General features: G+C 45.2%; 1 protein-coding gene and 1 long non-coding RNA gene across 5 annotated transcripts; one reads left to right on the top strand and one right to left on the bottom strand.

Annotated features, from left to right (window-relative positions):
• The first annotated feature begins 26404 nt into the window (after positions 1–26404).
• Positions 26405–34560, top strand: LOC115330170. The gene is made up of 3 exons (XR_005715150.3): positions 26405–26915; positions 27333–27496; positions 33523–34560. It is a non-coding gene; the product is annotated as an uncharacterized LOC115330170 (long non-coding RNA).
• Positions 34561–41341: 6781 nt separating this feature from the next.
• On the bottom strand, positions 41342–51088 carry LOC115330171. 4 transcript variants are annotated; one of them, XR_005715146.3, is made up of 4 exons: positions 50587–51088; positions 49740–49796; positions 43712–43846; positions 41342–41438 (listed from the first exon to the last, which is right to left on the bottom strand). XR_005715146.3 is itself a non-coding variant. In XM_040208584.2 (2 exons), the coding sequence occupies exons 1-2, from the start codon at positions 50898–50900 to the stop codon at positions 43792–43794; spliced, it is 369 nt and encodes a 122-aa protein (XP_040064518.1). In that variant the 5' UTR covers positions 50901–51080; the 3' UTR covers positions 43469–43791. The 4 variants fall into 4 exon arrangements, 1 of the variants encoding a protein (XP_040064518.1); XR_005715145.2 differs by lacking the exon at positions 41342–41438 and having other exon boundaries at positions 43465–43846; positions 49740–49801; XR_005715144.3 differs by lacking the exon at positions 41342–41438 and having other exon boundaries at positions 43466–43846; positions 50587–51087.
• Positions 51089–72089: the final 21001 nt, after the last annotated feature.

Below are 72089 nucleotides of genomic sequence, written 5' to 3'. Positions count from 1 at the left end.
GGTGTTCCCCACACCTACTGGGGGACAGGTGTGGGACTTTGGGCCGGAGCCACACCCTGGCTGTGCACCTACATGTCTCAGATGTACCCGTTGGTGGGGCCAGCCTGAACAATCACACAGTGGTGGCCATCGAAGCTTACAGGAAGTAAACCGCCAGGAGAGTACGCACGGGCGGTACGGGAAATAGTACGGCACTCGGTCTGTGCGCAAACAAAACCAATGTTGCCAGCTGAAGGACGACAGTCGCAATGGTAATCGCGAAGACTGAAAACTCTCAGCAATATAAACAGTGATAAGTTAACGTTGCACACTAAGTTTGCAGCTATTCTAAGGTTTATAAAAAGCAGCATACTCATTACGCTGCCTTAACTTCCCTTCTGTCGAAATCTCAAAAATCTGGTAGTTGCACGGTTTCGCATTTCCGGGCGCGGCCACCCGCGCCCGGAAAAACGAAACTAAACCAGATAACCGAGGACGGTTATCTGGTTTAGTTTAGTGTTGACAGGACGCCGTACATCTGCGTGCTATGCGCAAAGAAAGCTTCGAAAGGAACGAGAATATCTTTCCACCGGTAAGTTCGTGGATTGAAGTTCATGAAACTGCTCTGATGATATATTTGTGAAATCGAAGGCAGTTGGTAACCATGTGGGACCCCGAGGGTCTGCCTGCATACTCCGCCGCGTGCGACGGTCAGAATGCATGGGAAAATGACGGACCTTTTCCTCTAGAGTTAGTATGTATGATCTCTATGCTTTTGGGTGAAGGTCTCGTACCCGTTGCGTTCGAAAACCTCCCCGCGTCCAGCATTGCTGTATCTGTCTCGTCACGTGACTTGATCCGCCGGAACAGCGGACCCATTCGAGTAAGATTGGAGCGCAGCCCCAGAGTGCCCATCTGCTGACCGTGATCTGGCCAATCTGATCTGGCCCACCTCTGGGCGCAGCCATCTTAACGTCACGTGATCACTAATGTGGCAAACAGGCAAGATGGCGGCAACCGGGGGGTGCCATTTTTGGCCGCTGGTTTACCGCTCTAAATTTACTCAAGCTCGTTGCCTTCCGCTTGAGTTCCGCAACTGAGGTAATCTAGTAACGTTGTCAGCCTGCTGCCGTGACGTCACCGGAGGCGTGTGCTGGCCTTCTCCTCTAGATGGTGTTGGCTGCAGCGACCGCAGCGACCAAGCGAGTATGGGGGCGAAAGGGTGCGCGATGAGCGATCCCTTGCGCGATCCAGAGCCGTATATGTAGACAGTTTGGCCATTTATTGGGAAGTATAGGAGACAAATGAGGCGGCGCCATTGGCCGAAAGCGAGCTGGGCGTGTTTAAGGGCGTCTTCAGAAATTCGAATGTGACCAACCAGAAGCCGGAAATAATACCCTGGCGGTGGTCACGAGAAACAAACCTGATAACTGCATTGGAGTAACTCTCAATGGTTGAAAATATGGCACAAGTGATGTTTCAATCACGTTAATCCAAAATGATGGTGGAAGAGTGCGACTAGTGGAACGATCGGCATGATCCATACGCCAAGCGCCCAGGGCCGGGAATCTACCGATCAAACGGTCCGCGCAAAACAGAGTTGCGCGGCGCATTCGTTTCTTACATCTTTCTGCATGATCATGATCAAAGCAACACGTGCACCCTATTTTCAACCACAAAGAGTTACTACACTTCACTCTTACGCGCTTATTAAAACCCTATACGAACATAGTCTTTTGATCAGAACTGTTTGCCGCTACCACCGCTAGGGGATTCTATTCGGCTTCTGGTTGGTCAAGAGAGCCCTCTTTCCGACTTTGTCGCACGCCCTGACTCTGCCCCAACGAGCTTGAGTAAACTTAGAGCGGTAAACCAGCGGCCAAAAATGGCACCCCCCCTCCCCCCCGGTTGCCGCCATCTTGCCTGTTTGCCACATTAGTGATCACGTGACGTTAAGATGGCTGCGCCCAGAGGTGGGCCAGATCAGATTGGCCAGATCACGGTCAGCAGATGGACACTCTGGGGCTGCGTTCCAATCTTACTCGAATGGGTCCGCTGTTCCGGCGGATCAAGTCACGTGACGAGACAGATACAGCAATGCTGGACGCGGGTAGGTTTTCGAACGCAACGGGTACGAGATTTTCACCCAAAAGTCGCAAAAGTCAGATAGAAGCTGCGTTCGATTTACCTGCGCCTCCTGCACCGGCAACGTTACAAAGGGGTATTCACACGAGGGAGAAATCCCGGGGATTTCTCCCCGACACGCGCGTATCACGAGATGAAAACGCGAGGCCTTTGCACATCGCAAAGCCTGACGTTTTCGTCGTGGGATGCGCGTGCCGGGGAGAAATCCCCGGGATTTCTCCCTCGTGTGAATACCCCTTAAAACACTCAGTTGGGAAACTCGCCGTCGAAACCTGGGCCGCTGGCGTACACCGAGACCGAGCTAAATGCGACAACAGCGCCACTCTTTATCGTTTGTCTGTACTGTGGTCACTTTGAGCTTTTTGAAAGCCTGGTTTTGCGTAAAAACAAACGGAAAAGACTCTTTTTGTATGAAATTTATTGGAGATTAGTACCAAATGATGGGCGCGTGATGTTTTTATCATTTTTAGTTCGCAAGGTTTTGTGGAACAATAATATTGTTTTCATACAACTATGCCTCAGCGGGCCTTTCAGGTAGCACGTCCTGACCTAGGTGCATTTTAACGTCGGTAGTTGAACGCGGCGCGTCCGCCGGGAGACGGGGGTGGCACCATAAGACCTTTTGGCCTGTTCTTTGCGATTTGTTTTGCGGCGTTTTACGGGTTTCCTTTGAGGAACAGTGCCTTCCGGCATCCTTCCGGCTTGGTCGAATAGTTCTTCTCCCCAAGGAGGGGGGAAGCCCTGGCGACCCGGGTGCTTGGCGCCCAATTACGTTGTTGAACGCGGACTACAAACTTCTGACCACTGTTCTGTCGTTGCGGATGCGGACCGTACTCCCAGAACTGATTAATCTGCGTCAGACATGCTCGGTTCCAGGTCGCACCATCCATTCCCTGGTCGCCCTTACGCGGGACCTCGTGGAGTACACGCGATCCCGACGGGCAGGCGGTCTGCTAGTATCCCTTGATCAAGCCAAGGCCTTCGATCGCGTAGAACACAAATGTCTGTTCAGGGTTCTGGCCGCCTTTGGATTACCTCCGAAGGGCATTGCTCTGTTCGAGTGTCTCTACAACGGTATGCAAAGCGACTTGTTTGTCGATGGAATCCCGGCCGCACGCTTCCCGGTCACGCGGGGCGTTCGTCAGGGGTGCCCTCTCTCCCCGCTCCTGTTTGTGCTCAGTTTGGAACCTTTCCTTCTTGGTCTTGAGAGAGCCTTGAACGTTCGTGGCCTACAGCTCCCAGGAACGGGTCAGGTCAAGGCGACTGCGTACGCTGACGATGTGACGCTCTTCGCCCGGGATGGCGACAGTGTTCTGGGTGCGCTTCAGGTTTTTGCGACCTATGCGGCTTTGTCCGGCGCAGAGCTAAACTCCACCAAGTCGAAGATTCTCTGCATTGGCGATCCCCCGCCCGATCCCTTGCCACTCCCTGTTGACACAACTTTCAAAATCTTGGGGGTGACCTTTGATAGAGACGGCGTGGCACGCGAGACGTGGTCGGCGCTTGCGCGTGACATAAACTCGTGCGTAGAAGAGGCCCAGGGATATGCCTTCCCAATGGCTGTACGGCGTTACTTGGCACAGTCAGTGATTTGCGGGCGACTCTGGTATGTCGCGCGCGTAGCTTCACCGCCCTCTCCGTTTGTACGTCAGGCGCGCTCTTCTCTCGTGTCCTTCTTTTGGGCAGGCAAGACGGCTCTGGTGGCTCGCCCCGCGCTCAGCCTCCCTCGAGAGCGCGGTGGCTGGAGCTTTCCTAATAATAATTGGGTTGTGTGTGCGTTTATACAGCCTAGAACTTGGTCTGCCTCACAGGGGCGACGAGTCTCCCAGCTGTAGATGAGCAATTTAGCCAGTACAGTACAACCGCTAGCCTGGGGTCTTTAACGTGCACCACGCAGTAGTGATACACGACCGCACGCCGGTACGATGCTCATCCAGATCGAAACGGGCAGGGGTGGGGCTCGAACCCAGGATTCCTGGGTTCTGCAGCGCGAGCTTTCGCTCCACGTGCTCCGAGCTGTGGAGCTTTCCTTGTATCAAACTGACAGCGTCCACTTTAGCTCTCAAGACCCTCTTGACTATTCTCGATGACACGGACAACCCGTCCCGTCCACTGGCGGTGTATTTTCTCGGGACATTGTACAGTGACCTGGAACCCTCGCAACCGCCCTTCATTGGCGCCCGCGTGGAAACGGTTCCGCCTTTCTACAGAGCTGCTATTGAGACTTTCCGGCAGCTTCGCGCCCATGTATCAAAAGTAGACATTGTTGAGGCTCCGGCGTCTCGTCTTGTTGAGATCCTCTACTCGTCGCAGTTTCCGGCGCCAGCCCGGGGCTTGGTCCGTCGTACATAGGACCACCCCTCCCCTACGGTAACCTGCCAGGAGAAGTGTGTGACTTCCAGTAAAAGAAAGGTTGGGGAGTCTTACCAACCAAGGACCGCCTTTTCCGTTGGGGTTTGGTCAGTGATGTTAAGTGTCCCAACTGCATCGCAGTGGAGACAAACGTCCACGTAACGGCGCAGTGCGTGGTGGCGCAGATTTTCTGGCGCCTTGTGGCGCATGCCTTTCTTGACGCTGGTGTGCGCCCTTATGTCAATCAGGGTCGTCGGCCCCGAGGGAATTTTGCTTTCTTTGTGATAGCGCTGGCCGAATGGGTCCTGTGGCGCAACCGTTGCTCCTCGAACGTGCGGCAGCGTTGCCAACGGGCGATGTGGCCACTTTTATGGAGACTGCGACGGGAGCTGGTCACGTTTTTGGAGTGTGAGCTCTTCCTCCTTGGGGAGTGTGAGTTCCTGCGGCGTTGGTCGTGCCGGTTCCTGACGGTGATCAACGGCCAGATACGTTTGGCTTGCCTGTCCTTGGACATGCTGCAACCGCGGGCACTCCGGTTTCGCCTCGCCGGCTGCGACGGCCGGAGTGATCATTGCGTCGCGTAAACATTGTTTTGTGTAGAGCATATATCGTCACCTTGTAACATTGTATAAACTCGCAATGGTCTCAAATAAATTTTAGAGCGCAGCTCTTAGGGGCCCGTTCCCGGCTTGAGCGGCGTCGGCGTCGCCGTCGCCGTCGCCGTCGGCGTCGGCGTAACCGCAACCCTCGTAACCCTCGTGAGGGTTACGAGGGTTACTTACCCTCGTAACCCTCACGAGGGTTACGAGGGTTTTTACCCTCAGAAGGGTTACCTTCACAAGGGTTACCCTCACGAGGGTTACTTACCCTTGTAACCCTCACGAGGGTTACGAGGGTTAGTAACCCTCGTGAGGGTAACCCTCGTGAAGGTAACCCTTTTGAGGGTTACGAGGGTTAGTAACCCTCGTGAGGGTAACCTTCACGAGGGTTACTAACCCTCGTAAACCTCAAAAGGGTTACGTGGGTTAGGTTACCCTCGTGAGGGTAACTCTCATAACCCTCGTGACCCTCACGAGGGTTACTTACCCTCGTAACCCTCACGCGGGTTACGAGGGTTAGTAACCCTCGTGAGGGTAACCTTCACGAGGGTTACCCTCACGAGGGTCACGAGGGTTATGAGAGTTAACCTCACGAGGGTCACGAGAGTTACCCTCACGAGGGTCATGAGAGTTACCCTCACGAGGGTCACGAGAGTTGCCCTCACAAGGGTTACTAGGGTTACCCTCACGAGGGTCACGATGGTTACCCAGGTCAAGTGACCCCCCCTGGGGTCACGTGACCTGGGGATACCCCCCGAGGTCACGTGACCCCCGTTGACGTCATAGCTACTGATGACGTCATCAGTGACGTCACTGAGGACGTCACCGGCATCCGCATCGTCATCGTCACTGATGACGTCATCAGTGACGTCACTAATGACGTCACCGGCATCCGCATCGTCATCATCATCACTGATGGCGTCATCAGTGACGCTACTGATGACGTCATCGGTATCGTCACGTGACCCCCCGACGTCACGTGACGCCCCAAGGTCACGTGACTCCCACAAGGTCACGTGACCCCCAAGGTCACGTGACCCCCCGCCCCCCGAGGTCACTTGACCCCCCCCCCCCAGTACCCTTCCCTCCTCCTCCTCAAGAGCTGCGCTCTAATTCGGCGTTACAGGGAGTTGTAAACGGCTTTCATTTTTTCTTACCTGTAACCTCTACCGCTGTACCTGCTCTTGAAGCCAGAATAGATGTCACGTGCAGTTCTTCGAGAGGCCGCTGCGGGAGAAATGATGGCGTTGTATTCGTCATTAGCTCGGTGCTCGGAGACAGATTGGGGCCACTTCTTCAAGGAAGTGTCTGCTCCGACGGCCGTCGCTCGAGCCATGTCCACACGGAGACGGCTCCTTCGACACCGGAAGTAGTAAAACGTCACTTTCGGTGTCAAAGTAGCTTGCCCTGTCTGGGCATGGCTCCTTCGACACCGGTAGTTGAGGGTGACATCACTTCTGGTGTCGCAGCTCGCAGCCTCGTGTGACTGTCACCACTATGATAAACTGTGACTGTCACCGCTGTCACTGCCCTTCCCTAGTCTGCGACTGGTCAAGTTCTGGGTTGGTTTCAGGCAAGCTTTTTGCACTCATTTGAAGCGTTCCTTTTGTCATTTGCCTGATTACTTATTTGTCTAACCATATTCATTAGTATTTACTGCCATTGTCTGTATTTTGCGCTTTGAACGCGTTAATTTGGATGTTGTATCGGGTTGTAAACGCGCGTGGTCGCACTCCCAACGTGCCTCGTGTTTTGGTAGCCGGTGATCCTTACTCGAACCAGTACACTCTCAAGAAAAAAGGGTGTCAAAAGGTGTATTCTTACACCCTTTGTCCCATATAGTACACCCCCAAACTTCAATTCGACATTACAGCGCCATACATTCGAACAGACGGCCCGAACTTTTACGAGGGGCTTGATAGCCGTGTGGTACAACTTATTAAAATAGCTAATGTACGTTTTACTGACAACAAAAAATATAATCGGGGTTTTCTTGGCCCTACCGTAAAAACTCGGTGTTTTCATTATGTGGTCTTTGATACGTACTTTAGCAATTTAAAATGTTGTACCACACGGCTATCAAGCCCCTTGTAAAGTTTCGGGCCCTCTGTTCGACTGTAGGGCACTGTACGTCGAATTGAAATTCGGGGGTGCATTATATGGGACAAAGGGTGTAAGAATACACCTCTTGACACCCTTTTTTCTTGAGAGTGTACTTCTCGTCGATTGACCGGAGGGCTATTGAGGTCGCCGCATCTAGTGGGATTAGGATTGAGAACTTGTTTTCACGGTCTGACAGGCTTGCCGATTTTGACGTTGCCATCGTGCACGTCGGCACTAACATCACCAGCGTTAGTGCTAGCGTGTGCAACAACAAATCTGGTCATTGGAATGACAGCGTAGTCACGCTGCCGAGATGCAGGTTATGAATGACTACTACTGGGAGGTAAGCTCCCCGCAGCGCGAGTTTTGTCGCAAAGAGGGGTTCGAGTTCCGCAGCGGCTTGGCCAACGAGTAGCAGCAGTGGATCGGTCGCGACTGCTCGGAACGGACGACAGCCAAGTGACAGCAGCCCAGCTCGTGACCACAACCAAAAAAAAAAAAAAAGCCCTTTTTATTTTCATGCGCCGCTCCTTATATAAGCGCTCTATAAATTATGGTGTCCTCTGGCGAGCAATAGGATAAACACCATCACCTTAGTAGTGCCCACTACATCTCCCCTTAAGATCTATAAGTCAGTCGCCTTGGCGGTCCAATCACACGACCGCAAAGTGTGCGTCTCAGCCGAAGCCCTTCTTGCTGAAGCTCTGGCGATGATGCTGGTTGACCCTCACCAGGCGTAGACTGCTGTAAACTTGGTGCTTGATTTTGTTCACTGGCTGGCAGTTCCTCTGTTGACTGGCCTTTTGAGAAGGAGATTAGATGCCGATGGTTTCACTGCAGAGTTCCCCTGGGCGTTTCCACCGCATATGACTGTGGTCACTGAGCGGGGCTGAGGATACTGCCTCGGCAATTGACGTCCTTAACCCACACGTCCTCCCCCAACTTCAAGGGGGTCGGAGGACCCCCTCGGATCTACATCTGCTTGCGCAGATGTAGATCTGAGAGAGATGACCTCAGGAAACCTCGAGTATACTCTGTTTCACCTTATGCTGTACCGCAGCGAAGGCTAGAAGCGCGAGCTATTAGCGTTGGCAGCTGCCCTTGATGCACGAGAGCTTGTGCCACCGAGATGTGTCCTAGAGCAGGGAGCTCGCGCTTGTAGCCTTTCCTACGGTATAACTAGGGTTCGGAGTTTTCGGTTTAAACCGATAAAAACCGATAAAAGTACGCCGAATCCATTTTCGGAAATTCGGTTTTAACCGAAAAAGGTCAGTTTTTAGGTTCGGAATTTTTTATTAAAACCGATAAAAGTATGTCGAATCAATTTTCTAAAATTCAGTTTTAACCGGAAAAGGTCACTTTGACCTTCCAGTCGTACCGCAGAGCCGTGGCGAAAACGTAAAACGACAGTGTCTATCGAAACGTGTCCGAATGTATGGGATACACGGATGCCATCACGACGTTTTGGTTTAATGTGCGCACCATTGATCGGAACTTGAAGTCTGAAATGCTTCATAACTTTGCCATGCACGAGCATGTTTTCAAACTCGTTTTAAGGAAGACTGATTTTATGCAAGCTCTGCATGCTGTGTTGAGCTTCACAAAGTCGCACCGTGTCTCTTTTGGGTGGTCACAATTGGTTGATTGGCCGATTTTGGCTCAGGCAGCGCTTCCTCTCCTCAGCCTGCCAGTGTCCAGTATTAGTGTTGAGAGGGCATTCTCGAAGCTCAGGGCCATATAGCAACAGGAAAGAAAGAGTGCGGATCAACGAGGAGAACCTGGGAATGTACATCTGGGTGTACCATTATAAGATACCGCAATCCCGATGTACAGAAGGTGAAGTTCTATGTTTTTCGGGCATAGGCTTCATATCTGACTTCTTCGTACTTCTCAGGTTTTTCCTTGTTTCTTCTAGAGCTGCACACATTTACCAAATAAAGTGCTCATTTCTTTTTCAATGTACCTATGCCGTTATTCTTTGAGTGATCACAAGTATCAGAGCTACAAGGATCATCCGATCCGGTGTCTGTTGGTGTTTATTTTATATTCACCGAAAAAAGCCGATAAACTTTTGTGGGCATAAATATACGCCGAAAAACACCGAAAATTGAATTTTAAAATAAACACCGAAAAAAGTACGCCGAATTTTGAAAAAATAGAAACCGAAAACGCAGAACCCTAGGTATAACACAAGGTGAAACAGAGTATAGTAGTCTACAATCATAACATAGTCACATCCTTTTAGCTGGAACATTCGGAATGGACGATGACGAAGAGACAGCAGCCCATGATACCCCCAGAGTAACGGTGAAGTAGAGCGCATGGTGCATACCGTGAAAGACTTGTTTGCAAAGGCCTCTGATCCACACCTGACTGTCCTCGTTGCAATCCAAGTCGGCCATTCCGCCGGGCTGGTGAAAGTGAATGGTGCTAAAGGATGAAGTCCCGACGCTCCGACGCAAACCACTTGGATACGGAGGTCACCTTCCGCCATAGTGACGGTGTTAGCCAGCTTCTGACACCATGTTTGGAACAGACGACGGCCAAGTAACAGCAGCCCAGCTCGTGACCACACCTAAAAAGAAAAAGCCCTTTTATTTCGATGCGCCGCACCGGTTCTTATATAGACCAACACGCGGTCCTGATGTCATACAGTTGCGGTGGCGCTGTCGACGGTACTGCGCGTGCGCAGACGCTTTCCTTCACGCGAAATCGGTTTCTGCGCACGCGCAGTGCCCACACCTGGTGTGGGCAAACGCGGGCTTGTTTGTAAACAACGCGTCGGTCTATAAGCACTTTATAAATGATGGTGTTCTCTGGCGAGCAACAAGAAAAACACCATCACCCTAGTAGCGCCCACTATTGCAACGGCATCCACCCAAGCCAGATCGGCAACAAGGTATGGCGTCTGTGCCGACGAGCACAAATATAGAGACATTGATCGCAAGGATGGCTACAGTAGTAGCCGTACTAGTAGGGGTCTGTGCATATGCACTTGCAATGTACTTAAGAAAAAATGTTGACTTTTACAGTGTGAAGGAGGCTTATTGCAGAAAAGGCACCGTGGTAATGTGAGCTTTCGATTGCACAACAAAAAATCCCCCCGGTGGTCTAAATATTCCTGTGCCCTCCATTGCGTTCAGCACATAAACCTAAAAAAAATTTGTTTAAAAAATTTTACATTTGAGGGTGTATGAAAATTACAATCACCCTTATACTCAGTGTTCACAAGAACTTGAAGTATTTGTTTTTAGTACTTTGCAAGGAAACTACAACTCCCTACCTCAAGTACATTCTCCAAACCTGGTCTTACTAAATTTGCATCGCTAAACGGTGAAACTCTGGAGAAATACTGCGAGGTAACTCTGGAGAAATACTGCGAGGTATATTCTTACCTAGCGAGGTGGATAAGCAGACGATGCAAAGCTTCATATTGTCTTTGAGAACAATGTCTTTTTCATCGTTCTTAGAAGACAACAGAGTTTTAGAGAACCATTTTCAACTCTGATTTAGATATCATTGGTTAACTGCGCATAGAATGTGTGCATCTGCATGTCATATTGTTACTGGAGCTGGAAAATGGTTCCTTTGAACTCTTTTAACCATACTTCGTCTCGGATGATTCATACAGCTCTGGGAAACACACAGGGACAAATGCATTGATCTGAGCACTGGTTTGTTCCATGAGGGCTAAGGAAAATCTAGGCTCTCTCAAGACCCATGTGCCAATGTCCTTGGCTTTCCAAATAGTACCTACAACTTCTGAGGTAGAGTATAATTTTGCACCAACCTAACAACAAAGTGGTAGGCTGTTATCATACAAAAGTGTTGATTTCTTTCAAAACCTCTTCTGGCCATTCCTCTCAGAGGACAGGCAGTTATAAGTGCACGCAATGTCATTCCTACTTGTTCTGGCCAAGAAGTACAAGTTTGATGGTGTGAAATTTATGCTGCAGAATGTAGGAGCATGGTACGGATTAATGACTGCTGATGTAACGAAAATGCAAGCCATGTATAGCTCATCGGAGAGAAAAAAGTACTGGGTGGCCTCTTGGCTATGTCTGATATTTGCCGCTAGTACCGCAAATAATTCCCATATTACACACTTGAGTACCTATGCATACCATGATTTGAAAGACTCGGAGTGAGGATGAAGAGGACCATCAGTTTACTTTATTAAAAAAAAAGACTGCATTTATTGTACTTTACTTCCACTGCGTCACGCCCTGTATACTTACTACTCAACTTGATGTACATAATTACTCTAACTTTACTTCAAGTAGTTTTTAGATATGCTTTACTTTATGAAACACTGCTTAAAATTTTAAATGGACACTAACTTAGACAATTAAGTTAGGCTGACAGTCAGGTTTGGTACTCTAGTGTAGAGGTTAATAGTTGGGCACTCTCAACTATCTGGGCAGGTTCTTGCCAAGTTCATGGACCAGCAGGTGCAGAACATCGTGCAGAAGGTGGCCAGGGCCAGGATTCAGCAGAAGGGCAGGATTCAGCAGGAGTACTAGGGGACAACAATGAAGGCTTCCTCAAGTGCTGGCTGGACCATCAAAAGTGTTCCACCAGCCATGCTCTGTGAAGTTGAGTTTCCTCCACTTTACTCTCCTGCTGCTTCCGCACCACCTCTGCCACTTGCTTCTGCTGCTTCCTCCCCTGAGAATACCTGTGCACCTTGTGAAGCAGCTGCTGATCAGGTGCAGAGATGTCAAAATCTGCAGGGTCTCCTGTACCAGGTGCCTGCATGGCCTCTGAGCTCGTTTTGGACAGAAGCCAACGAGTTGTCACATATGGAAAGGCTGAGCGGAGGCACAGAGGAGGCAAGCCTTCTGATGTGCCAGTGAAGTAGAGCCATGGTGCTGGGTTCAGGCTGGTTGGTGGTGTTTGAGTCCACAGCAAGGATAGTCAGGTAGGGCAAACCTGGGAGAGCATGCCTCTTGCTAGTGCAGAAGAGTGCCTGAAAGCCACATCTTCAAGGAGCACAGCTTCTTTGAGTGGTAAAGCTATACTCCGTTCCACCTTTGTTCCGAGCGCGGTGGACGCCACAAGCCATTCCAGCCGATCCAGCGCCAGGAGAAAATCGCGTGACCTGCCTGTTGGGCAGAGCGACACCTGGAGCTCAAGGTCACATGCCACCCTCTCAACGCTGGATTGGCTGGGATGGCTCCTATAGCGTCTACTGCGCTCGGACTGAAGGTGAAACGGAGTATAGTGCAGAGGAGTGCCCGAAAACCTCTTCCTTTGAAAGCACAGCTTTTGGAGGGAACGGTGAGTGTGAAGCTAGTGCAGAGGAGTGCCCAAAAGTCACTGCCGATGCTTCGGGTAGAAAAGCTAGTGCAGAATGCCTAAAACCACTTTCTTGGAAGTCGCAGCTTTTGCAGAGAACGGTGAGCATGAAGCTAGTGTAGAGGAGTGCCCAAAAGCCTCTTATTTGGGGAGCACAGCTCTTGTAAAGGCATGGGAGCGAGCAGCCGGTGCCACTGGCAATGCTTCGGGTGGGAAAGCTAGTGCAGAGAAGTGCCTAAAAGTCACTTCCCCGGGGAGCACAGCTTCTGTAGAGGCTGGTAAGTGGGCGGCCTTTGAAGTGACTGAAACCAAGGTAGTGTGCCCTTTCCAAAGCACGGTGGGAGGAGGGAAGCAGCGTGGGTGAAGTACATTGAGCACAAAGTGAGGGTCTCGCAGGCTGTGTAAGGCACTAAACCATACTGCCACTGTTGCATCCCCCACCATTGCTTGGGATGGAGGAGACCTTGCATAGGGTGCCTCTGTTCTTTGTATGTGTCTGATAATCCATTTTTCTGGCTTGGGGTAGGACAGCCCAGCATGTGCGACAAAGAGCAGGGCCACTGGAGGCAAGCATCCCGCCACAGCCCTGCTGCAGAACCATTTTCCTGCAGGCCAAGTTTAGCAACTATCCAACCTATCTAGCAGCATTTGAAGACTGGACCAAAAAAGGGTTGCATGTATTTTCAAAAAAAAAGTCAAAGACATGTTTACTAGTTCGATCTGATAAATTTAAGTACTCCATGGTTGAGTTCATCTAGTCAAACCAACAGCTAACTCCTTGGCCCAATGCGGTGAATGAGAGCTAAATGAAAAATTGATCGATATTCAGGCGTTCCTTAGCAGTCTTACAACCTTCCCTAGCAACCAGGTGCAGCTCTTGCCATAGTCTGTTGCACCCTGTGCAGCTCGAGAGGATGTATCTCAGCAGCAGCTAATAGACAACAATCGGTGGGGCAACTTTTTCCGAAAAACTGTGCATTAGTTTGATCAAACGCAGGAGGCAAACTACGAAATGTGACAGTTATAAGAAAGCATGCACTTTCTAAAATGTTCCACAACAAGGCACTTCACCTTAGTATGATAGGGGCAGAGTTAATTCCTCTCTACAAAAGTTATTCACTTACTGAAAAAGAACTGGCATGCGTAAGATCCAACAGGTTCTCTGTCTGATAGTGTTGTGAATATTGTGCGGTACTTAACACGTAAAACATTTCCACATTGGGGTGGTTTTCAAGCTGTTCTGTTAGCTGAGGGACTAAAATTCAAACAGGTGAGAGATGCTTTCATTCAGCTATTGCGTACAAAAGTTCCAGACCATTGGCAGTGATGTGATACTTGTGCCAAAGTGCTACATCTTGCTACATTTGACCAAAATCTGAGGAACTCGGGCCAACATTGCACCAAAACTGAATTGTAACAACTCGCCATTTGGCCGGAACGATAGGATTGTGCGAGTTTGCAGATCTTTAGAATATTACGTCATATAACATACTAACTCGGTCTGATTTCGCATCAAACACATACATTACTCGTGTAAGCGAGTGCCATTGTGTTTTGCCCTTTTTCTTCTATTTTGCCGGGCGCATCCCTGAAGTCGTTTACGAAGCTCAGAGGGCACGAATGTTGTGTTCTTAAAGGCATGTGCTAACACCGACTCCTCGGCATCAGGGGTCTCAAACGTGGATTCCAGCGCTATGAAGATGCAACTGGCTGGCGTCGAACCGGATGCGGCATCTGCCAACCAGGCGAGACCAAGCACCGCGAGAGAAGAACTATACAGCAGTCTACCTGCAAGACTCTGAGCAAGAGCATTGTGCGATGGTTCCCATAGTTCCCATAGTTCCCAAATTTGTTAGTTTGGGAACTATGGCCTAAATTTGTACTTTCGACTATATTAAACCGAGTGTTTTTTTTAATTGCCAAAAGCTTAGTTGTCAAGACTTCATTTATTTTCTAGAATATATTTTATTTTAGACTATTTCTAACACTCGGAAGTTCCGCAATAATTTTCGCGTTCTGTTCTGGCGGGTTAGTTTCGTGGAGTGCGCTTCTCACCGCTCACTGGTGTACTGCGGTGAAGCGACAACCGCGGAGTAGGCATCGCGATTTTGTGTCTTGCTTCGCTGCAGCGCACCTGTGTGCTAAGGGGAAAGCATGCCTCCAGAGCGAGAGTGGACAATTTTTGAATAAAATTTGGCTTGTATGTGTGATAGACTGACTGCATTATCGTGGAGGTATCTTTTTCCAATTCTAGATTTAGCAAGGATACTTCAGTATTGCAAATATATTTATGTGTACTCTTCTTTAAGTTAATGTTTTATGCCAACTTTTTTGTTTAGTTGTCACTCTTGTCTAGGTGTGAGTGAATTAGCAGCTAAATTACCAGAAGTAGAGAATGCAAGCCTGAGAAGAACCTTCACGAGTTCGGCGGAGTTGTTTATAAGAAGGCATATTTATCATTTACCGGCCAATTTTAGGGGCGAAACTCCTTAGGGTCTAGCCTTGTCCGGCGTCCGTGCTCACATCGATTGCCATCCGATGTCTTCTTAGAAAAAAAGAAAAAATGTTTGTGCAGTCACACGATTCGAACCTATGCGGGGAGACCCCAATCGATTTCTAGTCCATCGCCTTAACCACTCGGCCACACCTGCGGGACGAGTAGGGAGCTCCGAGATGTGGTAGTAACTCAAGAGCCGGGGATGTCATGGATGAAACGTTGCATATAGCTGCTCAACGTCTATACAGGAGAGGGCGCTGCTGTCAAATGCTCAAGTAAAAACGTTCCATACCAACGCAACCCAAAGCCCAGCACTACCTATGAACAAAATCAGTATCATCAGCAGCACCGAGAGCTTCGCCCCAATCAACATCATTCACGACGTGGAGATGCGGTCATTTTTTTTTTGTTATGAAGTTTTAGGTATAATATATAATTGATTTTTTATAATCAAATGACAAGTGCTTTTTTTCTGTATTAAGAACTGCAGTTTCATTACAACCTCTAGAACTTGAAGGAAAGAAATTTAGGCACTCAAAATTATTGTATTCTAGCATTATTTCACTGGGATTCCATACCTAAATTTATAATTCACCACAATTCATGCTGTCCTTCATCTGTCATCTTGTCACCGTGTCTGGTGCATCTGCATGCAGGTAAACTGCTAGTTTTTGTGCTTGAGGAAATCAATCCTGCTGTGCAATCGATGATAACAAAAGGTTGCACATAAGTGAGAAGGCAAAGTAGACTCTGCCTAGTTGGACAGGTCAACACATGAATCTTAATATAATATTTGCAGTGCTATGAATGAAAATGGAATGTGCACTTGTGCTCCAAAAGTTCTTTTGGCTGCTCCAAGAGCTGCTCCAAAACGACTGAGCGTCACTGCATTGGCTCTCAGTATCAAACATTGGATCACCTCCAAACTCTGTCTTTGCGTATGGTTATATTGACGATGTTCCTCCCGATTCTGTCAAGCAACTGTGCAGCATTCTGAAGTTACAATTGGCCACTATAAATGTTTTTTTATAAAACCTGCACAAAGTCGAGGCCAAGTCCAAGCTAAATTTGGGGGTTTTAAGTGCCATACCAACGACGGGCATCTGGCACGCCCCAGCGGAGGACTGAGGATTAATTTGGACCACCTGGGGATCTTCTGACGTGCAACCGAAAGCTCGGTTACACGGCGCCTCTTCCGCAATAAGCCTCCGTCAGATTGCGGGCACCAAGGCCGGGATTCGAATCCGCCACATGGGGATCCGTAGGCAAGCGGTCTCGCCTCGGAGCCACCGAGGCGGCTCACAAAAGTCAGGGTGGCACTCTGGATTGTGGCTTATTAACAATAGCTAACATGCAATACATAGCATCCAGCAAAGACCTTACCTCTGTAAGCTTCTGACAACAGTCAATGAGGACCCATTTACTAAACTACATTGTAAAGGGAATGACGAGACTTTCCCATAATAAATTTTATCGTTTCTCAAGTGCGACCAAAAGACTTTGCTTATGCTGTTCATTGCTTGTGCAGGTAGCCTCTGCTTTGTGCCGGTGCTGTTGGCATTATTCAATGTGCAGGTTGTCCATCCCTCTTTCACGAGGAGTGTCTAGCCAGCAAACCTAATTGTGGCATACAGTTTTCAGGCAGTCGAGGGTGTATTGTCACTGAGATGCAGAAGATTAGGCAGAGGTTATCCTAAATGACTTTCAAGACCTTGAATTTTATTTACCATACCCGCCAAGTTCGGAAAAACCAAATCCGGGAGAATTTCTAAGCGGGGGGGGGGGGGGGGGGGGGGTAAAGTTTTTTTTAAAAAGAGACATTGATAACAAATGTAAATGAAGACAACTTCATTATATTTATATTGCACTGCTCATGCTAGCGAAGGACTGCTGCGCCTCGCTATTGTAGCAGCCGTTTGTTATGACGGCAAGAACTACTTATTTAAGTGCGAGGAGGGAAGGGGGGGGGGGGGGGGGATTCGAGTTTCTTGGGAGATTTTTCTGGTAATCGTACAAATTTGTCGAAATTCGGGAGTCTCCCGGGTAATACGGGTAACTTAACAGGTATGATTTACCCTTGTTATGTTTATTCTTGTTATTTTTTACCTTTGTTATGTTTCCACCTGCATAGTTCTTACTTTTCATTATTAGAGTTTGATATGAAAAAAACTGACTGATATATTTAAAAAGGCATGTGATCCTGTAATTAGTTCCAAATTATTATTACAATTCTGTTCAAACACTCATCGTGGCCAACAATTTCAATAACAATTGTTGTAAAAAAAAAACTTGCTCTCGAGACTGATAGATGGGTAATAACAGCTGTACCCTTTATAATGGGTGGCAGCTTCCACCACCTAGCCTAAAACATTAACAAAAACTAAAAGCATCATCCACTGCCTCCTCCCTCCGGCGAGGGAGTCACCAATTTTCCTCTGGTCAAACCTTGTCAGCGTCAGCTGATTCCTCGCAACACCGCAGTAAATGTTGGGACAGAAGTTTAATGAAATAATTTGCAACTGGTTATCAGGTCACACCTTTTCATCTGCAGCAGTGTGCCCTTTTCATTTCAAATACCCTCTTTTTTCACTTATATTTAGCATAAGAAAAGTACTATGTACAGCTGCTTATTCCTATGGGGGACAAGACAAAAACAGCTTAGTAATTTTAATTTTTATGCTTTGGTGTATGCTGCTTTTAATGTCTTTCTTTTCTTTAATTTAGGTCTTTTGGAGCAGCCAGACTGCTAGAGAGCGCATGCTCTCAGGTGGTGGATAGAGAAATGTCTTCTGTTAGGAAGTTCTGAAAACAACTTCCTTCTACAAGATAGGCACTCATGCCCATGGATCAACAAGCTTTTTTTTTTTGTTAATGTTCTTTTTTCTTTTTAATTTGCATTTAGTTCAAAACTTATTTTGTGCTTGTGGTAGGTCTTATTTTGTTGAAATAAACTTTTTGCATCCATTTCATTCATGCTATTCTTGTTGCAAAAACACCGGCGGCCACATTAGTTCAAGATAATGCTGCAGAACAGGTTACATTGAAGCAAAGGAAATGTGTTAAAGGGACTGACAATTGAAACAGTTAGCATATTAAACTTCATACTTCTTGGAATGCTCACTGATGCGACTGCTGCACCAAAGGCCTCAACCTGCTATATGCCGTTAAAATTAACCAAAATACTCTGATGAATTTGTGCCAACACTGCACGAAAAGCTCGACTTTTGCTCGCTATTTGAGAATTACTCAGAGCTTAGTACCTGGCTGGATCATTATGGTAGGATGGTGCCTGTTCTCAAAAATACAGACTTGATTGGACTAACACACTATTTGATTTTACCTTCGTATCGAACAGGGACAGTACACTTAAGTTCCCTAATAGTCCTCATTACATTAAGTTTGTTGAGGTGGCCACACTAGCTTTAGTGAGTGCACTTCTCGATAGGCTTTGGTGCACTGTGGAGAAGACACTCGTACTATAAACAGCAGTTTTGTCAGGTTTGCTACCTGCAACACACTTTCGTACTAGGGGAAGACTTACCTAATGAGCAGGGTATTAAGAAATTAAACATCTGGGATATGGTACATGTTGATCTGACAATAAAACCTTGCAGCAAAATTGCCAAAATTAACTGCAGCTATTATGTAGGTGTGCATGAGACAGGGCTAAGCAGAGATACTACAAAAAGTATTTGGGAATACAAATACTGTGATACTTCCATTTTGAGGCCCAAAATACAGGTACTGAGATAAATTTGCCTTTTATGTAACAGGATACCCCTGAGACACTTCTGCAAAACGGCAAAAAAGTATTCCGGAATGCAGATACTTATAGAAATACATTTGTTCCCGAATGGTGCTACATGAGGAAAGTATAATTCGTGGTGAATACGAATGGTAATTTATGCTTGTGCTCCTCTTTCTGTGCCATTTTAAGCACTACTCCTTTGCTCAAACTCTTTATTTATCATTATGCCGCTAGAAAAACATGTCACCCCCCTTGAACCACTTAGTTATAGAACGGTAAAGACTGTGTATCATGCCTGACAAAACGCGTCTGCCCAAAATGATATTGTTTTGCCATGAGGGCGCAGAACCAGTGCGTCCGCCGCGTTAGGACTGGCGCTGTGATCGGCTTTCGGAGAGGAAGCACAGGGTGTCGTCTGCATCTGTTAGCTCTTGTTTCACCGCACCATGTTGTATGCTACATGTAATTATTCGCAGTTTGATGAGACCATTCGCATTTCCTTAGTTTTAATGTATAAAAACGAAGTCTTTTCTGTGGATGTTTCCTTACTCCAGTCTACTAAAACGTTTTATGTATGAAATGCGTTTGTCCAGATTCCTTCACATTTATTTATCAATAGTAGATTCAGGCCAAGTCTCTAGAATTTTGCATTTAGGTGATAGATGCGCAGCATCAGGATGATTTCACGTCTGGAGTTACTGGCGGCCGTGCGCGGTCAGGAACGGTCACCTCGAAGACGAATGCCTGACGAGAGCGTTTTGGCCAAAACAGTTATCAACCGTCACTTTGGTGTCAAGTTGAAGCATTTATTCTGATTCTCAAGAAAGATTGGCGTGGAACTAGCATGCCAATGCCGATTCTCTGCGTTTTTCCCAGGCCCACTAGTGGGCGTCCACAAATACCAACGGACAAATCATGCAGTATTATGCTCAGCTATGGGGCATGCAAGTGCCCTTGTATTAAATCCCAGACCTCTGCAATGTATCGGGATCGTCAGTCTGCATCCAAGAGCTACTCAAGGTTGGGGCTATCAAGAGTGTGATACTTTTCCTGTGTCTTTTAAGAAGAATATGAACATAGAACCACATAGCATCAAAAAGAAACAATTTGCATGAGTCAATGTTTCAACGCTTAGCACAGGGAGCCAAACCTGTGCAAGCAGGTGCAGAAAACGCTTTCAGAATATCATAATTGAGCACAATCTTACCCTAGATTAGGATCTTGATTCTGTGTCCACCATGGTTGCATTATTTTCATAAGTGAAAGGAAATGTAACCTCTCACTGGGCGTTATTGTTAAACATTGCAGGCATTTGAGCAAGAGCTCCGAGAAATGGCACCACAAGCGGAGATGGGCGAGGAGTGTCATCTGCTCTTGTTGTCTGCTTCTGCACAGACGCTGAACTGACTCGGAGCTAATGCAAGCTTTTGAGGAACTGGGTCTGAACTCGTTTAGAACTGGGATGAATCGAATGTGCCAGTGCAGCGGCTGTGCAACTTCAGGGTGAATCGAATGCGCCAGTTCCTGCACTGCTGAACTAGTTCAGCCACTTCAGGCAAATCAAACAGACCTTACGATGTTGTACACCCTCACTATAATAGTAACTTTAAATGTCAGTAGCAGACTTTCATCAGGCAACCACCGAAACGGCACCTTGTGTCAGATGCTGGGACGACCGGCGTGTCGCAGAAGAGCACGAGAACACCCATGCCAGTGAGCACAACAAGAATGTCTAAACCACGGTCTGGAAACAAAAGGTAGCAACCTGAAATTACATGTACCACCCATCTCAATGCATGGCATGCCTGCCAAGAAAGCCGGTTTGGGCACGACGTCACATAGATAAGAAGTGCAAGACATCCTCTCATCGAGTTTTAAGCTAAGACACTGTGTGAAAAAATTGTCGAACTCTATGCATTTTTCATAAAAGGAATTTCTTGCTTTGAAACTCACCATGGCACATTTAGAATCTTATATTGTGACCCATACAAACGTATTTAATATTACTGGTGCGACACTTTTTCTAAGCATCAGAACTGTCTACTTAAGTAAAGGTGTCAAATGCTGTCCACCTTCGCCTCATTTATTCACGCAAGACAACTAAAGAGCTTGAACAAACATTCACTATATCAAAGCAGAAAAAATATGTAACTTCACATGTAAAAAAAAAAAAACGTGTTTCCCCCGTGAATTGCAGTTTGATACTAATCAATGTTGCAGGCCTTATCAGCAAAAAGCGGCTAAAGTGCTTAGCGAAGAAAAAGAAAAAAAAAGTTTTTGTGTTGGAAGGTGCTTCATTTGCATTGCATGCCGTAGTGAAGCGTCTGAACATTACATGCCCCAGACACTGAAACAATAAATACCTCGTTGCCTGAAAAGCAGGTTCTAGCTTCGATCCGCAATTACAGTTTTGCGAATTCGCCAAGCTTAGTAAATTATAAATAGTTTTTTCTGCACTTGAATGCTCTAGGGAAAAGGATGGAATTAGAGTTCGATTTATACAGTTAAATTTTTGTAGGGATCGTTGACTTTGCCAAGTGTTAGCTACAAAATAATGCATTCGTCAAAAAAGCATAACACTTCAAATGTAACTATTTCGCGAATTGAAAACAGCAGCCCAGGTTCGACACATACGAGCGGTCAAAAATACACGGCATGAGAACGACGCAGGAACCGGCAACATCACAAGAATTTCATAAAAGCAGAGAAAAAAAAATTTAATTACACCCCTTCGCTCGGTACAACTATGATTTTATTATGTATAAAGCAACACAAGAGTTTCAACTCACCAACGCAGGTTCGATGTAACGTTCAGCGTGCATGGGCCGCTGGGTAAAAGCAAGGAAGTTTCGTCTAGTAGAGTATAGTTATGACATTTATTCCATTCCTGATGCGCTTATTGATCTTTCAACGAACCAATTCGAATGTCACCATTGATAATGTTTGCAGAAAAGCCAAAAAAGTAAAATATCTCACACCTCCTGCACCTGGTGCACAGGACTGGTGAGCGCCATGACACAACAGATCCGCAGATATTGAAACACGTTTGAATGTGAACATAACAAATTTGTTTTGTATTTGCAAAGTTAATAAATCTTGTTTAATTAAAACATTTTTTTTTTATTTTATATTTTTATGGACATGCGGTAAGAAACAAAGATTGGAAAATCATTCCGTGCGGTGGTATCGTGCTCTTCTCTATGCCGCGAAACACAAACAACATGGCGGTAGAGTGATGGCGGCCCGTTGTCTTTTTTGAGGATGTACTGGGTGTACGCCCACTGCAGACATACAGTGGGTGCGATTTTCGGACGTAAGGAAACGGTGGTGGTAGTGGTGGTGGTGGTGGTGGTGGTGAGGGGGAAGGGGGGGAGGGAAGGGCAGCAAGGGCACAAACAACGGGCCGGCATAACGACAAGTATTGTTTGTGTCGCTTTTTTTTAAAGTGTTTTTAATGAACAGTTGGGGGCGGTCGTTTGTTTGCTGAAACGTGCGACTAACTGAGTGCCATCCCGTTGTGTTCTGCTCTTTCAGAAAAGAATATACGTTATACTCTTTCTGCTATTGACTAGACACAGAATGGAAGAGGTTGATACGACTATTTATTATTGTAAAAAATAGACACAGCACAATAAAAATGCTGACCGAGAGGCACATAGAACGAGCGCTGTGTTTACATGGTCGGACACAACGGTATGTGTAATGTCATTCATGTGATGCATCACAAAAGGTCCATAGGATCCTAGAACAGATACTACATACTACTGAAAGCCAGAGCCAAACTTCAACTTAAGACACTCTTGAAGAACACGGAACATACCGCGGTGTATGTAATCAATGTATCTGATGGAACGTTGGGCTGTTCTGAAGTTCTCTCGGTGCGTGAATCTTGTGTATTAAACTGAGTGCACTGTGCACTTGCCCCTTTTTTCTTCTTCTCCCCCCGGACCCTTATAAATTATTTTCCTAACCACCGTCTTTTTTCTCCTCTCCTAGCTGTCATAAATTCTTCATGTCGTGCCATATTCCTTGGGGTCATACTGACATCTCACTGTATAAACTTGCACAACATCCGACTTGCTTTGCTTTTGGGGAATCGGTGGGCTAGCGCACACCAGCTCGGAGCGCGTGGAGCGAAAGTTCGCAATGCAGAACCCAGGGCTTAGGTTCAATCCCTGCCCGCTTCGACCTGGATGAGCATCGTACCGGCGCGCGGATGTGTATCACTACTCCGTGGTGCACGTTAACGACCCCAGGCTAGCGGTTGTACTGCACTGGCTAAATTGCTCACCTACAGCGAGTGACTCGTCGCAACTCTAAAATGGCTGAGTAAATACACGTTGTATAAATATTCACACAACCATTTATTTTAGATGTTGATGACCTGTACAACATGCGTTCGTTTTTCACCACACGCAAAAAAAATGCAGAAAAAAAAAAGAAAAAACTAACAGCGTTTATTTTCTTAGCCAGAACAAGCGGCCACCTGATCTGGAGCCGAAGCACATGACACGCGCTGACTTCCAGATATTGTTATGGTTCGGCTACTGTCGTCATTGCAGCGATTGGACACGGGCCACTACCCGAATGCTTGTCGAGCTATTGATTATCACGAGCCCAAATCGAGTGCTCACGCAATGCTCGGGTCCAATCTATGAGCCACATTAAAATATCGGCACTGGGGGATACTGCGATCCCCCAGCTACGTCATCAACTTTTGCAAAGGAGAAAACACATGCTTTGCCCCCCCCCCCCCCCCCCCCTCCACCCCCCGGTTGGTACGCCCTTGCAACTCTCTGGGACAAGTCCTTTAAAGTGAAGGGAGCGAAAATATGATATGGACCAAGGTATACGAACACACTCCGTAGCTTCGACCACGAGCTTCGACCCAAATTGCTTAGGCAAAATAATAACAATAAATAATCCGAAAACATCGTCCCAGCAAAAGCTTATATTCAAAACAAGCTTACACTTAATTGACGCAAAAAGTGTTTGCAAATGTATGTTATGAGAGTCACACTTAACCATAAATTGGTCGCTGCTTATTAAAGAACAATACCAATTTGTTACATCTTTCGAAATTTCCTTCGAGCTTTTCGGCATGTTCAGCGCTTCCTTGTACACGAGACAACAACTATACCACCATAAACCACTAAATCAGTGACAGATGGATGATCGCAGAAGTATACCACGGGTGCGGCACTACTCTGCACCGAATGTGGTTATCTAGGAATAAGATAATATAAATTAATTTACTTATACATTAATGCTGTCTCATCCACAGGCAACTCAGTGTCTAATACAATATGCATAATGGGTGCGACTTATACCGTGAATTATTTATTATGAAGGTAACAACCAGGGCATACATGCAGGGCAGAAAAATTGTCCGGAGCAGTGGTTCTCAAGCATTGATGATTTGCGGACCTCTTGTGAATCGGCGGATATGATGGAAGACCCTGTTCGTGGTCAGGGAAAGGAAAATGTATGGTTTAATTACAAAAATGATTTAATAAATGGATATAACTAAGGGCTAATGTAGAGTAGACTTCTTTTAGTGACATGTACACGAGAAAACTCACTCGAAAATTGTAACGTTTCTTCTGAATCTCAGACAAGACAACTTTTATTGCTGGGCTTGACTGATGAGGCTGGGCTTCGCGGACCCCTAGAATACCTCCGCGGACCCCCATTTGAGAACCACTGGTCTGTAATAAAGGATAAATTCAGCGCAAAATCCTGCTGGTAAGCATCAGTGATCGGTCGAATAGAGCTTCACACTGTCGCACATGACGCCATTCCGCGCTTGCACGCGTTAAACGATACCAAGAGAAGCGCGTTCCGACATCGTTTTATATGGGATGAATTGGGGTGAAAAAGCGACCAGAGCTATAAAATGTACAACAAACTAACTATGGCATAAAAGGACGACGGAGACATATTGGGATAAAGGGAGGCTCAATGACGGTGGCCCGTGGTCTGCAACATGATTATCAAGTGTGCTCTAACGTTGTAACAGCTTATCTAAAGGTTGTAGCAAGATCAGTGGCATAGACAGGAATTGTTTTCGGGGCGGGGTGGAGGGAGAGAGAGAGGGGGATGAAATGCTTCTGCGAAAGAGGGGGGGGGGGCCGAAGTGAAGCCCCATAAGCCTCCCCCTGTCCCGTGCCAATTTAGCTTTGTTCTAGTATACACCTTTCCAATGTTCACAAGTCCACAGCCCAGCGTACAACTCCAAAGCCTACACTGTAAAAAAAAACCGTAAGTTAACAGCCTTTTTCAAAACTGGAAAGCGCCGTGAGAGGCGCGCACGGACAAAACGCCGTAGAGGCGACATGACGGCTCGAGTCCGTAAATGTACGGCTTCACATATTTCTTAGTTCAGGTCTGTGTTCCCTTTTCTTTGAAGTAAAAACACATAACACACGCCACGTTTGCTCTAGAGATAGTTTTCTTGTTGGCAGATGTCTCATGTTACGTGCCATTCGTGCCAATGCTAAAATCTCTTTCGAACGGCGGAGGGAGACCCACCCAAAGGCCGGCGCACTCAGCTCGCGGACGACGACAACCGAGCAAGGAGCGCCGTCCATCACGTGATGTTTACTTCCCGGTCTGTATGCTCGCTCGCGCGTGAACCACCACGGGCGGGAAGGGCGGCAACACTCTTCGTCGTCGCCGCGATCATCTTTCACCATTCAACCGGACTAAGAAGGTAAGCCAGCTCATTTTCGCATGCGCCTTGCGAGATAACCGAAGTGCAGAAGGAATCAAAGACGCGTTACTTAACGCAATGGCGCGGGCTGAGTCAGAAAACGCGCCATATTTTTTGCTTTAGCTTCCGGACTCAGTTGCGCGAGGGAAACGTATCCACGCATCAGACTCGACTTGATGGACGTGTGCAGGCGCAGGGCTCATCGCCATGACTGTTTGGTTTGCTCTGGGCTGAGTGGGCTCTCCCGAACTCCTTCTGTTCGTACCTTTTGCTTCCGGGCGCCGTCACCCTTTCGCTTTCGGGCGCGGTAAGAACCGGAGAAATCAGATTTTAACATGAAAGACTGAAGCGCGCTCATTGAATAATCATAATGAGCGCTGTCGCGTACTGAATTTAAGAGCATGTCGTGTTTTCTCTAGTTTATACACTGATGTTTAGGACAATTGCCGGATCGCGTACCCCCGCTTGATCGCTGCAGCCCGAGTGCGGCCACCGGACGGCAATCTTGCATGTTGAGAAAGCGCGCTTTGGGAGCGTTGCTGAGGCTGGTGGCAGCGTGCTGAAGACACGGCTTCTACTCGTTCGTCGTCATTCACCGAAGAAGTTCTTTAAAACTATGTAAGATATGAGACTTGCGAATGAAAACACGTGACAATGTTTACGGAAGCGCAGTGCAGCAGAAAAAAGGCACAACTCGTCGAAAGCAAGTTTCGCCGGTCTCGCGGCATGTTCAAAGCTTCCTTGGCACCCCGAAGCGCTGCGTCTCTATGCCTTCGCACGCTTCGATGCCGGTCAAGAATCGACACCGTGTGAATGTGTTTTGCGAGTGCAATGTGGCTGTAGCCGTATGTGCCCCTGGAGCAGGCGAGCGCCTATCCAGAGATCTGCCCGTGCCTAGATCTGGGGACAACGCCAGCGTAGGGAAAACCGCTCGTAGGGAATCCGTTTGCGTAGTGGTGATGATGATGATAATTATGTCATATAACACCTGAGACTGTGGTCGAAGAAATTGGAAACATTTTAGTAGAAAGATCGGACACAAAAAGGGACGTCTCAAACCCAGCTAACTGGTTTATTTCTCGACCATCCTATATCATGATAGCTTCACGAATGACTTGCCCACTGGCGCCACACTGGCCTCGCTGTTTTCAACGGTTCTCAGGTTGCCGGGGCGGCTTGTTTGAACTGTTTGAACCACAGGTTTGAACTGTTTCAACAGGAGTCATGGCAAATCCACTTGGAGGCTTATTTAAACCAAAGTCCCGCTGGCGGGAAAAGATAACGGACTGAGCAGCACTACGTGGCCTCGCAATCCCAGCGACCCGACGAGCTCGCAGTGGTGCTCGGAAGACGACCCTCCCAAAGCCGACGACGCGCACTCGCACGTACATGCGCAAGCGATCACCTCTGTGGACAGCGAAGAAACATCGTCGCACTGTGACAACTTTGTTGGCGTTCGTTTCATAAAACCCGTTCTATAAGGTATGTGTTCAATCTTCATTATTTTACCTGCGCAGTAGAACCGGCCAATATCTGAAAGCTGAATCAGCCTGCACGTTAAAATCGTGAAAACACGGCAAAGCGAATCTGCTGCGTCCTCAACCCCTTTTACCATGACACTGGATGTCTTAGCAAAGTCTTGTGTGTTTATCGCATCATAAATGCAAATGTGCCGTGTCCGCAATCCGCGGTATCAGTTCCCGTTTTATGTGGTTTGTAGCGGATAGCCCAGTGGCTTATCGCGTTTCTTTTTAATAAATTTTGCTGTCGTATTCTTAAGGATAGCCCACCCCATGTTTTTCCCAATTTATCTCTTCATTTTGGGTGGGCATCCTTACGGGATTTTACGGTAGTTTTGCTTAGTCCTATGCATAAGTCAATGTCCTTTCCACTTTTCAGGAGCTTGTGTCCACCCTGAAAGGCCTGGCGAGCCACGTGCTCGTATTCAAGCTGGTGCCACGAGGTGGGCCTTTCGGGCATGCCAGGGAGGATGAGAGGCTGTCCCTGAACCGCCTACTAGTACGGAAGGTGTTGCCCTCGGCGTTACCATCGTGAATGTCGACGTAAGTACATGGAACTTTCACCCCTGGTGCACTGTCCTTTTGAGTTACATGTGACATGCCCCTTGTGACGAGATGTTATCTTCCGTGTTATTGGTAGCCAGGCATTCATGATGCCTCTGGAATGCTGTTCATTGAGTGACAAGGTTGGGCAGATATAACCTAAAAAGCATTTGAAATGACGAATACTGGAATACACAGCAGTGACAGCTAAAGTACTGATACTAAAATTCATTTATAAAAAGAGCATTGCAAAACAACTCAAATATGTGTGACCAAAAAAATAGGTGACAAGGTATCTTTAAATACGTTTTATTTGAAGGAGACATCCTGATACTGAAATATGGGGGGGCAGTCAGTTCATTGAACGACGTTTCATTGACAGTTCGTTTCATCGACAGTTTGTTACATCGACAGCTCAGATAAGCTTTTTTTTCTGTAGTGACTCCCCGCAGAATGTTGCCGCTAAGCAGCTTGAGTGGGTGGGCCCACTGATCTCTACTATAGGGGGCTGGATGGCGCTTAGCTGCTGTCCGAGCCTGGCGCAAGTGAAGCCACCGGAAGTTTGATTCTTGTCCCGAAAGTCGGGCGTGCGCTGGTCTTCCTAGTGCATTCAGTCGATATTTTGGACCATGCTTTTTTGTGTCTTTGATTGGGTTTTAATACTCCCGTTCTGGATTAAATTCCGAGAATGCGGCATTTGAACTTGAGACATATTCACAACTTTATCAACTAGAATCTCAAAATGTTTACATTGAATGGCTTCCCATGATGCTTCTCGGGTCTGCATGCGCTCTTAATGTGCAACAAGCAGGCTCTCTTGAGGGAACAAGCGAAAATCCAGCGCCCTCGACGCTTTTCGAACCAGCACTCGGAAGGGTTACAAAGCCTGCCAAGCGCTCACTTCCGGGACAAGCCGCTCACCTCTGGTGGCTTCATACTTGTTTGCTCAATGCACCATCCAGCCCCCTCTAGTGGAGATCAGTGGGTGGGCCAGGTATGTTAATATTTCTGTAGTGAGCCGCCACAGACGGTCACTGCGAAATGACGTAGACGGGCGGGCCGGGTAAGTTAATGCGTGCCCCAGTGACATGCACAACGAAACATCAGAACACCGTACGGTTAACGGAACGATTGTCGATGGCATGTCAGTGTCGACGAAATGTATGTCAATATGTCGTTTGATTAAAAGTTGTCGATGAGATGTCTGTCGATGAAACAAAACAGATCCCAAAATGTAGGTTGCCACAGTAGCGGGGTTTGCTGTAAAATGAAGCAAAAAATAATAGTCTGGGTGCAGCGAGCTTCATATTTTGTCACAGGTGTGTTGCAGTGGTGGATGTTACCATGTGAAAGTTAAAGGCACTAATTTGTTTGTGCGAAAAATCGGAAGAATATATGCAAGATTTTCAGTTATCGGTCGAGGGTTGTGTTTCGTTCTCATGTTGAGAGATGGCACAGCACATCACGGAAAGTAGACCGCACTGTGGAGCAACGGGTCTATGGCAGGGTGTCTCGACCCCAATTGCGTTTTTCTGTTGTGGCTTTCATGTCTGCGTGCATGGCTATATTGTCACGAATAACAAATGGTGAGGCGGCGAATAACTGACAAAACTAAACGTTTAACGGGGAAAACTTGTGCCCAAAACAAAATAGAGAAAGGCTAGTGTCGCAGACGTCGAAGCAGCAGGATTGAGCGCTAGGAAGAGACTGACTTCGCTCGCCATGCGGAGTCCCTTTTGTAGTCACGTGGGTCTCTGGAACATTCGGCCTAGACATTTCGGTGCGTAGAACATTCGTAGCTTGATCAGACAAGAAATTTCTCGAATTTGCGAGAACGCCAAGTAGAAAGAATAAATAAAAGAACATTCCGCTGCCTGGAATCAAACCCAAATCTTCTGCGCTACAATCAAGTGCAGTAACCATTTGGCCACGTACGCGCTCGCTCAGCGACGTGTGTGGCAATATTAGAAGAAAGCTGTGTTACAGCAAGATTATCTTCAGCCTCGTCGGACTCGCCATCACGGGTTTTTCTAATTGCAGCACATTGCTCCATCTCCCAACAGAAGCACCAAACATTGCTTTCGGCCATCTGCGTCCTGACGCAGGTTGCTGATGCTTTGCAAAAACAAAGCTGCACCTTTCGATTCCACAAGGTAACACCCATCACTAATGTAGTTTGACAGAACCTTCAAGCTTGCCTTGTGCAGGTGTTACTCTTTCCAGAGAATTCTACAGCTAGCTCTGCTACTGGTATCACATTATGCATACTTTGAGATATTCTAAATGTCATATTCTGTGTTATTGACAACCAGGTATTCATGATACCAAGGAAGATCACTCCAGCCATATATATTACTTTTTACATATATATTATGCAAGCAACACAGACCAAAAGAACAATTGCTACACTCACTTGCATTTGTGGATGAGCTTTTCAAATGATGTCCAATCAGTTAGCACCTGTCGATTTGGGCGGAGGGCCGTGGAGCATTATGTTAGCGCCTGTAAATACGCTCTCGACAGTTGCCGATAAAAATGGTGTTCTGTGGTTTGTTTGTCTTCTAATCTTTGTCCATGCTTTATGCATTGCTTCTTTTACTGTTGTCAATGTTAACTTCATCTCCACATCAGTTTTTGGTCCTCCTAAATTATCTTGAGGTGTCTCCATGCTCTGATATGGTGAGGTTGCCTTTTCAGTAATGATCTTGTGACGTCACGATGGAAGGAATCGCTGTTCTCTTATCTATTGATAGTATTTGAAAGCATAAACTCTGCTCCCCTCCATCGATATGACACGAAAGTGCAGAGCACACCTGTAAAGCTTGTGCTTGCAGTGCCTTAGATGTTCAGAATCTAGATGAAGTTTCATGGAAAACATTTGTTATTCTTTTAAAATAAAAAATAGCATCTCCTGTTGATTAACCTTATAATGCTTTACATTTTTTAAGCAGACCTTATATGAAACAGTTTCTTATATTTATTATTCTATCATAAAGATAATTCACACTGTTTTTATTCACTGACCTTGTTGCAAACCTTGCAAAAGGAACAAAACAGTATGTGATGAGGTGCACTCGTCATAAACCACAAAAGGGCAGATAACTCGTGGCAAGCTGCGCTTATCATAAGCCGTTAAGATTTTGCGTAATCAATTAATTATGCCCTGAGAGTCCTCATGTACAAAGACAGAATGTTCTGATCAGATCCTGGTCTGCAAGGTAACAAAGCCTCGGTGGCGTCTTCACAACAGTCTCCACTCATCTAAAGCAAAAAAAAGGCTTTATTTTTAGTTTCCAGTTTATTGATTAATTGAAAACATTAAGGAGCTACATTGGGTTTTGATTGTATTTTTATACCACAAACACACCCAAAATGAATTTTACTTAGTAAATATAAATAACCTATAACTAGGCCGTATATCCTCCGGTGTTTATTTATGAGAAAAATCGGCGGATGTTTTTCATTGTTTATTTATTTTTCAAACATTGGTGTCTTTTGACCAGAGTTGGGCCAAAGTACTTAATGTACTTGGGAATACAAATGCTGGGATACATCAAAATAGCTAAAATAGTGATACTTATATATATCTGTAAAAATGTATTGTGATATGCATCGGAAATACATTTTAACAAGGAGCAAAATGTATTTGGAAATACAAATGCAGGAATACCTCTTAGAGATGGCAGAAATACAGATACTGAAATACATTTTTCCAATTTGCTTGAGGTGCCAACTGTCATATCATAGGCAACAAATTAGTCAGGAGGTGCAATGAAAATCATTCTTGCTTTGTCTGTTGTTTTACACTGAAGCGATACAAAAGAAAGACATGCAAGTGCCAAACTCGGTTACACTTGAGGAGCAGGAGCTTCTCAAATAGCCCACCTGTGAGCCATTGCCCATTCAAACGCAACGTCATGTTGGCAAAAAAAAAAAAAAAATAGCTGCTCAACAGTTGGTTCATATTAAATCAAAGAAACAATACTTTCACAGCTGGGAACCACATTTCTTCACTAAGAAATGCGCCGCTCACAGCGCATTTCTTATCTTCGCAGAATAGAGAAGAGGTCGCATAGACAAATATTTCTGGGAATTGGAATGAACGTTGGTCAGCATAGTAACAATGCCCCAGCGTCCCCTTAAAAAAAAACAAGTCAAGATTTTTTTTTTTTTCTTGGGGGGGAGGGGGGGGGGGGGTGGCAGAAGCATGGTGGAAAACATTCTTCAGTTTTGCAGAATAAAGAAGGGGGTTGCTAAGATCCGACACAAATAGTTCCGAACAAACCTAGGTTCGCATGATAGCAAATGCACAGCATACCCCTCATAACGCCCTCTGGCCTTCTCTAGCGAAACAAAAAAAGTTGTCATCTTCTTTATCCAGAGGTGGGGGTTATTTCTCAAGAAATGTAACGAAATACATCCCATCTTGATTGTATTGCGGTACTGAGAAACATCCCAAATGCATTTCGATACAGAAGTACAGATAGTGGTGAAAAAGAAAGTGTTGCAATACAGAACTACAGACACTAAATGTATTTCTGAAATACTATTGCAATACATTTGTATTGCGATACTGCACAACCCTGCTTTCGACTTGTTGTATGATGTAGACGCTAAAAACAGCGATGAGCGGTGAAAAAAAAAATTGGTTTGGGACAAGTTGCTTTTTTATCTGCCGTCCTCTGACATGAACCAACAAGGACGTTGTGACTGTTGGTAGTAACTGTCTAACCCACCTCTCGGGCCCTTGTGCTCCAAGGTCAGCGATCCCACTGATTGGAGACCCCAGTTTGCTTAATTCTTGGTAGCAAAGCAGGCTCAGCAAATGCCTAGAATTAGGGGTTTCAACCAAAATAGTAATCGCCTAGCGCCAAATCGTCCCCAAAAACGGTGTTTTTCTGTTATAACCGATTTTGCATTTTCGTCATCGGCTGATGTTTCTCGGTATTTTTAGGTTAGAACTGGAAAGTCACAACCTACCGATAACTTGGGTTCTGTGTTTTCTGAGAATTTTTTTTTTCTCGAATTTGAGGGTACTTTTTTTTTTGGGGGGGAGGGGGGGGTGGTAATTTTTTGTGCAGATTCAGTGTTTTTTGTGTAAATTGGTTATGACTTCAACCAATTTACACAAAAACACAGAATCTTTGGAAAAAATTAAACATCGAAAAAGAAATACCCCCGAATTCGAGCAAAAAAAGTTAACTCCGAAAACACTGAACAAGATCAGCGTTTTCGGTTTTTATTATTTTTTTTTTAATTCGGCATACATTTATTGGTTTTTATTTCGAAATCCAATATTTGGTTTTTATCAGTTAATATATGCCAGAAAATTTATCTTTTTTCTTTTTCAGTGAAATGTATTCTATTACACCTGTTCTTTTATAAGCACTCAGCGATGGATACAGTTGTAGACAGGTCAAAAAAGCATGTGTTTAGGTCAGTAAGTTCCTTGAAAGTTCGAAAATCCAAAAAATAGGTAATTATGTCAGGAATACAACAAGATAGATTAAAAAAAGAGTATACCATTTGTGAAAGTAACATGTATAGAAGGCAGTTTTAAACTCTGACAGAGTTTGAAACTGCCTCTATGCATTGGGAAGTTCTGAAACATTTTTGATAAGAAACTATTCAAATCACTTCTTAAAATCACAGTGAACTTGGCACACGAGGACCGGTCCCCAAGGAGAACAGAAATTTAACTCGGAAGGCGAGCCCGAGTACTGCACCTTGATGTCTGTGTTTACAGTTAGATCCTCCCCTGACTAAACGAAAGTGGACCCCAATAATAAGCAACCAGCCCCATAAAACATTTGCAATGAGTTAACAACCCCACTCCCTGCACGTACACACCCACACACAAAAAAATATAGCTGCACAATTAGATCTAAAATACTGACCCCTACCTAAACCTATAATGTTCATTGGCTGCTTCCAAGTTAGACACGTGTGTCCTGTGTGGTTCCAAGGAGTGGTCACAACCCAACTTTGTTTTATGCTATGAATTAATTCATTCGCTGATGTTTCAGTACCTCTTCTCAACCGAGGCAACATGGTCAACCTCGACAAGCTGGCTACCGACCAGTACCACGTGTGCCGTGTCCGCGGCATCCAGCGTCTTGCATTTGCGCTCGGCAAGGCACTCGCAAAACTTTATGGTAATTCTATCCTTGGTGGGTGCTGTGCCCCATTCTAACCTTTCGAAGTCCACAGGTGTTTAAGATGTGGAGCCTGTGGCCAGTGGGGAGGTGTATGTCTCCAATTTGCCAGACCCTAGCACTAGCTAAGTTACCGCCGAATTCACAAACCTCATTTCAATTGAGGCGCCCCTCCACTTCCTCAAGGAAGGTGTGAGGGCCGGTGCTGGGGGGGGGCCAGTCGCGACGACAATTAGGCGGCCTAGGCTGCTTAGCCGTCCTCGCGATTGGCCAGTGCCGTCCCTCGTGCCTTCCTTGAGGAAGTGGGGGGGTGCCTCAATTGGAATAAAGGTTTGTGAATTCGGCAGTTAGTGTCTCTTTTCCCCTATGTGCGATCCCAGCCATTATGAGCTAGAATGAAGAGCTTTCCTACAAGAACCTTTCTAATCCGTTATTTCAAAGTTTGTTTATTTCTGAAGAGCATCTCAGTGCCTGCATTTTGATGTCATAATACTCTACTCTAAGATCTCAAAAGGTAGTCCACCCCTATTTTTGGCTTGATTTGCTTTACTTTTTAAACACCGAAAGATAGACTACTTCAAGTAATAGTAGTGTTGGGATCAGTGATGGCCTCGACACAAATGCGGCTAGTTAGCTGTGGCGGGATACAAGTGAATGTTGCTGACTGGGAAGTACATACCTCGGGATTTTATGGTATGTGCCAAATAGCTTTAAAAATGAAGGGATCTGCAGAGATGCTTGAAAAATCATCACTTTTCTCGTGGTAAGGAACGAATTCAGGGCCATAGAAGAACTGCAACAAATTGTGTAGTTGGGCTAGTTGGTTGGTCATTTTGAAATGGTATCTGTCTGCTTCTTTTTATGTTTACTTACTGTACCATGCAGAAGTAAAATTTTCAGTCGTAAGTGGGCGCTGTGTCTGTGTTCTCTTCGTCTTTTTCAGCCATAGGGGGGCTCACACACCATTGGTTGGGTGGCTTGCAAACCATGTCGCTGATTTCCATTGTTGATGTGCACTTTTTCCCATAAAAAGAAACAAAATCAATCAAAGCATCAAGCGAAAAGTTCAGTGCCTAAATATGAATGCTACAAATGGAATATTTGGAAGCCTTTTTCAGCTTGGGCCATTCTAGATGGTTCAGTTTTATTTTCTTAAAAATTGCTTTGAGAAGCTTTTTACAGACAGGTGAACATTATACACCCAGGGTTCCCAAACCAGGTTTCATAGGCTGGTCTTTTGAATTCCGCAAGCACCCAAATATATATATTTCATTTTTTTATGGGAAAGTGAAGAACTGCATATTTCTACTCAAATGCTATGTATACCATGAAATACCCAGCATCCGCCGATTGTACACTAAGCGCCCACCCCTAAATGTTGTAACATCTAAAAAAATATGGACAGTGGAAATATAGATAACATTGATAGCATATCAATTGCCCATCTCCCACTTTTTTGCAATGATCTTCGGATTTGTAGAGGTGCCTGAGCGTTACTTTACGACATATTTTAGGGTTGTACAAATATTCTAAAATTCAGAATATTGAAGCGAATGACGCCGTATTCTACTCGCACTTTGAATTGGTGAGGAGTATTCGGCAACTTCAAATATTTTCAAAGTATTTCGTCACTGCTATACACTGCCGCAACGCACCGGTGTGTAGCGGTGAAGCGTGATGCATGCGTGGCGGAGCAAAGCACTGAAACTTTTGCGAGCACGATGGTGCAAAGCGGTAAAGCATGACGTGCCTGGTGCAGCATGAATGCTGCAGTATCAAGGAGTGTGGAAGGGGCGCAAGGGAAAGGTGGGTTCCATAGCACCTTTTGAAGGTTGCTAGGATTCCTTGTCACCAGAAAATTCGAGAACACTTGTTTGTAAAGGTTGAGTCAAGGTGCCGGATAATGCATTATCCGGCAATACAATTGGCGCCTCCATGTAACAGGCCAGCATTTCACCATGTTGCTCTTGTCGCCCAGGTGCAGGGCCAGATTACCCATATTTAACTGCTCAAATGAATAGGGCCCTCTGTGAGGGTATCCTCCCCTGACAGGGGGCGTGTTCCAAACCTTACTCGACTGGATCCCAGCTACTCCTGCGGGTCATGTCACGGGACATTTCAAGCTGAGCAACACCAGACGCAAAAAGGTTTTCGAACACCGAGGTATGAAACTGTTACTCTAGAGTGAGATTGGGTAAATTTCGGAACACGGCCAGATTGATCACAACCGCTGGCCATTGCTGAATCAATGGCAGCTGGCGTTGGCACGAGAGCACTCGACACAGAACACGCACAGTGGTCTGTGTTAACCGTTGCGTACAGCGTACATAAATTTTTTTTCTGCGTCTACCCTTCGCCGGAATATTCTGCAGGCTTGATTTGAAACAGAGTGATACGGTATTCATGCCCATGCGACTCCAAGACTCGTGGTGGTCAGCCCGAGCGGATGCTATGAAGCTCTGTTCGCTCAAGAAATTAGGGTCGCCTTGAGGGTCTGAAGGTTAAGAAGAACTAGCAGAGACATGGGTTATGGTTGAAGACTATGGGTATGACTGCAACAGTCGTAGCTTAATTCAGGGATAGAGTGTTGCAATGCTTCAATGCCATCAGAACACTACATAATCAGACGCTCACATTGAATGAAGCTGTAAACCTGACGAAATCATTGAGTGATTATGTATCCGGTCTAAGGAAAAGATTCAATGAAATGAAACAGGCAGCGAAGGAAACATTGGGAACTACGTACAAAGCAACAATCATAAGAAAGCAAACCGATCGGCACAAATGGCAACCTTCACCCTCAAGATGCCTCACTGGACTTGCACTGTGATACCAATATTGGCATGATTGACAACCTTCTGCATTCACTTAAAACTCGTTTCACTGCTTACAGCAAAGTCTGCCTACAGTTTACTTTTTATTGCCGACCGCGGCACACTTTCGTTGAAACAGTGGTGATTCCAGGCAATGGATAAATCTGGTCTGTCGGACGATTTCCCCGATGAACTAGAACAGTTCCTTTTATTTTCCGAAAAGGAAGGCTTCTGTAAGAAACATTCCAAAACTGTAGTCTGACAAAAGCTTCAAGGCTCATTTCTAGGTGTTCATGTACCCATTCTAGATTTTTATTTTTTTATGTTTACAAACTGCAGGGGTGAACAATCTCTCTGTAGGCCCAGATTGACATAACACAGACTTCGATCAATGATGGCCAATGACCGCCTCAGTGAATTGTCCTTGCGGAGTGTGCAGATGGATAGTTTCCGTTGGGTCGAAGTCCAAAAGTTTATAATCACGATTTGAACAAAACATTCGGAAGATCCCGTGAAAGGTAGACATGATAGCAGCTTCCTTGTAAATTGTAGATAATGCTGAAGACAACGGTTGTGCAAATATTCATAACTTTTAAATATTGAAGCGAATAATGCCGTAATCGATTCATACTTTGAATCGAATAGGACTATTTGGTAATTTTGAATATTTTCGAAGTCTGAAAATAGGTATGAAAAATGTTGCCCCCCCCCCCCCCCCCCCCCCCACCTCCCGCAAAAATTAAGATGCTTTGCCATAGTGCTGTCGTGTAAAGTGTGAAGCTTGATGCAAGCATGTCGGGTGAAGCGGTGGAGCTTTGTGCGAGCGCGCAGTGCAAAGCAAAGAAGCTTGGCATCCCCAACCGAGCTCGAGGGCTACACCGTGGAGGCATACTTGGTTGATATGATAATCTTATGTTATATTGTCTAAAGGAAACTGGCTTTGTAGTATCACAGAAGCCGCCGTCCTGCCATTTTACAAAGTATCTCCTCATGATCTTTTAGCTTGTTCTCAACTGGTGTCAGCTGCTTGTGCAAGCTGATGAAGCATATGGTGAAGATAACTATTTCGGTAGTTGGGACGATGACATGACAAGCCCAGTTGAAAATGTAACGAGATACATTATTCCCTTGAATGTTGTGCAACCAGGAATATATTTTCACGTGTATTTCGATGCTGAAATTCAAGTACTAACCCACAATCTGGTGTCCTGTATATTGTTACAAAGGGAATGGAAGACCTACATATCATAGGTAAACTGGGCTTGTGTTGCTGTACCGGTTCCTTGACCACCGCTATGGTTCTAAGAGTAGCCTGAGGCAGTTGTGTTCAGTCCCCAGAATATCAAGTAGAGTCACTGCCTGCGCTTTGATGGTCTCACACAGTCCATTCATGAGCGTGCATTGTTCTTACCATGTGAGACAACGCCATCAATTTTCTGGCAATGAAATGAACTCGCTAGCATTCCTCTTGCCATTGCAGATTTTTCAAGTGTAACTAGCCCCCCATAATGAGCTGAAGTAGGGTGGTAGATTGGGATAGTTGGTAAGAGCGAAACTAATCATGATGGAAAACAACCTCTCTTACAAAACAAAGTGAAAAAAAAAAAAAAAAAAAAAAAAAATTCTTTATTCATAAATTGGAGTTTAGCACTGCCACATTGTAAGGCTCTATCCCTCTGATTGCCAGCTGCCTGGTTGGCATGTGTGTTTGTGTTAATGTAATAAGACTAAAATGCTTCCTTTTCATAAAACAAACTACACTTGAAGGTCATCCATTGTTTTGTTGTGTTAGTGCCTTTACTTCATCCTTGTGTCTGAGGCTGCTTTCCAGTATTTTTATTCCATAATAACCATTTTTAACTGACCCTGTGTGCCTTCCTGGCCACAGACAAGCCACCCCCACTACCAATACCTTAACAGTGCATATGTACTGTATTGTCGGAAGGGGAATTTGGACACGACATTTTCACCTGTGCCAATGCCAGCGAGCACCTTTCCCTGCAATACAGCGGTGTCGTTCGGTGAAGCAAACCTATGCTGATCTGCGAGAGTATGAGAGTGTGCTTCATTGCGAAGTCATTAAGCTCTCAATTTAACTTAAAGAAAAAATGGGAATATATATACTCAATTGATCAAGCTATCTACGTTGCGAAAAGAATTTTAAATATGCTAAACGCATTTTTGTTTCGAAACCGGGGAACCAGAGCACGGTAACGAGAGTATGTTTACAAACATCCCGGCGCCATGTTGTAACGGTTCTCCGTGGATTTTTTCCTTGCGTTCTAAGTTTTGATGACGCCTTTCCCCGCTGTTATCTTCGTCGTCGCACCTACAGCCCTCAGAGATGGGTAAGTAGATCCGTGTACCGCGAATGCAGTGAGCATGTAACATCTACATGTGTGTAGGCGTTGTAAAATAACATCTACACCGTGGTATGGAACTACAGTCTCAAGAAGCCGAATGGTTGGGCATTCCGCGCGTACAGTGGCCTCGGAGCTCGAGATAGCATCTGCGTCGTGTGCAAGGAACATGGTTATTCGAAACGTTCAATTGAAACTGAAGATAGCGAAGATCTCTGTTACCTTGATACGGCTACGTGAAAGTGCTTCGCTTATCACGTTGGTCGTAGCTACCAACTGCGGGAGGTGCGCTGAGACTTTCTGACCGAGTTGGGCGCCTATTAGGACGCAGACGAGTTGATTATGATCACTGTTCTTTTTCAGTTCTTTTTCACGGGAGACAGACGTTTAAGCGTTCCGACACGTTATTCCCGGTGCCTACCGTGTTTTCAACCTGATTGACGCGTGAGACGTAGCAATACTTTTAATCAATTTCCAAGGCGATCAGAAAGCTCCAGTGCAACAGCTCCACGTTGGACGACACCTCAGCGAGCTGTAAGTCTGAAAACGACCGGTTTTTTTTTTTTTTTCGTTTGAAAGGCTTTCAGCGTCTGCGGGGAAACTGCCACAACATGTCGTCTGGGTTCAAACAAATACTCTTCAAACAAATCGTTGCTAAGGGCGTTGCTATGGGCTAATGCATGGAGGCTCCATATGAGGCTAGATTTTTGCTTACAAGTAAGTCAATAATTTTTTGTAAGCAATCTAACTTCTTGATATCTAATTATGATGTTCTTGTCGTCTCTGTGTCGTATTGCAACGAGGAAAGCCATTTCTGAAGTATGACACTCCGCTTTGCTTTGATAGCAGACAACACAATAGATTTGCTGGCCTAACTCTGTTGCAGCGGGCGTCTTCATTGAATTGCTTCTGTAAACCAGTAACAAAAACAAGTGCATCATCATGACCGTAAAAACCTCCGCAATGTGCCTTTCTTTTTTTTTTTTTTCCTTGTGAAGAATATAGCTTTGTTCGGAGGGGCGAAAATGCCGTAAAATCAACCTACCTCATGCAAATCGGTTACGACGACGAACCGAGGTGCATTACCGGCGTAGTGCAGGCCACCATGAGAAACAAATCTTACGCCTTCGAGGTAAGTCGTTTTTATTATTATTATTATTGAGGCTTGTACTAAATACTAAATTAAAAAGCTAGTCCAAACAGGAGAACATATCAAGAGCACAATGAAATCATTAAAGATATTTAAGCATAAACAAAATAACCGGATAGCGTATGGACACAGGCATACTTCTGAACGCCGTTTTACCATAAAAATATTAAGGCGCATTCACACTTTTGCGACCTCTTAAAACTGGGTTTCTTGAAACCTCTCACGAGAGGACACACTGGCGCCATCTATTGGATAGCAGTGTAAACTTGACAGTCGGGCATATTTTCTATTTGTCGCGCATTATCCTTTCTTTCTTGGCTCGAAAAGTTTTGTCAACGTTATAAACAAGCCTTTCTGATAGACAGACATGCTGTTTACAAACAAGCCCGCATTTGCCCACACCAGGTGTGGGCACTGCGCGTGCGCAGAAACTGAATTCGCGTGACTTGAAGCGCCTGCGCACGCGCAGTGCCGTCCACAGCGCCACCGCAGCTGTGGACGGCACCGCAGGTATTACGCACATTTGACCTCGAAAATACTGCAAAACCTTCGCTCTTGTTAAATGCAGTTCCAGGGTTGCTGCATAGATGGCGCCAGCATGTTCTCTCATCCCAAGAAATTTTAAGAGGCTTTAACAAGTCTCGTCTTTCTCAGTCGTACTCGGTTGCAAGAGTGAACGGGCCTTAAGCGCCATTCACAGTCTTGTGGCCGAATAAGACTAGACCGGTTTTTGAGCCTCTTGCGATCTCTTAGGATCGGATGCGCTGCAGCGGAGCTGGTCCCAAGAGATCGCAAGAGGCTTAAAAACCGGTCTGGTCTCTCTTGGGGTCGCAAGAGTGTGAACTGGCCTTTAAGACTACCAAAAGTTTGATCTGGATTTTACTCTCACTACTACTTGCATGCAACTGTTTTATCAATATTACAGTAATAAGATATAAATATACCGCCAGATTTTCAAACAATATGACCGAACAGAATATGGGTTTTACGTGCTCTTGGTTGTGTTTGGCCCTTTTTTTACATCAAGGCAACTGTCCGCCAGTGCTACATGTACTCACCTTGTTTTTTATCCAGTTCTCTCACGCTTTGGGGTCTTGCGGGAATCTGAAGAAATTGCAAGGACCTCTCTTCACGCGATGGTTACAACCAGGTATGAAGCACTCTCACATAGGACGAGTCCGCAAAAAAAATTTGGGATCTCAACCGATCGCCTGAAGTGCTTTTCTCACAGGTGCAATGCAACCTTTTAGCAGACAATCACCTCGATCGACGACTGGACTTTCAATGAACCGTATTTTGCATTGCACCCCACTATGAATTCTTATAAGTGTCTGAAGGTCATTATATTTCAAACAAATACAACTTCAGAATATAGTCTTTATTCACACGATTCCAACGATGGTGCCAGCTTGTGGCAGACGGCATACTTCTTGTGTTCGTAGTCCGCTGCAGGCATCTTGAGGACTGGAAGTTGCAGTTGTAAATATTCCAGAAACAAGCAATTATTGGCACACTTCTGTCTAAACATATAAGACATTCAAGCTTTCTGTATCTGTGAATTTTAGAAGTTTAAATCCTACTCCTGATTTTTGAACAGTCTGGTTTCCGTAGCAAAACCTAGCCACATGTATTTGTCCGCAACATCGACCCTAGCAATGGTTTATTTGGACTCATGACGTCACAGTTACGGAGTCAATTGCTGGCATCCATAACCAATTGGCCCATTATTTATTACTTGTTCTACAAACCCAATTTTTTAATTGTACTTTATTTGCTCAATATTTATCGTAAACATACCCAAATCAAGTGAAAATAAAACATGACTCATTAATTATTAAGATTGCTGATATGTGTTTGCAGTGAACAATTTTATGAACCTCTTACAAATATAGGGTAGTCCAAGTCGCCAGGCTCGATCTAAAATGGACTGTAAAAATCGACGCCTGCACGTAGCAATCTAAACTTTTCGTCAAAGGTGTATTCCACAGGTCAGTTTTTTCTTGGATAATTACAAAGCATAGCCAAGAAATTTGCTAGGGTCTACGGCAGGCAGTGGCGCAGACGACAGGGGTCCAGTAGGGAGTGTTTGGTGTTCGTGTTGACAGATGGCGCTACCTCCTCATAGCGAAGGCTCGCGACCACCATGGTTTATTAAAATTAAAGACCTTTTTGAAATGTACCTTCGGTTAAAAAATTAATGCCGATAATAAAAGCAAAACTTAAAGTAAAAGGGAAAAAAATGCGTCCGCATAACGACGGTGCTTTTGCTGTCAACGGATATTGTCTACGTGTCATCTGCTGCACTTTCGAACGCTGCTCCAGATGCCATCTATCAATACGAACGCCAAGCACAACCCGCTAGTGGACTTGGTCGTCTGGGTCGCTGCCCGCCGTAGACCCTGGCAAGTTTCTTGGCCTTATTTTTTGTACAAAGAGAACTACGCTTTTTAATTTTACAAGAAAAATGAAAGCTGTTTACAACTCCCTGTAATGTCGAATTAGAGCGCAGCTCTTGAGGAGGAGGAGGAGGAGGGAAGGGTACTGGGGGGGGGGGGACACGTGACCTTGGGGTGTCACGTGACGTCGGGGGGGGGGGGGGTCACGCGACGATGCTGATGACGTCATCAGTGACCTTCACTATTACCTTCACGAGTTACCTTTGTTGCCCTCACGAGGGTCACGAGAGTTGCCCTCACAAGGGTCACGATGGTTATCCAGGTCACGTGGCCCCCCGGGGTCACGTGACCTGCGGATACCCCCCCCCCTCCCCCCCCCCCCCGGGGTCACGTGACCTGCGGATACCCCCCCCCCCCCGAGGTTACGTGACCCTCCGTTGACATCATTGTTACTGATGACGGCATCAGTGACGTTACTGATGAGGTCACCGGCATCCGCATCGTCATCATCAGCGATGGTGTCATCAGTGACGTCACTGATGACGTCATCGCTGATGATGATGACAATACGGATGCCGGTGACGTCACTAATGACGTCATCACTGATAATGACGATGGGGATGCCGGTGACGTCATCAGTAAAGTCACTGATGACGTCATCAGTGGCGATGGCGTAGACGGGGTATCGGCAGGTCACGTGACCTGGATAACCATCGTGACCCTCGCGAGGTAACCCTAGCAACCCTTCTGAGGGCAACTCTCGTGACCCTTGCGAGAGTAACTATCATGACCCTCATGAGGGTCACCCTTTTGAGGGTAACTAACCCTTGTGAGGGTTACGAAGGTTAGTAACCCTCGTAGCCCTCGTGAGAGTAACCCTCGTAACCCTCACGAGGGTTACTCGCGGTTACGCCGACGCCGCTCGAGCCGGGAACGGGCGCCTAAGAGCTGCACTCTAAAAAGTGAAAGCCATTTACAACTCCCTGTAACGCCGAATCGGAGCACAGCTCTTGAGGAGGAGGAGGGAAGGGTACTGAGGGGAGGGTAGACCCCTCCTCCTCCCCTCATTCTTTAATATGCTCCGGGGGAGTCACGTGACCTCGGGGGGGGGGGGGGTGTTCACTGAATATAGGCAGAATATAAATATTGCATGTTCGTCTCCTGCCTTGTCCCTAGAAGTCCTCTGTGCCACACACTAATGACTATAATGCATCCATGTCCCAGTGCCTTAGCAGGCTTGCGTCTATTGCGTAGCTGGTTTGGGAGATGAACCTGTCACGAATGTTCATCCCCATGGCATGACAAAACCTTCCAATAAACTTCTTGCCCCACCAGCCTTACACTGTTCAGTCGCCATGGAGATCTCCGAGGTGAGACACTAGTTCCATGCCACTAAATTGCACAGCCCTGCGGTGAACAAATCACCCTGTAGCCTTGCTGACATCTCCAAGGTCACCGGTCTCGAGGTCCAGGTACCTGCACATAATCAATAATTGCTGTAGCAAAAGGTGACAGAATCCACCAGCGGATACTACACCACAGGCACTCACTACTAATTGCCAACACTTAAATGTACAAGACAACTCATCTTGAAGTACAGAACAGCGAGCGGAACAAACACAACTGCAAAGGAATCGCACGGCAAACAAATCCCGCAATGCATTTCGTCTGCTGGGCGTGGAAGAAAGAAAAAAAAATTGCATGGTCAGGTGTAGCCACGTGACTTCCGCCACTCACTTTCTCCTCTCGACTTCTCCATGTAATGCGGGGGTTTTGGTTTCAAGCAGTTGCGTTTTTTGGCTTGATTAATAAAAATATGTGACTCTGTAGCACAATATTAATTAAATAGTATTCAAACGCCTAACAAAAAATTGTAAAAAAAAAAAAAAAATTGTGGGGGGGGGGGGGGGGGTTGTCAGTGTACCTTTAAAGTAAAACAGAGTATAGGTACTGCCCATGACTGGGTAAGACAGTTAAAACAAATTCTGTTTTTTTGGAGCAGTTCAGGAGCAGAACATGTACATTTTGGAGCAGCTTAGGAGCACAAAAGTCCACATTTTAAGGCAACCTAGAAACAAAACAATAAATAAATAATAATAATTTGGAGCTACGAAATTTAAAGTAAAACATGTCGCAGCAAAAACTTATTATATAAAAAAAAAAAATGTAAAAAAAAAAAAAAGTTATGGAGGTATTTTGGTGCAGTTTCGGGCAATTTAAGGGTGATTTTGGGTAAGATTGACCGAAGGATGGCTGGTCAACATTTGCAAGTCAATTGATATTTTTATATGTCATTGCCTAATGTCCGGTGTAAATAAACATGTTTATTTTTCATCAGAAAAAGAATCTGGGCGCGCAAGAAATCTTAGATCACATAAAGGTAGACGGTCGCATTCACGCGCACTATTGGAGCAGGCATCTTTGAAATTAAATAACTAAAACAATAACATTAAGAGAAGACTAGTACTGTTTAGAAACAATCAATCAGAAACAAAGAAAATTATTTTGACATGGTTGGTGTAACCATTACAAATTATTTTGTTAAAGGGACACTCAAGTGGATTCTGATACCGTCTATTTATTGTCGTAACTCAATCTATAGGCTCTAAGCATCCTAAAAAACCCGAAATGAATTCAAGGCTGGTTGATTTCCCTATCGAAAGCCCAATCAAAGATTGTGCCACGCCCCTCTTTCTGCGCCGTGGCGCAGAACACCAGGGGGTGCCACCAGACTGGAAGGCAGCAGGGGAGGGCATGCGACAGCCAGTCACAAGTGACGGCTTCCCGCCAAACTAAATTTTTCGAATATGCGCGCCTTCGAAAAGTCAGTCCGCCGGGAAACCGTCACACGTGATTTACTGTCACGTGCCCTCCCCTGCTGCCTTCCCGTCTGGTGGTACCCCCTAGTGTTCTGTGCCACAATGCAGAAAGAGAGGCGCGGAAAAATTTTTGATTGTACTTTTAATAGGGAAATCGGCCGCTCTTGAATGTGATTTCAGGTTTTTTAGGATGCTTAGAGCCTATAGATTGAGTTACAACAATAAATAGACGATCTAAAAATCCACTTGTGTGTTCCTTTAAGGTACAGGCTCCCATATTTCGCAGGCAATCGATCGAGCAGGCCTGTTTAGCATTTTTTGGAAGAAAAAGTGTATTGTCATGAATTGATATTATTAAACTTTCCAGTAACATGTACCCATAGATTGTTCTTTTATTTCAAAGGTGCCTGCTCCGATAGAATGCATGAATGCGACTGTCCACCTCAACATGAATATGGTTTGTTTTGTGACCCCAGCTTTTTTTTTTTTTTCTGAAGAAACATAAATGTGGGTTCATTTATTTGCAATGCCAGCCCGCCACTCGCCCTCTTGCTTATGAACAGAGAACCAGAGGAGCGGGAGCAGCGGCGGCGGTGGGAAAAACGGTGGCAGGGACTGTCGGCCTTCATGTGTGAAGCAGTTGTAACGAAAAAAGTGAGCATGTTAAAATAGGAATTCTTGTGTTCCGCCTTGCAACAACATTGCACAAAAAACCGCGATGTCTAATTTCGTTAGGGACTTTTCGTACATCGCATCCGCTGCGGATTTCTAGTCTTGTGCATGGCCGCCAGCTCAATCTATGCTCAACCTGATTGCAAACGCCCCCGCTACTAGTGCAGAGCTTCAGCATACAGTCTACAAAAAGTCTATTCTTTGCCCTAAGTAGGAAAAATCTGGTCACGCAACAGTATGTCAAGCAATACACATCAAGAATGGGTTTGCGTTTCAAGTCCGTTACAAGGAACATGACCATTTGTTTCAAGCCTCTCTTGAAAGACAGGATATGCATACTTGGTTTCAAGTAATTACAAAGGAAATAAAGAAATGCTCAAAGAATTTTAAGTGTGTCTGTGTTAGCCAGCCGTTTGTGACAAGAGCCAATGATATTAGATTAGCTCAGTTAAGGAACTGCTCATAGACGCAGTATGGACGAGCCGTACCTCCCCTCACTCACCACGACTCGCCTCTCGTCGATCAAGGCGCCACACGGCTGCTATGGTAACTGCAGTGTATTTTATGGAATACATGTGTTTTGAAGCTCAGCGTCTAGATGGAGTTCCACAGCCCTCTATGGAGCACACAGTTTGTAAACGAAAATCTAGATGGCGCTTCGAACGACGGGAGGCGGACTGAAGCGAGTGAGGGGAGGTACCCCCTTCTACGAGCGTTCCACAAGTGAGGTAATCTAGTAACGTTGACAAGAGCTTAGGACGGGCAGTTTTGCCGAGAGGGACAGCAACGTTGCAACACACAACAAAAAATGTATGATATATTAAAATATATATTTTTTAAAGAGCGATAAATAAAACCCCTAAACACGCCAATTATGTTAATAGGCAGTTTCAGCATAGCGTTACCGCAGGCTACCGTGAGCAAGGCAACGCTCCAGGCATGAGCTGAAAATTGTTCTTGAAAGACGCAGTGCGAGCTTCCGGTTGCAATGCTACACCGCACAATAGCCTGTGGTAACAAACTTCCTATCAATAACCATACAGCCGTTTGATCCACGTGTTGCAATGCACTAAAACCTAGAAGGTGAGCAGCGAGTTGCGAGCCTGTGACACGAAGAGATCAATACTGTGAACGCTGCTCTTCCGGAGCTTGATGGTCACTGTGCACGGCTCACTTTTTAGAGCACTAATGGCCACCATTATCTTCATCACCCTCAAAAATATGTTGCCACAAACAGTGACGTGGTTGGTGCGCTCGCACACCACAAAGCTTCGCAAGTTGGGGTTTCTGCAACTTTTAAATATCAGTATGCTCGTTTTTCTACCACGCATCAATATCTCCGTCACCTGTAATATAATCCTGCCCTAACTGCTTCGCATTTGCAGACAAATGAATCATTTTTAGCGCACTGACAAGCGTGAACAAGCAGGTGCATGTGAAATCCTGAAGAATCTATCTTCGTCTCTTCCGCCATCTTGGAACTACCACCGCACCACGTATGGGGCGTTGGAGTTGCAAATACCGGATATTAGGCAATGACATAAAAATATCAATTGAATTGAAATGTCGACCAGCCACCCCTTGGTTGATCTTATTTGAAATCACCCTTAATGTTTTTGGCACAATTCAGCAACAGTCAATATGTTTCAGTTCTGTAGAAATCTTCATCACATAAATTACAAATTGGCAAGGTGTATACACCGACGTGCGGCGTGTTCTGTTTACCAACACGGCAGGAAACCTGCGCATGCGCAGAAGGTATGTGGACAGAAGCGGCCGAGCTCTGTGTTTTTGCCGTTGCAGTATGGGGTGTACGTTTGTTGGTTAGGCTGCACAAGGTGCCTGAACTTCATTTGTTGTGGCATTTTGTGCCAACGTATGTGATGCTAGACTATATGGGCTAGCTACCGGACCTTGAACGGCAGTGATACAGACAAACTGCATTGATGGCATTGCATAGACAAACTGCGTTGATAGCGTTACCTTTGACAATTCTAATGGGCGCTTCGACAAAAAGTTGGTGCCACTAAAATCGATGGCTCATGTCGTCATTTATATGGCGCCTTCAACAAGCTAGTCCACAACCGGCATGATTCAGTCATACAAGTCTCTTGATTTGTAAAACTACAGCAGGAGTATGAATGCGGCATAACCCTTTGAAGGAACAACATAAATTGCTATCTTGACCTATCGTGGTATGATTTACTACAGAAGTGATCTAGATGGTGCATTAATTATATAAAAGTTTGAGCCCCCCACACTTAAGGAAACAACACACTTTATGGGTGAATGCCTACTCCTTTCTGTGCAATATCATCAAACAGCCTTTTGGGCCACCGTGGCGTTTATTACGACTGAAAAACTGAGGGAATGGGAAGGAAGTAAACTTGGCTTATGTATTTTCTGCCTCCCTTTGCCAAAATAGACAGTGGCCTAAAATGTAATTTGGTTTTCATGCGTAAACTACAAAAAAAGTACTTTTTTTTCTTTTTTTTTTTGTTCACTAAGGTGAGCTCTGTTCAATAATATAGGTAAAAATGGCCAATTTTATAAAAAAAAAAAAAAATGGATCACGTGCAGGCAAGCTGACGGTTGACACCTAAAACTATGGTCAAAAAAGGAAAAAAACAAAAACAAAAAAAACTAGAAGAGATAGAAAAAAGGGAGAGGCAATGTCTCAATTATATTCCACCTGTGTGCTAAATTACATTGGTCCAAGCTGTGCACGTTATTACTTTGTACAAATATCACCAATGACGAGTCACATTCGTCCACCCTCATGCTGTGCTGCTCTCTGCGTCAAAGACAAGTTACGGTCAAAAATTGGTTTCGGTTTCTGTTTTCATCCTAAAAAGGCGCCAGAAAAAAAAAAAAGTATTTTGAGCTTTTGCAATGTGTTTAGCCTGACAGCAGTTGTTGGCCTGGCAACGTGGATTTAAAAATGGCGACACGCATGAGGAATGCTAATGGCGGTGATGGTCCTCAGAAAAAGAGCCGTTTCTTGCAGCAGTTCGGACAGCAGCGATGCTGAAGACCCCGAATTTGTCTTCAGAGTGAGTCTCACATTGCCTGTGAAGACAAGACGGCCTCAGACAACGACGAGAGTGACCATGATAACGTGCTTCTGAAGACTTTAGATAAAGTAGGTCGACTCCTTTTACAAGAGGTAGAACAGGTTGCAGGGAAACGCATAGGAATCCTGCCACTGAATGTCAAGAAGGTAGTGTTAATAATATTCCTTTGGCATCTGGGTTTTCATACATAGTTTAAAGTGGATGTTATGTTAATGAGTGCATCATGGAGCATAAAAGGTGTGTTCTCCTGCTGTCCCCAAATTCAGAAACTAGTACATTTACAAGTTTGCAACAGTTGTCATCCCAATTGGATGGCCACCACGGTGATAAGCCAAGCAAGATCAGTTCAAACGTGTGGTAAAAGAAACTCTTAGTATTGGTTCTGCTGGAAATTGTGTAAGTGTCTTGTTGATGGTAATTCACAAGCAAGTACAAACTTTTTGACCAATGCAATTTTTTTGTTGTCAGTTGGTTGACCTTGGTATGTGTGGAAGCGTCGAGTGCATTTCTTCTTTTGTTCGCCCTTGCTGACAGTCTGGGTGTGTGACTTGGTGCAAGGGTTCTTGGCGTTGATTGCAGTATACCGCTATAAAAGGGTGTGGTTTTAGAATAAACCTTCAGCTGTGTTCGAGACGGTGTGTGTGTGTCATCCTCTTTTTAGTATCCTTTTTCCTTCCGGTATTTCAGGTTTTCGTCTGCAATTCACCAGCTTGCCTGTACTTTTACTCTCGCTTTTTAAAATGCTGGCAATTGAATCTCACCTAGCCCGTTACAAACTATCCCATGCACACAGGGATGACTTACATGATTATGCTTCCTGTAGCAGATCCTCATGCTTGTGGTCGCCAGTGGTCACTCCCTCTTGGCTCACAAAACAATGAAAGTGATTATAGGCACTTATTAGCAAGAAAACCATTATATCCTAAAGCATATAAGTCACATACTAAAATAATTTGGTATGTCGCGGGAACTGCAACTTTTACATTCTTGTGCAGCAGTATGCAAAATAAGAAATAAGCATGTAACAGGCAACTTGAGGTAAAATGGTTACACATTAACTTAGAAATAACCTGTATAATTGAAATTAAATTGGCAAGCTCTGGCCATTAAAACACTTTTCCAATTAAGACCAGCTCATAACATAAGCTACCTGTTGGAGAATGGCGAGCTCGAGCACCTCTTGACATTATCCAAAGTGGAAAAAGCTGCATATTCTCAACAGTAATATATAAAAAAAGTGCCAGTTTCAGCGAGGGGCACGCTCATAAACGAGCATTTCGAGGCGCTATGGTTACCCGTTAATTTAGAGACAACCGTTCTGCATCAACTAAAATAAAATTGCCAATTGTTAAAAAAGCGTTATGATTAAGGTCAGCATATAATGTCTCGCCTAACGTAGCCTGTTGAAGGATGGCAAGAGATGCCCCTCTTGCTTTTAGCTCGAGCATCTCTTGACATTCTCCAAAGTGGAAAGAAATCCAAGCTGTCTAACACGCCATTCCTTTTTGCAAGAGGAACACTACCCCTTTTTTGTAGTCCAATTGACAAAACTACTGATTTGCAAAGTAGCCATGCTCCTTGAGGGCGAGCAGACATGCTCGGAACATCCACAGGGGGCTGAGCGGATGCTGCTCCTTCTGTAGGAACTCACCTGGCTACAAGGCCCTCCGTGATGTGCTGCTGCTCCAAACTGGTGGGAGGTTTGCCATGCATGGGACCAGAACCAGGGCGTTTCTTTTTGGTGGGAAAGCACCGTGGTTGTTCTTCCATCTTTTTGTTGTGGGGGACAACCCTAGGTTTCGGAGAAGTCTCATCGGGAGCAGAGTCAAGTACTTGGGCCTTGGTACGGTATTTCAACACCAGGGAGCTTGAAGAGCTTGTCAATTTCTTCCTGGAGAGGGACTTGTTCAGTCCACTCATTGCTAAACATATGTTGTCCTCTGAATTTGGTTGAGTCTTCTTCATCCCTACCTCAATACCCTGCCGAATGTCATCCAAGAGGGACTGTGGCTCATCATCTTACGTAAAGCCTGTTGCTTCACATGATGTTACTAGCATTTTTACACCTGGCTTAATGTCAACCTCCTTAAAGGGACAATTAAGGCAACTTCGGACATCTTTTTGGCGATTGAACTGGGTTCCAAGCACGTCTCAGGCCACGTTGCCAAAATTTCAGCCGAAACCGGCGCTCGTGTGCCGCGCAAATCAATTAAACAGTCGCGGTAATAATCGTACCGGAATCGACTGGAGCGACGTTGCGGGAGAAGCCAGGAGAAGCGGAGCTCACGTGACCGATGCGAGGCCAAGAAGCGCGACGTCACAAGAGACGCCTCAGCGATTGGTCGAAACGAGAAACGCGCCCTCGGTCACGTTTTGGTTCTCGGTTTTTAGGAATACTGTTCTAATTTCCGCTTGAGTAACCATGAAAAGCATAAATCGAACCGGAAATGCTCACTAAACCGTAAATAAAGCAGCATAAATGTTTTTTTCTTTGCTACGCTGGACGCGAAACGGCCAACGAGCAACTATGGGCACTTCGGCATGCGGGCCGCTCGTTACCGGCTGGGCGGTCTCCCTCAGGTGACGGCGGAGGCCGCCACACACATACTCTCGTTCCGTTTGTGTTGGGTTACTGAAAGGAAGCTCAAACTCGCTCGCGAGAGCGGCATTGCCGTCCATGTTGACAGATTCGACGAAACGACCGCGCCACCCACCGCGCTGCTATAACCCACCGCGGTAACCAGAATCTCGATCTCTTAAATACTACCAATACCGACTATTCACACTTGACGTCACCTCCGTTTTTGGAGGTTTAGAAACGAGAAGGGAGATTGTTCAGTTTCGGTTTCTTTACTTCTTTTGTAGGCACAGAAATACGCGTCACAAATGGCTACAAAAAATTGGGCAGCATGCTATGTTCCCAAGAAACATAAAAACACCATTTAAAAAAATTAAATAAAATTGTCTTCATTGTCCCTTTAACTGTCGTCACATGAAGCCCCAGGTAAGCTACAGCATGAATATGCTTGCACATTGATGTTGAAATCAGGCTGTCATTGCAAGTGCACTTGTAACTGTCGATAAAGATGTCACAGTCCTTGCAACGGAGCATGCAACTCTGGCAGGGGTCGCCCTTCTCAACATGGTAGCTTCTCTCTGCCTGGGACTGAGACTTTACAAGCCAGCCATTGCCATTTTGCAGCTGCTCTACATCTGATGCTGGAATTTTCATCCTCTCCTGGTGCCTCCGAAAAAGGGCTGCATCATGCCAATCAGTTTTTCCTTTTACGAGCGACTCGAGACGCTTGTAGAGGCGGTACTGGGTCAGTTCGAAAAGGGTCATCAACAGCTTGTCGAGGCTCTGATTGTGAGTTCCATGTAGGTAGTGTGACTTCAGGTCCTTGTACGTTGCCTCGAAGTGGTTTGTAGTATTAAAAGGAATGCCCTTTCTGAAGCAGAGCGCCCACTGTTCTGCTCTGCCACCATGGTAGTGCCCAAAGTACTGAACAAACTCCTGTACTTGTTGGATTAGTTTTGGGTCAGCCTCTCCACTTACAGTAGTTTCTGACAGAGGAAGCCCGTCAAAGCTCGTTGGAATTGACCCTCATCTTTGCAATTTCTCAGCGCCCACAACTCGTCGCAAAGACGGTCACGGGCTTGCTTATATCTTGGAACGACTGCAACTTCAGAGCCCAGTTGTGGCTTACATGCCAGGAGCAGAGCATCCAATGTTGGGCACAGCCCATCACTTCCTCCCATGCATTACCTTTATGGCCTTAAGGAGCGTTTCATAGTCTTGGTGCCTAGTTACATTGAGATCAAATATGTGCATGGCATGCCTGACTGATCTTCTGCAACTGTCATGAGTCTTCATTTGCAGATTGTGGCCATTTGTATTATGAGTAGAGTCAATGCACAGGAACTTGGGGCCAAGCCAAGCTTTGTGAGGAGTTCTTTCTGAGGGACAGTCATCAGGGCAAGCTCAAAGCTCTCTTTGTTTTCCTTCTTCCATGTCAGTACAGGACTGGGGAATCTGACTTTGTTCAGTTCCTCCACTGATTCTTGTGCCGTAGCTCTTTCGTCAGAATTTCATGCTCGACGGAGATGTTGCCAATGTCTTTCATTGAGAGCAAATGTAGCCTGCCCACCTCACTGCCAGCGGAAGAATGTGTGTCTAGCAGCACTTTGCGGGCGGGGATGCCTTGCTTTAGTTTATCAGCTAAAGCCTCCTTCTCAGTCGTAAAGAGGCGCTGGTGCTTCAGTTCCTTCAGGTGGCCGTAGTGTTCTGCCTGGTACTCTACTGTCACCTTGCCATCTTTCTCTGTTGCTTGAATTGTGGCTAAGCATTGCACATTAGTCTTACAAGTGCCCTGGGCTCTCAGTTGTCGTTTACCCCTTGCTCTGAAATGATCCAGAGCGGTGGCAGTAGCAATACATTTTCAGGACACCCTCATCTCGTCCCTTGGGCCCGTCGTGAAGAACGAAGTGAACGTGCTCTCTGCCTTCCTCAGCCTCCCTCCAGTCACTGAGTTCTGGCAGGCAGAGAAGAAAGAAAGCTTAAAATGAAATGGCCTGAATTAAGAGTGGTATGTCAGTCACATCATATATTCCCCTGCTTTAAAACATCTTCATGTTTGTTTCTCTAAATGTACATCCCGATCAGACTTTTAGCTGTAGCATACGGTCCATGGTTTTTTCGTGCTCTTAAAGCCCACATAGTAGGTGCACTCCAAAACACTACGGTCTGCAAGAACAGGTTCACTGCACTCCACATGTGTGGTGTTTGCAAGTGCACCTGCCATGCAAGTGATGGGAAAACAAAACAAAAAATGTTTTGCACATTCATAAGTTCAATGCAAGTGCGCACTACAACGGAGAGGGAGCACAAGTTTCATTGGCTCCGTGTCGACCGCGCATCTTTCACAGAACATATTAAATCTTCGGCTAACCAAACACTACGAATTTTATTCGCGAATCGAATTATCCTAGAGCTTACTATTCAATTTGTATTCAAATATTAAAGTCTTCATACACCCCTAGAAAAGAGTCAAGTCCCATCATAGTGGCAGTCACAAGAGCAGCTGAAAAACCCCAGTCTGTTGGTACCATGTAAACTGCAGACGCGAGATATATGCTTACCGTAAACTTCTGAGATGCCCCGGCCCCGAAAGGTAAGCCACCCCAGTTTTTGGCTTCATTTGCTTTTTTTCTTTTAGTTAGCTATGGCGGGGTATAATGTGTCTAGTTGTAGTGTCGAGTTAGCTATGGCGGGACATAATGAACCGTTGCCGACTGGCAAATAGAGCCATTATTGCTTCACACTGCAAGTGAGCACACTCCTTATTTTGAGCAAATTTTTTATTGATTTTAGGTGGGCTATCTCTCGGGATATTAGGGTAACACTATGACCCCTCTGCTCCACTCCCCAGGTAGCCATACTCCCATCATACATATCTGTGGCAACAGCCAAAGCCGCTACAATCAGGTGTGCCAGGTTTGTGCTGAAGCTTATGTCCTATCCACAAGCTTTAGCGTCGATGCACGAGAACATGCACTAGCTGAAGGAATAAAAATTTACATTAGATTTTGTATTAGAAAGGGCTCAGACGTTCATTCAACTCTTTCTTGACCTACCATACCGTAACGTAACGAGGAAGTATGTTACCGCACAAACAATTCAGTGCTAAATCAATTGCATGTGGTAAAATCCTCCTCCAGGACGTTATAAGGTAGGTATATATGCTGGAAGTATGGCTATACCCATGCACAGGTGTGCTTTAGGAGGCGATCCTGTTGATGTCCTGATGTGAAAGTCGTGTTTGTAAAGTAACATGGCTTAAAGAAAGCTGAAGTGGAGGTGAATTCTTGCCTGGTTTTACCCCATGAATTCAAATATGACAATTATTTGGTGAAAAATTATTGGCAAATGCAAGATATCCATGTTTCCCATTCACCAATTACGACGTCAAATATAGGTTTTCGGCTACACTGCGTCAGAGCCATATATGGGGAGAGTTTGGTCAGTCTATGATCTCGCCGCCGTAACGCCCTCCTCCCAAGTGAGCCAATCAGCACACGGCGCAGAGCGAGAGGCATGAGCGCATGCATGTGAACACCCGGCTGCTCCCAGCTGAGCGGGGAGGGCCGCCATTTTCGTTCATTCTCCCAGCGGAATGCATGGGATCGGCATCTATATCACGATTATTTCCTTTTATATTGCTGGCTCTGGCAAGAAAATGATATACTGTTATTCCTCAGTGGGTTAAAAAGCTAATAAATGAAGTTTTCTCACCGTAAGGCCACAAACGTTTATTCAGGCGAAGAAGAAGTTGGCCCGTAGCAGACGACGCATAGCCTCAGCAGTGCTCTTCTCTGAGCAGTCCCTGACAGCGTTGCGAAAAAATGGCGGTCTCCTCTCTGCTCCCTTCTTTCTCTCTCGCTCCTTCGGCGCTCTCTTCCTTTCATTTAATTTTCTCCTTTTCGGCGCCTTCGTTGCCACACCCACTGGCCAAACTCTCTCAATATACGGCTCTGCACAGCGCATGCCACTCCATAAGGGGTCCCTTTCATTTCATTGAAACTCGCTTCGTAAAAGTATGTTTCGTGGACAACTTTTCATGGACACGCGTTTCGTAGACACAATCGTTTCATTGATGCTTGTTATGCGAATTGCACGCTGTAGGGACATTTCATCTTGCGTGTATCACTGGGGTACGCATTAACCCACCCACCCACCTGCCTGCCTGCATTCACGCCGCTTCGCAGCGGCTCATTACAAAAATGTTAACCCACCTTACCGACACTGCATGAGACTGTCGCAGTGACAGTCTCATGCAGCTTATTACAGAAAAAAACGTAATCTGAGCTGTCGATGAAACGTCACGCAATGAACTGATTGCCACTTCTCCAGGAGTACTCTGAGTTGCATAGCTTTGATCAGTGCAGTTGGTGCGCAAGCTTTTTGAGGACCGTGCACCTGCAGAACAAAAGAGCTCTGTATACGACGTCACAAACTACCACTTTGAAAGCACTTTTCAGAGGGGAACGAAAGAATAAACTCGTACCGCACAGCAAGTTTTAAAGGGATACTTCAACGGAATTTGAAATATTCCCGTCGTGTTCAGAAATAGGTTGAATATGATCCACAATATCCGTAAATGACAATCGCACGTTTGTATTTTGATCCTGGTGGCTGTATTTTTCGTTATAAACGGCCCACTCTGGCAAGCGCTCGGAGAAGGCCCAGCTTAGAGCATGTGACATCCAACGCAATCGTGACGTAGGTCGTCTCAAGACGAGCAAAGCTACGGCGAGGCTGACGTCGAGAGGATGGCCTAGTCGTTCCAGCCACCGAAGCGGCTGCTTTTGTACGAATTTTGAGTGACGGGTTAATCTTCTATAATCTTCTAGGGGGACAATAGCGACTTCTGCGACACACAAAAGGGATTCTCGGGAAGAGGGGAGTTCCTCCTTTCCCTCTTCTCTCGTCGTGGCCGCGGAGACGAGACAACCTCCGTCACTAGCTGTCAAGGTTCCTAGACGAGCATTACAAACGAGGCGTTAGCGACATCCACCAGGTGCTGTTTGCTAATCGTTTAGTTTGTTTTAAAATTCCTTTTCCAGACTTTTTTAAGATATTGGTATGTTCCATGTGATATTGCTCTTTTGAACACATATAGACCAAAGAAATGAGCGCCGAAATTTCGTTGTAGTATCCCTTTAAGCATCTCGAAAACAATTTGCACGAAAGACGAGAGGGACAGGACAAGCGGCACTATCGAAAAGAATGTGTTACTCTGAGATTCAAAGAAAGGCAGTGTTGCATTTTGATGCTCTAGAAAGATGAACAACCTTTTAAAAGAGAAAAGGAAAGAAAAAAAAAAGATTAACAAACCGACTTTCTTCTCGTACTTCTCTTAGCACGCATTAAACAGTCAGTCGATACTAGATGGTAACGCTTGTTGCCATTTCTGTTCTTATCCTCTTTTTTTGCAATGTTTTCAAGATGACCAAACTGGCCCAACAATACACTTTTAATGAATTTCCGATACGACAACACATGCTGGGATTTCATGTGGCAGCTCGTGCTATTAGAGGACGAGTGTATTTTATCCCTCTGTGCAATCGCAATAGTCACCATGGGTGCGGATGCAAATTTGTGGTAATGAATTGTCGTCTCTTTTCAGATTTTTTAGTCTTTAAACGAGCTTAAATTATATCTTTTCTGCTCTAGGCCCACACCGTATTTTGTAACAGTGGTAGGCATTGTTATTGATTTTTCTTCTGTAGAAAAGGTAGAAAACTAAGCGAGCGCACTTACCTTTCAACAAATTGAACTTTAACTTGTCACGCCTCGCGACGATCCCGTGTTTCGCTTCAAAGTGGCGCATCAAGCTGTTGGACACAGATCGCATGCAAGGCGGCAGCGGACAGTGTGATCCAGCTCGTGTCAGCGTCCCCGTGAACCTCCTTTAGGTGCCTCTTTAAGTTGTAGATTTGCTTGAAGCACATGTCACAAATCATGCACTTGTACTTATCTGGGTCGGCGTTATGCCGCTAGCATGCACAAAAGCTACGGAGCAACCAGCAACCACATCCGAAGTTCAAACTGAGAACCGTTGAAAACGGCGACGACGGCGAGGCCAGCGAGCCAGTGTGCGAGTCATACGTGACGCTATCATCATCATCACCACTACGCGAACGGATTCCCTACGAGCGGTTTCCCCTACGCTGGCGTTGTCCCCAGATCTAGGCACGGGCAGATCTCTGGATAGGCGCTCGCCTGGAGCAGCGGTTTACTTTACTCTGACGACTGTATTTGTAACTAAGTGGCGACGGAAGAAAGGGGGAAAGTACTTCTTTTTTTTTTTTTTTTTTTTTTGCTAGACTGTTCAGAGAATATTGCGCACAACAGCTCCTCATCAGTGATCAGCGGTGTCTCATTATCAACCTACTTAATTTCACTTGACGTTTGAGCACGGCTCGAATAATTGTGATTGGTCAACAGACTGCATGTGACCATATGGACCGCGCTTCAAAGATCTCCATTCTCGCCGTCTTGTACTTTTGCCTTCGAAAACCCTCCTTGCTCTACAGCATTGCTCTATTTGTGCTGCTATGTGATCTATTAGAGTAGATTTGGAACACACCCATGGTTAATAGTGCATAAGAGCAACTGTACAGATTGCTTTCCCCCCTTTATTGATAGCAACTCGCCTGAACATCTGGATGCTCCAGAACTCTTTAGCTGATATAAGATGCAAAGGCATCTGTGCACGACACACCTTCAAAACATTTTCGCGGCACCAATTCTTGATCGGTATCCTAGCGTGCGAAGACACAGACTCAGCGCTTCGGCATGCCAAGGAAGCTTTGATCATGCCGCAAGACCGTCGAAACTTGCTTTCGACGAGTTGTGCCTTTCTCTTGCGGCACTGCGCTTCCGTAAAAATTCACACATGTTACTCGCTTATATTTGCCTACGTAAAAGCGACTATTAAAATATATGCTCAAGCAAAAAGTGGCCACTTTCCGAGAAGTGTGTCCAACCCTTAGTTTCCCTTTTGTAGTAGCTTCTCCTTGGCTGGAACGATTATTGATACCTTGCGTGTGGGGAAGAGCGGTGTCAATCATTCTTTCGGTGGCACCGATTACTTGAGAAACACTCGTATGAATGAATCTTCCTCCCATTATTTTCATTTTAGGGAAAAATGCTTGTTCTGACGTGTGGTTTATTCGCTATGTTTAAATAGTTTTGTTGCTTTGCAGTTGTCGAAGGTGGGACTGATTTAGTTATTGCATCAAGCTTTAAAGGCAATGAGGTCATTGCCAAAGTTCTGTGTTTTTGCTTTCTATCCCCATTTCCAACAGCATTCTTTTTGCTGTGAATAATTGTGTGTCATAATTGCAGTTATGATAGTTTTTATGACACTGTGAGGAACTGCGGGAATTCCTATAGTTCTTGCATCGCTTTTTACAATGTGATAAACCGTAATTTCTGCTCCAAAAGCTCAAATGTGGGGGACACGCTATCACAGCCGTGATGAAGCATTCACGCATCTTTTTGCTGCAGATTATACTTCTGAGCATCGCCAGCAGTGACGGGGCCCATATGCTGGACGAACTACAGGACGCCACGAAATTGATTGTTCTCGAGCCAACCACGGGAAAACAGTGGTTCCTGGGACCCATCTTGGTGGATTTCAAGTTGGGAGCATTAGGAGCCTGCCAGCACTGGTCTTCAGCTACGATGCCTCTACAGAAGCCGCTATCCAACGCCAGTCGTTCGAGGCACGCTACCACAGCCATGAAGGAACGCTCGGACATCTTTTTGCTGCAGGTTCGTTATTTGAATACTTCAACTTGCCGTCGTTCAAGCAACTATTGTCTGCTAGTGGTATCCTGCCCCGGTGCTTGGTTGTGCTGTTTTCGTTGCGTGTGGTCTTGGTTTCGGGACGTCATGTCCTTAAGTTTGCAGTGTGAAATAAATTAAATGAAATATGTGCTACAAAAGCCATGTTTTTGCTGCAGAAGCTGTTACAAGCAGTTCTTTTGTAAGCTTCAGCACTGATGATTCCATTTTGTCTGTTAATGCATGAAAACATTAGCCACTTGTGCTTTCTTGCCTTTGAGACATGCTCAGATAATTATATGGTTTGAAGTTGAACTGGGGGGGGGGGGGGGGGTGCGGGGGCTTCATTGTTTACTTTTAGAATGTAACACGCATCTCCAATGTTCAACTCAACGAGCTTCCCGCAGCGTCCATCTGCATCACACTAGGCAAGCCTTTGTGCATCTTTTGGCATGCAGGATACAACACTACTTTATTTCAATTGTACGCTACTGCATTACCGTAAAATACCAGGCAAGCGCCCACTCATAATTTGGAGATAATCGCGAAAAAAATGGGGGAATGGGCGCTTGCCTGGTCATCAAATTTACATATAAATGTACTGTGCATATTTTCTCAGATCTTAGAAATTTGGATATCGGCACTTCATGTGGAATGGGCAGATGCATGGTATTCTACGGTAGCTAAGAGTTGCACTTGGAGTGTCGTTCGGTACAATGAAAATAGTTTTTCTTCATATGTTCACAAATCTAGCGTGCCAAGGCACAGAGACTCAGCGCTTCGGCATGCCAAGGAAGCTTTGATCATGCCGCAAGACCGTCGAAACTTGTTTTCGACGAGTTGTGCTTTTTTCTCTCGGCACTGCGCTTCCGTAAAAACTCACACATGTTCTCATTAGCAAGTATCCGGCTTACGCAGGGTTTTAAAAAAATGTTTCTGGCGAATGACGACGAACAAGTAGAAAATGTGTCTTCAGCACGCTGCGGCCAGCCTCGGCAACGCTCCAAAAACACAATTTTTCGACGTGCAACATTGCCGTCTGGTGGCCGCACTCGCTGAGCGGGGATGCGCGATTGAACAATTGTCATAGAGATCAGTGAGTTTATGTGTAAAAAAGGTTCTTGTCTATGGCAGTTTGTTTTGAGGTGGGCCAATAATCTCCACTAGAGGGTTGGATGGCGCATTGAGCGAACAGGTATAAAGCCACCGGAAGTAAGCAGCTTGTCCCGGAAGTGAGCGCTTGACAGGCTTTCCCACTCTTACGAGCGGTGGTCGAAACAGTGTCCAAGGCGCTTGATTTGCTTTTGTTATAACAATAGAGCCTGCTTGTCGCGTTCATGCAGGCCCGAGATGTCTTCTTGGAAGCCATTTCATGTCTGAGAATTTCGAGATTCTAGTTGATTAAGTGTACACTCCCCAGGTTCAAGTGCCTCATTCTCAAGATTGATTCCTAAAAAGGATTATTAAAACCCACGTAAAAATGCAAGAAAGCATGAATCAAAACATTCACTGAATCCATTGTAAAACCCAGCAAACACTCGATTTCTGGGACAAGCATCGAACTTCCGATGGCTTCACTCGTGCCCGACTCCGAGCTAGGCTAAGTGCCTTCCAGGCCCCTATATTAGAGATCAGTGAGGTAGGCCTACCGCGCGAACGACGGTCGTGCGTGCATGACGTCGGTGGCACCACGGGTGGCACCACTGACGTCATAAGATGCTAGAGAGCCTCAAGTAAGATTGCATTCAACTTAAACCATGGAGTGTGTTTGCAATTTAATGGCAGCGTTAAAGATGGCGGATTATACAGTTTTCTGTGTGTAAAAAATGCTTAAACTATTGGAACAAAAATGGTGTCTATAGAAAAGTGTTATTTTATTCTTCACATAAAATCTTCAAGCATCTGTTTTTAACCGGATTTACGTTGAAAAACTACCCGTATTCCCGTAACCAACAGCAAAATTTTGCAATTTAATGGTGCCCATGAACACATGCCTTGATCTAGCAGTTGAACACACTTTTACTTGAGGCTCTTAATTAGATGCTGGCTGGAAGCAGATGACGACATGCCACCTGCTTCGGCCGCTATGATTCATTAAATACTTTCAGTAGATATGATGTATTACCGTTCGATAATAAATAGGACTAAGGTACACAAACCACTTCCGTCCCACGGTGAGCTTCCATAGACGAAAACAATTTTTTTCTTTCATAAAATTGAGGAACCCCAAGTTACTCGCTTATATTTGCCTATGTAAAAGCAACTATTAAAATATACGCTCAAGCAAAAAGTGGCCACTTTCCGAGAAGAGTGTCCAACCCTTAGTTTCCCTTTTGTAGTAGCTTCTCCTTGGCTGGAACGATTATTGATGCCTTGCGTGGGAGGAAGAGCGGAGTCAATCATTGGTTCGGTGGCACCGATTACTTGAGGAACACTCGTATGAATCTTCCTCCCATTACTTTCATTTTGGGGAAAAATGCTTGTTGTGACGTGTGGTTTATTCGCTATGCTTAAATAGTTTTGTTGCTTTGCAGTTGTCGAAGATGGGACTGATTTAGTTATTGCATCAAGCTTTAAAGGCAATGAGGTTATTGCCAAAGTTCTGTGTTTTTGCTTTCTATCCCCTGTGAATAATTGTGTATCATAATTGCAATTATAATAGTTTTTATGACACTGTGAGGAACTGCGGGAATTTCTATAGTACTTGCATCGCTTTTTACAATTGATAAACCGGAATCGCCTGCTCCAAAAGCTCTGATGTGGGGGACACGCTACCACAGCCGTGATGAAGCGCTCACGCATCTTTTTGCTGCAGATTATACTTCTGAGCATCGCCAGCAGTGACGGGGCCCATATGCTGGACGAACCACAGGACGCCACGAAATTGATTGTTCTCGAGCCGACCACGGGAAAACAGTGGTTCCTGGGACCCACCTTGGTGTATTTCAAGTTGGGAGCATTAGGAGCCTGCCAGCACTGGTCTTCAGCTACGATGCCTCTACAGAAGCCGCTATCCCACGCCAGTCATTCGAGGCACGCTACCACAGCCATGAAGGAACGCTCGGACATCTTTTTGCTGCAGGTTCGTTATTTGAATACTTCAACTTGCCGTCGTTCAAGCAACTATTGTCTGCTAGTGGTATCCTGCCCCGGTGCTTGGTTGTGCTGTTTTCGTTGCGTGTGGTCTTGGTTTCGGGACGTCATGTCCTTAAGTTTACAGTGTGAAATAAATTAAATGAAATATGTGCTACAAAAGCCATGTTTTTGCTGCAGAAGCTGCTATAAGCAGTTCTTTTGTAAGCTTCACCACTGATGATTACATTTTGTCTGTTAATGCATGGAAAAATTAGCCACTTGTGCTTTCTTGCCTTTGAAACATGCTCAGATAATTATATGGTTTGAAGTTGAACCGGGGGGGGGGGGGGGTTTCATTGTTTACTTTTAGAATGTAACACGCATCTCCAATGTTCAACTCAAAGAGCTTCCCGCAGCGTCCATCTGCATCACACTGGGCAAGCCTTTGTGTATCTTTTGGCATGCAGGATACAACACTACTTTATTTCAATTGTAGGCTACTGTATTACTGTAAAATACCAGGCAAGCGCCCACTCAAAATTTAGAGATAATCGCGAAAAAATGGAGAATGTGCGCTTGCCTGGTCATCAATTTTACGTATAAATGTACTATGCATATTTTCTCGGATCTTAAAAATTTGGATATCGGCGCTAATGTGGAATGGGCGGATGCATGGTATTCTGCGGTAGCTAAGAGTTGTACTTGGAGTGTCATTCGGTACAAGGAAAATAGTTTTTCTTCATATGTTCACAAATCTGGTTCCCTCCATTTTCAATTATATATAAGTGGCACAGATAAGAAAGATTGTAAATAATTTGATTCCCAAAAAAACAAAAAAAGACAAGTGACACATTATTTCTAAGCTCACAGTTCACCATTTGCATCTCTGGTTTATTTCTATGGTACATACTACACAACAAGGAATCACCCTGTGCCACCTACCTTATCTGAATGCCAAGGTTGCTTGCTTTTGTTTATTGGTTGAAGGTGATAAGTTCCTTTTTTAACTAAGGGATGGACCGGATGAGGAAGCAGTTGTGGTTTTCACGAGCCAAAATTTCACCAGCTTCCACATATCCTTGCGATTCTATCCTGATAGCCTGCAGTTATCTCATCTTATTGAACTCGGTCATGCAACCGCATCTGGTAACTGTACTGCCAAATGTTCACACGACACCGAGGGCTGGCTTTGATATAGGGCTTTGCTTGACCTGCATAGGCTACGCAAAAGTGGATCACATATTGTTCCCACCATACAATGCACCTGAAGGTGTCTCCTCTTGCAACGTTTTTTTTTTGCTCCTCTTCTCTGTTCAATACACAAACTGATATCCATGGGGGTAGGTGGTGCCATATGATTTAAGTTATCTTCTATGTTTTGTTTTATCTGTAATTCCTGGTAGCAACCTCCACTGAGAGATCCTTTTGTTTGCCGAGTCACTTCTATCCGTACCTGTTTTTTATGTTTCCTTTGTGATGTATCAACAAGCCAGTCTACAATTTTAGTCGCCATGCATTTTTATCCTAATTATATTGACGAGTAGGATCACTTGGGCTCTGTTTTGGTTGTTGGAGTACCATAAAAGTTCACGCTATGTTTCATGGGAGTTACTTCAGCTCAAGTTCAAGTTCATTACCTTAAGGGCATTCTCGTGGAATGCATTGGGGGGGAACAAGAATTTGTAGTGGCAATAACAACATTCTAAATAAGTTAAGCATTAATTTCACGTACACACAAACAATTGTTTACGTGTATGTGTAAAACAAAAGAACAGCTGTAGGTATTATTTTAGAAATCAAATGGTTCTAGATTTTTCAGGAATGGAAAAAATGAAATCTAAGTATGTCACCGAAGCCCATTACATGTTACTATAAAGCTGCCAAATTAGTTTATCAAAAAATGCATTAGTTTCACACAAAAAATTCTAATTAGTTGCGGGACCCTTGGGTCCACCTACTCAGCGAGCCAGGCCTTGGTGACGACATCTGCCTTGTCCCTTTAGTGTCTCTTGTCAGTCCCAAGCTGCGGGGCGGTGCCACTCGTAGATCTCTTGTATGCACTTTCAGGTATGGATCAGAAGGCGCCCAGGCGTCCCTCGCCTCAACTAAGCTCCTTTGTCCCACTTTTCCCTCCCAATTTTTGGGAAGTTGGAATATCTGGCACAGCTTGCTCCTTCGAATGCAACGTCACTTAGGTACAGAGCCTGAGTAACGGACAGGCGTGGCGTGGCGAACGCGGGTAGAGAACAACGAAAGAGAGATTGTTTAACGTCTTAATCAGAGTCACATGGTTTATCGACGAGCTGCCGTCGCCACAGTAGGAGTTGTGTCAAGGTATCCTGGTCCCCAGATAAACATGATGAACATTAAAAAAAATAATTTTGTAATTATTGGAGTTTTAAATATTCTGAATTGTTTAGTGTATATGCAGTAAGCTATCGTTCTGTCATGTAACAAATACTCTAACTTGCCTAATTTCTGTGTCCATGCCCCTTTCAAGTAGTTTCATTTGGGGTTTACAGCTTTCTTAAATCACACTGGCACCTGCAGTGCACTTACGTGTAACTCATAGTTTGGAGATATCGGGAGGTTTAGTTTGTCATCGCATTCTATTCAGAACCTAACCACATCACGCATTTTTTTTTTCAGGTTCTGTAGTTGTTTATATGGACTTGATTGCTCTGGAAGTTATGATGATTGCCTTCCACAGGAAGGCTGGACGTGACCCACGAATTAATTCTCAGGAATAAAGGTATGCACGTGTTTTATTCCCTGCTGCATCTTGTGTGCACTTCCTCGAAATTTCTTACTAACACGGTGTTCAAGCACCTGTTTATCTCTGGGAGGTGCACTTTCTTAAATCACACTGGCACCTGCAGTGCACTTACGTGTAACTCATAGGTTGAATATCGGGAGGTTTAGTTTGTCATCGCATTCTATTCAGACCCTAACCACATTGCACATTTTTTTTCCAGGTTCTGTAGTTGTTCATATGGACTTGATTGCTCTGGAAGTTATGAAGATTGCCTTCCCCATGAAAGCTGGACATGACGCATGAATTAATTTTCAAGAATGAAGGTATGCACATGTTTTACTTCCTACTGCATCTTGTGTGCACTTCCTCGAAATTTCTTACTAACATGGTTTTCAAGCACCTGTTTATCTCTGGGACGTGCACTTGGCAGTAACATCTGAAATTAACTTACAACAGCAGGCTTGAAGAAACTCCGTGAATGCGGCAACTTTATCTTCGAAGGCATTTTTCAAACTTCCCTTGCTACAATGGTTTCGTAGCATAAGTCATAAGTTGGTTTCACTGTCTAACGTTTGCCAGAATTAAGCTGAGGTTCCTGTACTGCACTTATGTGCAGCGCTTAAAGTCTGGGTCGTCTCAGGGGGTCCCCCACTGATTTTAACGGATGGTCTGGGACCCTTCTCCACAGCCCCAGCATTTGTGAAATCAAAATCATATCTTGCAATAAAATAGCTTGTTTTCAGGAATGTGACATTTGGGGATTAGCAATTCGAGGGTTGCCGGTACGGTGGGGACAGAGTCAGCAGTGGGTGTTATTTTATGTGCATCTAATACATTTCGTCAAAACCCCCCCTCCCGCCCTCCTCCCTTCTTTTAGGGACCCCCCTCAACCTAAGGGAGACTTCAAGCTCTGCTTATGTGTAACTAATAGTTAGCAGGAAATGGGAGGTTCGTTCTGTCATCACATTCTGTTCAGAACCTAATCACATACCACATTTTTTGTTTTGTTTTCCAGGTTCTGTAGTTCTCCCTATGAGCTTGATTGTTCAGGAAGTTAGAGATTGCTTTCCATGTGAAAGCTGGAAAGCAAGCCCACTAATTATTTTAAGAATAGACGCATGAACATGTTTTACTTTGTACTGCATCTTATGTGCACTTGCTTGAAATTTCTTACTAACACGGTGTTTATTATCTCTGGAAGGCACAGTTGGCAGTAACTTCTGAAATTAACTCGTGACAACAAACTTGAGGTATTTTATTGGATGTGGAAATTCTGTCTTCAAAGGAATTTTTCTAACCTCCCTTGTTGAGATGGTTTCGGATCATAAGTTACAAGTTGGTTTCACTGTAGTGCTCGCCATAGTTAAGATGAGGCTCCTGCAATGCGCTTAGATGTAACTCGTAGTTTGCTGAAATTGGGAGGTTTATTATGTCATTGCATTCTGTTCATAACCTAACACATTCCACATTTTTTGTTTTTGTTTTCCAGGTTCTGTAGTTCTCCATGTGGACTTGATTGCTCTGGAAGTTAGATTGCCTTCCAAATGAAAGCTGGACGTGGCCCACTAACTATTTCTCAAGAATAAAGGTATGAACATGTTTCACTTCATACTGCATCTTACGTGCACTTCCTCGAAATTGCTTACTAACACGTATTCTTGTGCGAATAGATGATTTTGAGTTAGAAGCGAACAGCGGTATTGGCCGAATATTTTCGATTTGAATATCGAATAGTTTTTCCATGCTTTTTACTATCACTGCATAATCCTTAGACGAAAACCCAGCTAAACTTGTGAACATTGTTCCACATGTTTGTTTATACGCGAAGTTTAATCTATCTATATTTATGAACTGTGACTTCAGAAGTTCTAATGTCTTGGAATGGCAAGTAAACGAAGGATTTGACATAAAATGAATCCTATAGAAATGTCCAATTGAGTGAATTTACAAATCTTGCTATATAAAATAATCTTTCGTTAATTTGAGTTAAAAAATGAAAGCCGTTTACGACTCCCTGTAACACCGGATAAGAGCGCAGCTCTTGAGGAGGAAAATGGAAGGGTACTGAGGGATAGGTGACCCCCTGAGGTTGCGCGACCTCGTGGGGGCAGGTCACGGGACTTCAGGGGGGTGACCCTCATGAGGGTAACTCTCATAACCCTCATGACCCTTGTGAGGGTGATCCTCGTGAGAGTAACCCTTGTGACCCTCGTGAGGGTAACCCTTTCGAGGGTAACTAATTCTCGCAACCCTTGTGAGGGTAACGCTTGTGTTCCTCGTGAGGATAACCCTCGTGACCCTAACCCTCGTAACCCTCACGAGGGTAACCTTCGTGACGTCATTATGGGAAACTTCCCATAATGCAAAGCGCGATTACGGCGACGCCGCTTAAGCCGGAAACGGGCGCCTAAGAGCTGTGCTCTAAAAGAATGAATCGCGCATGAGGAACGCAGGTTGTAAGGGCATCTCTGCCTAACATAGTATACTCTTGCATAACAGTCAGTTTAATTTTAAAACTTTTACTACAAAGTAGATATGCACATTCACAAAGTTTCCATTTATTTTCAAATACAGCCGGCACACGTGCACCACCCCGCGTTCAATGTATGCTTTTCTTCCAACCACACAATTGCGATATTTCTATTTTCCCAAGTGTTTATCGTAGTGGGTTATCCTGTTGAGTGCGCTTCTTATTGAGCACCGTTGCACTGCGGAGAAGCAACACCCGCGGAGCTCGCTTCCGCAGGTATTGCTTCTCCGCAGTGCAACGGTGCTCGGTAAGAAGCGCACTCAACGAGACTAGCCCGCCGCACGCAACCAACACTTCAAAAAACACGAACAGCACAGTTCTTCTCAAAGCGAATATAGAATAGTGTATTATTTGAAACTACAGTCCGAAATTCCGAATACTCGCACAACCCCACTAACACGGTGTTTAATTATGTCTGGGAGGCACAGCTGGCAGTAACTTCTGAAATTAGCTCGTGACAACAAACTTGAAGTAACTTATTGAATGCGGAAATTCTGTCTTCAAAGGAATTTTTCTAACTTCCCTTGTTAAAATGATCTCATACCACGAGTCACAAGTTGGTTTCACTGTTTAGTGCCCGCCAGAGTTCAGCTGAGGCTCCTTCAATGCCCTTACATGTAACTCATTGTTTGTGAAAATTGGGACGTTTATTCTGTCATCACATTCTGTTCATAACCTAACCATATTCCACATTTTTTGTTTTGTTTTCCAGGTTCTGTAATTCTTCCTATGGACTTGATTGCTCAGAAAATTAGAGATTGCCTTTCACAGGAAAGGTGGACATGGCCCACTAATTATTTCTTAAGAATAAAGGTATGAACATGTTTTACTTAATACTGTATCTTGTGTGCACTTCCTCGAAATTTCTAACACAGTGTTTAAGCAGCTGTTAATCTCTGGGATGCGCAGCTGGCATTAACTCCTGAAAGAACTTGGACCCGCAGCCTTGTCACATTCCCTGGCCATTAGATATTTAATTTGAATTGTTCCCGCGTCAAAAATTAGTTTACGCGTTGTCTGTAACTTGCAGCGGCAGAATGCTGTAACTCTCAATCACTGAGCTGCACATCATGAGTGACGACGGGAATCGTTCCGACATTGAAAATTAGCTGGCGTGTTGTCCGCACATTGCAGCAATGGCCAGAGACTGTTAAAATGTTAGCTGCTGTGATTTAACAAAACCGATATCTCAGTGAACAATAAATAAGCAGTAAAATGCTATATTGTTCACTTAGACATCCATTTTGTTAAGTCACTGCAGCTAGCAGTTTAACAGGCTGTGGCCGACGCTGCAAGGTGTGGACAACACACCTGCTAATTTTGTATGCAGGAACGATTCCTGTTTTCGCACATCACGTACAGCTCGGTGATTGAGAATTACGGTTTTTTGCCGCTGCAAGTTACGGACAACACACCAGCTAATTTTCGATGCCGGAACAATTTCAGTCGTTGCACATCACGTGAAGCTCAGTTATTAACCGTTACGGTTTTTTGCCGTCGCAAGTTACGGACAACACGCCTGCTAATTTTCGATGCTGGAACAATTCCCGTATCTGTGGATCACGTACATTAGAGTTACGGTTTTCTGCCATGCTTCTACGGGTCAAGTTACGGGCAAAAACCGTAGGGCCTCATTACTGTCATGCACGTAATACCTACGTAATGCTGTGACCGTTATGCAAGACAACGGAAATTGTACCGGCATCAAAAATTTATTGGCAATTTCCGTAATTTGACGGGATTTTTTTTTACAGTGTAGCACGCGCCATACGTACAAACGAAAAAAAAAGAAGAAAAAAACGGCGCCTGCCAGGAGGGAAGGAACGAGAAATTAAAAGAAAGGAACAGACCAGGGTTCAAGGTTTAAGACAAGTGACAAGTAGATATGGTAATTTGGAGCTGTGTATCTTATAAAGGACGATTACAAAAAATGCTTGTTGCTGGCTAATAAAGCGTTTTAGTTGTGATTTCTTCTTAGTAACTCATGTACGTACTGTGACGCTTGAAGAGAACACGGGAGCGCATTCCTAGTAGTGGCCGGCTGCGGAACCGCTGCGCAGCCGCGCAAAGTGGGAGGGGCGTGGCGTCCCGCGCGTCGTCTGCTACGGACGGAGCCACGCGCTGCCAGGTTTGCCGTCAAGGGAAATTCACTCACACACTTCGAAGGCTAAAAGTAGGAGTGTGCGATCACTGCTTCCATTCGAATTGTGCACTGTCATTCTTAACTTCAGCAGATCCGATATATCGTGAATCATGCTGCGCTATTCGACAGCCCTGTTTAACAGGAAACGACAGTGTCTTGCTTTAAATAAGGCGATGGACCTGTTGGTGCCGCCTTTTGGCGTTTATTTTTATCGTAAAGCCACGAAAAGGAAAACAATAACAACGAAGAAACACAGCGTGGCTGTATGAAAATATTTTTGCCCAGATAACGTTGCGCGAGAACCATAATCAGCAGCAGCTACGGGATTGTTGGTACGTGCCCGAACAATTGTAGACAGTTCTCGATAATCGATTCAGATATGGTAAGCCGAGCGACCTTCGAAGTGCCGGAGTAAATTTCCTGTGGCGGCAAAGCAGCCAGCGCGCTGCTCCGGGTCCACACCAGACGACGCGCTGGACGACACGCCCCTCCACGGCTGCGCAGGCATTGCGCAGTGCTCTGCAAGTGACAGCCACCAGTTGAGGCAGACTACCTTCAGGCTGTAGAAACATACACACAAACACAATTTTTCGCGGTGGATCACCCACTCGTGGGAGTCGTGGGGTCGTGGCACGTGTCTTGCGCGTTTCCACAACAATGGTTGGTGGTAGTAAAAACAACTTTATCAAGGCAGACTACATGAAGGTTATTAAGGGGCCGCGTGGCGCCACCTCCTGCAGAGTTTCTGAAGCCATTGGCGCTGCCTTCCTTTGCTTTTCATAGAAAACAACACAATACGTTACAAAAAAAAAGGGGGGGGGGGGGGGGGGGGGGGGGGGGCTTGGTTCCATAATTGCACGTCGCTGAGAAAGCATGGCGACCTTATTTCCGAATGCTTTCGCGTGTCTTCATAATTTCAGTGAGAATGAGATGTTTTTTCCATCAGGTGAAGAGGTCAACTCTGACTTAGCGATGAGGGCGAAGGCACTGGAGGAGATGGCAGCTGTGGAGATACTCCACCAAACGTACCTCTTCCTAGGGGCCATACACCCAAGATCTTCCAGATTTTCTTGATGTTTTTTTCACTGTCACCTACCTGCCAAGTCTGCAGGCACATCTTCAGGAAAACGCTAACTCCCCCCCCCCCCCTTCCTCGCACTTAAACAAGGAGTTTTTGCCGTACGGCAGCAATGATGGCGAGACCCAGCTGTATCTCGCTAGCATGAACATGTGCAGTACAAATGTAATGAAGTTGTCTTCATGTAACTCATTCTCAATATTGCTTTAAAAAAAATGTTAGTTTTTTTTTTTTGTTTTTGTTTTTTAAAGTCCCATTAAGTGCGCTTCTTGTCGAGTGTGGGAGCACAGCGGAGAAGCAACACACACACAAAAGCGACCTCCGCTGATGTTTCTTCTCTGCAGTGCACCGGTGCACGGTAAGAAGCGCACTCAACGGCCAACCCGCTGCAATCAACACTTGGGAAATTATGAATATCGCAATGGCGTGCTTGGGAAAAAAAGCACACTTTCTGCACGCGCGCGCCTGGTGTTTAAAAATAAACTAAAATTTTGTGGATGTTTATATGTACGTGTAGCAAAGTATTCAAAAAAACTCTGGCTCTAATGCAAGATTATATGATAGGTAGATATGCCCAGACAACTTGCATTAACCATTCGTGATACATATCCTTTTAATTAATTCGAGATTGAAAAAAGAATATTCGCATATAGCGAGGCTTGTAAATCCACTCAATTTCAATCAGGTATAGATGCAGCTCTATACTATAGGTTTCATTTTATGTTAAATGCGTAATTTACTTGTCATCTTAAGGCATGGAACTTTCTGAGGTCACACTCTGTAAATATAGTTAGATTAAAATGAGCTTATAAATGGACAAGTGGAAGCTTGGGTACAACCTTCACGAGTTTAGCTGGATTTTCGTTTAAGCATGGTGCAACAGTCTGGGCTTTGAGAAACCATTCAATATTTGATTTGAAAGTATTTGGCCAAAACCACTATTTGCTTCAAACTCAAAATCGGCTATTGGCACATGACTAATAGATTCCCTACACGCACCCATTTAATGAATGCATAAAAATTAGTACTATCAGCCAGGGAAAAAATTGCAAAGCTCAAGTTTCTATATGAATTAGCAGGGGCGGATGCAGGAATTTCCTGAAAGGGGGTCAGGTGTTGGTCAGCGTACCATTTGTTTAGGAGCCCCCTCCCCCTCTCCCCCGTTTCACGCCCTAAATTTTACACATGCAGAAATCAGGAAGGGGGTCAGGACATCCGGAAC

This window comes from Ixodes scapularis, unplaced genomic scaffold (genome assembly GCF_016920785.2).
Source record: "Ixodes scapularis isolate PalLabHiFi unplaced genomic scaffold, ASM1692078v2 ptg001913l_1__unscaffolded, whole genome shotgun sequence".
NCBI classification, from domain to species: Eukaryota; Metazoa; Arthropoda; class Arachnida; order Ixodida; family Ixodidae; genus Ixodes; species Ixodes scapularis.
Note: the sequence above shows the minus strand (reverse complement) of the source record. Positions and strands in the feature narration are given on the sequence as shown.

Coding starts and splice junctions, on each gene's coding strand:
- LOC115330171 (XM_040208584.2), bottom strand. CDS start 50,900: ATGAAGAAGACTCAACCAAATTCAGAGGACAACATATGTTTAGCAATG. Junction 43,847..50,586: donor ACGGAGGGCCTTGTAGCCAG/GTGAGTTCCTAC, acceptor GATTATGTGCAG/GTACCTGGACCTCGAGACCG.